Source organism: Gekko japonicus, unplaced genomic scaffold (assembly GCF_001447785.1).
Source record: "Gekko japonicus isolate JY-2015 unplaced genomic scaffold, Gekko_japonicus_V1.1 scaffold127, whole genome shotgun sequence".
NCBI lineage: Eukaryota > Metazoa > Chordata > Lepidosauria > Squamata > Gekkonidae > Gekko > Gekko japonicus.
Window position 1 is genome coordinate 1,350,727 of NW_015170891.1, and position 61,632 is coordinate 1,412,358.

General features: G+C 47.1%; 1 protein-coding gene across 1 annotated transcript; it reads right to left on the reverse strand.

Annotated features, from left to right (window-relative positions):
- Positions 1 to 3,144: 3,144 nt before the first annotated feature.
- On the reverse strand, positions 3,145 to 36,900 carry PTGS1 (prostaglandin-endoperoxide synthase 1 (prostaglandin G/H synthase and cyclooxygenase)). The gene is made up of 11 exons (XM_015418449.1): positions 36,748 to 36,900; positions 36,582 to 36,650; positions 15,165 to 15,281; positions 11,115 to 11,255; positions 9,784 to 9,927; positions 8,320 to 8,501; positions 7,135 to 7,218; positions 6,724 to 6,970; positions 5,352 to 5,638; positions 4,390 to 4,537; positions 3,145 to 4,016 (listed from the first exon to the last, which is right to left on the reverse strand). Exons 1-11 carry the CDS (start codon positions 36,752 to 36,754, stop codon positions 3,640 to 3,642), a joined length of 1,803 nt encoding a protein of 600 aa, XP_015273935.1. The 5' UTR covers positions 36,755 to 36,900; the 3' UTR covers positions 3,145 to 3,639.
- Positions 36,901 to 61,632: the final 24,732 nt, after the last annotated feature.

A 61,632-nucleotide genomic window follows, 5' to 3' on the forward strand; every position in this document is an offset into this window, starting at 1 on the left:
GTCAGTTTTCATCCTTATACCAATCAGCCCTAAATTATGTTTTACCCTAAACAAGCCAGACAACCCAATGGTCTAGGAATCAGGGTCTTGTATCATGAAGTCTTGTCAACTGGCTGGACTGGCTAATTTAGGGCAAAACACAGGAGTCAAAGAGTGGAACTACTTCTTCTCTGATTTTCCTATCACTGTTACGCTAGCTGGCTGAAAAATAGAAAGGGAGGAGAGTCTCAATCAGCTATATAAAAATAGCTATCTATTTATTTTAATTTTTAGTTGCATTCTAAAATATGCCTGAATTGGCTTATAAACATTCATTATAAAACTAATTACATTGATAAAAATCAGTACAAACAGTGATATGGCAGAACAAAAATAGCAGCATGAAAAAGCAGAGTGAAAAAAACCTTCAACAGGGTGCTTAAAACCATTCCAACAAGGGTAAGTCTAAACATGAATGAAACCCAGATAAACAGAATTGACAATGCTGTTAGCAGAAGGCTGGGGGAAACAGAGAGGTTCTTCATCTGGCACCTTAGGAACAAAAGGCCAGACATGAGGCAAATCGAGGGTACTCCATAGTCAAGGTGCCACCACAGAGAAGGTGCAGCCTCTGGTTACTTTCCAGCCTCATGCACAGTCCTCTGATGCTTAGTCTTAATTGACAGGCAGTTTTTATAAAAGTGGCATGATGCATTCTCTGTATTATAATGCATTGTGGCCACATATTGTAGCATTTGGAATTTCCAAACCGTCTTCAAAGGCAGCCTCACATAGAGTGTGTAACACAGCTTGGATGTGAACATGGATGAGAACAAATCTCACTTCTCAAGTAAAAGGCCTAGTTGTACCCCTCTGTATCAATTTGGGGATGCCCTTCTAATAGTTCTCCACGTCTGTTCTCATTTTGAAGGTGTGACTTTACTGTGCATCTCTCTCTGGAAGATCCTGGACCTTTTTGTGACCAGACTAAAACAGACGAAGGACAATATCACCTGTGGCGAATAATGTCACTTTTTGTTTGGAGATCCAGGGAGAGGATCTAACTACATTTCTGTGTCGAGGAACAGCATGTTAACCACAAATGAGGCAATGAAGATTCCATGGAACATAAAATATTCACCCAATCTTCCTCAAAGTGAGACTTGCTCCCCACCACTATACCATAGTCTGCCTTTCCTGTAGCTTCACCAACTACGTTGTGTCCTCTTCCGGGAGGGTCCATAACCCAGTTGTAGAGTACCTACTTTGCATGCAGAAGGTCCACGATTCAGTCCCTGATATCTTCAGCTAATAGGTCTCAGATGGGAAGGACCTTTCTCTGCCTGAGATCTTGCAGAGCTTCTGTCCATCCATGGAGACAATACTCAGCTGAGCTGAGCCAATGGACTGACAGAAGGGACTTCTTAGGAGCCATGGCTCACTGGTGGAGCACATGTTCTGCATGGCAGAGGTTCAAGTTTCAGTTCCTAGCATCTCCAGGGGTTGAATCTCAAGACAGGCCTTTTGCTGTCCAAGGAGTTACGATGGACGTTATGTTCTGATGATATAAAGCAGTTTCACATGTGCCTGCTTCTGTTCCTGGGGTTCTTCCTTTCCCAGGATTCCCTTCTCAATGCATTTTTTGGCATGAAGTACCTGCTCTTGAGACCAGGCTCAATGACAGAGCCCATAACTGGTGAAAGTTTAGGTTAATTCTCGAAACTTAATGCACTGGGGGGGGGGGGAGTAGGACCTGAGTGGTGGAGCCATGCAAAGTAGTAATTGTTTGGTTGCCTATTCCTTATTGAAACCTTAACAGAACACTCCCTCTTCTTCAGTATAACTAATTTGACTACAAATTCATTATAACTAACCTGAATTAAAATATTTATGACAGTGGGTGATAGTTAGAAACATTTGGATCTACCTGTCACTCTGACTCTTGGTTCTCTGGCTAAGAGTTCAAGAAGATCAGAGGGTGGATAATGAGGACAGTGACACAGACGTTCTCCAGTGAGCACAGTTATACAGATCTTGCCACCAAGTAGGACGGAACACTGAAAGGTGCTGAAGATTAGGCTGGGGGGGAAATGCTTCAAGCACCAGCATGTGTGTGTGTGTGTGTGTGCAGGATTTAGCTCTTCTCACTGGCACAATCCATCTTTGTTTAAAAATAGACACCCACCTCACCATGTTTCTGCTTTAGATGTGAGCAGCTACACCAGGTTGCTTCAAAGTCTTCATCTGTCTGCTCTGCAGGTGAGAATTTAATTGCTTATAAAACACGTCTCCTATTTTCCTGAAATCTGGCAGGAAGGATCCCACTGGTGAGGACAGAATCCCTGAGAATTTCATCCCAGTTGTACGGGGCAGCCGGGCAGGGGGAAGCAACAGCTGGAAATGTGTTTTGCATTGAAGCCAATGGAATAAAGAAAACAAATGTATACTTGATTATAATAAAGAGAACAATGAAAATTAGAAGAAAAATTGCCAAATGCAGAGCTTGGTGAACCAAGGAGCATTTGTGAGAGTGTTCACTGGGTGTCCAGCTTGCAGCTACTGGCAATTGCTACAGCTGCAGATAGAGGCCAACTCCAGCCCTTTCCAGTGGCTCCCTCTCATGCACACACCTTGGAAAACTTCCATGGCCTTTATGGATCAAGATTCTCCCAAAAAAGATACTGGCAGGCCACAGGAACAAGAAATACAGAAGAGACATCTGTACAAAATGGTGCGTGAGAAGGCAGTCCCAGGATGCCCACCCGATCCAAGTAGAGCAAAAGAGGTTCTGCTTCTAACACTGCCATCTAGTGGGCTGGGGGAGATCCATCAAGTGTAGAGCAATAGGGCTGCTAGACTGGGCAGGTGTAGTTGGTTGAAGGTCCCATGAAGCAACAGGAGAAGGCCTGACACTTGAGGAGCCCGTCCCATCTGCCTGGGTTTGCCAGGTGATGGAGCCAGTTATGCTCCCATAGTCTGAAGAAAGAAGCATATCTCTAATCCACACAACTGACCAAAGAAAGTACAGATCTTTCTTTTTTCTGAAAGTCACACTCTCCATCCCTTTGATTCCCACTATCAGAAGTCATCTCCTCCTTTTCCACCCTCCTTACAGCAAGAATACATGCTCTGGAGGCATTCCAAAAGGACTGACTCTTGCTCCTCCTTGGACCTCACAAGCTATGACTCTAGGGATCCTCTACATGACAAGTTTAAAACAGGCACAAGTTTCTCGGAATTCTAACTAGGCACCCAACTCCAGAGAACAGAATTCCAAGTATTTGGGGGACAATGTTGTATGGTCACATTCCTCCTGCAACTGAGGGGTTGAGAGCAACCTAGTGCATGAAGGAGAGGGGGGTTCAAGGAGGCGAGGGGGGAGCAGGGGCTTTTCTACTGGGGATGAACAGACCTTTGTGGGCTTTCATTTCTCAAAAACATCACAGCCTCCTCCTTGGATGCCTCCCCACCCGTAAGAGGTCTTTTTATTCTGCTTCAGGGGAGCATGATGATAGGGACAGGAGGGGCATTGTGCCCTTTTATTTCTTGGTCAGCCTGCCAACCATCATACATGGGTGCCCTTTGCTACCAAAAGTGATGGAAGCTTGCTGGCTGGGTTTTGATCATCTACCAAGCCCAGGAGGATCCTCCCTCCCAGTCCTAAAGCTCAGAAGATGGCGTCTTCTCTCCAGAGCTGCTGCCTGCTGCCTCTGCCATTTCCTCCATATCACCTTCTGGTACCCGGAAAGCCACATACGAGCAGTTCTTCACATTCCGCTGTACAAGTTTCTGGAGTGATGCTGTGTTCACCATCTCAAAGCCAGTGGCACCACCAAATGTACTGGGCTTCCAGTACTCAGGAGAGCAGATGGGATTCCCCAAGAGCCCTTTCAAGGAGAAGGGGGCCCCAATTTCCACCATGCTTTCTCCAAAAATGGCATTGGGCTGCCTCTTCTCCACCAGCAAGCCAGGGTAGAATTCCATGGCATCAATGTCTCCGTACACCTCTTCCAGCTCAGCTGCCATCTCCTCCTCCCCTGGAATGGAGACAAGGGAGTGAGAGAGGGGAAATGCGATCCAGCAGTTGACAGAATGGGACCAAGGCCAGCAGAACCTCTTTGGCTTTGCGCAGATCTTTCAGGCAAATTAAGTATTAAGGTTTAGTGCACCCCCTTCTTGGACAGCAACAGTTGAATTATGCTTATCCCATATGCCCAGAATCACCTGGAAATTACACAAGATGCAACAGTGTGCATGGCACTTGGACAGCGCACAAAGTTTAAGGAGCACTGAAATGTGATGGCTTCTGCCCATAACGTTATCTCGGGGAAGAACTTCCTGGGGGTAACTTCTAAATTGACCCTCCAAAGTGCCCCCTCTGAGCAAGACCCATTGATTGGCCTGTTGTACCTGTGAGTTCCTGGAAGGACGTGTAGGGTTTCATGCCAAACCTCTTCCGGTATTCATTGAAGGGCTGGAGGCGCAGCAGGCGTGATTCCTCAATGACCCCAATGGCCACATGCAGAAGCTGACTGTGGATATTCCTCCCCCCTCCAACCTGGGAAGTAGGAGCAGGGGGGAATGGTGAGGATCCATTACCAAGTGGCATGGAGTTTGGGGAAGATGGAAATTTTAACATTGGGTCAGACTGGAGGTCTACTGAACACAGTAGTCATTCTTTGACAGCAGCCAACCACATTTCTCTGTCTAACCTACCAGGAAGCCACCCATTTTTATGTAATCAAAAGAAAAGATGGAAACCAGAAGCAAGGTATCAGCAGCCACCATGCACAAAGGGCTATGACTCACTGGCAGAATACAGTCCCTGCCATCTCTGGTTAAAGGATCTCAGGTAAGAGGTGACAGGGAAGGCCTTCCTCTGCCTCAGACCTTTGAGAGCTGCTCCTCATCCGTGTAGAAAAGACTGAGTCACACAGACTAGTGGTTGGATTGTGTGCAGCAAAGAAGCAAGGAGGGGCTGTGGCTCAGTGCCAGAGCCTCTGCTCTGTGTGCAGAAGGTCCCCAGTTCAATCACTGGCATCTCCAGGTGAAAGGATCAAGTAGCAAGTGATGTGGAAGACGTCTGCTTGAGACCCTGGAGAGCCACTGCCAGTCTGAGTAGACAATGCCGACCTTGATGGACCAATGGTCAGATTCAGGTTTATCATTGGTGGGAGAAGAGGCCAAGGGTTGGGTTAGTTGGGGCCCTGGTCTAGGTTGATCTGGGAGCCTGGATTATAAGGCTCCTTTGCTCTCGAGGCATACAGCCAACCAAGTTAGCTCATCTATCAGTCTCAATGTACCTAGAACCAGCCCAACCTGCTCCTTGAGGTACCGCTGGCTCTTTGGGAAGGATATTGCAGCGTACCCACCTGCCCAGCTCGCTGTCTGGAGAAAGCATCTACAAGAGCATCCACCCCGTAATCTGTCAGCATGGTCGTGTTGTAGACAAACTGGCCATAGCTGTACTCCTTGTTCTTGATGGCAAAGCTGTCTGGCATCAGCGGGTGCCAATGGTAGAGCTGGTTGAATTCCACAGCAATGCGGTTCCGATACTGGAACTGCACCCCGAAAAGGAGCTCTGGGTCGAACTTCAGACGCAAGTAGTAGTTGCTGAGATGTTGGACATAGTCTTCAATTACTATTTTGATGGTCTCACCTGGGAAGAAGAAAGGAAAGCTGTGGGTGCATCTGCCTGCTCGCAATTATGCAAGCACTTTTTGTACTTGCCTAGTGAAACTTAATAGTGTGCTAAGATAACAAAAAGCCATTTTCCTAGGAATGGCCAGGTTTTTCTAATGCAAAAATGTTGGGGAGTATGAATTTCAAAATTTAGATTTCGAACCTGTAAGATGGTATACTTTCTAGGACCAGCCAGCAGTAGTGAGCTCTTGAGCTAGGCCAGACTTTTTTCTAAGGTTAAACAGCGTGGAAATTTGAAGTTTACACAATCTTTACGTTGCTTCTAGGTCCAGCAAAAGATAACATCTCATGCTCTTCCTTTTCTTTTTGTGGTACCGGCATGGTGACACAAGGGCTGGCTGTAACTCCTCCAGCATTTGAGACAAACAATTTCCCCCAACAAACAAACTTCTAGAAACAGCCTGCCAGATAAGACCTTGTTGCTCTAGGGCAGTGATGGTGAACCTTTTAGAGACCAAGTGCCCAAACTGCAACCCATAACCCACTTATTTATTGCAAAGTGCCAACACGGCAATTTAACCTGAATACTGAGGTTTTAGTTTAGAAAAAACAACTCATGCATTAACATAAGATGATCCAAACAAATTAAGGAAAGCAATCCCAAATGCATTCAAATTTACTTAAAATTATTTGGCAGAGAATTCCATACTTTAATGACGGTCTGGGCCTGGCTGGGGCGATGGCATGTGTGCCCACTGAGAGGGCTCTGAGTGCCGTCTCTGGCACGCGTGCCATAGGTTCGCCACCACTGCTCTAGGGTTATATTTCTGCTAGAAGAATCTGGGAAAAAGCAAGGCACCTGGCTCTGGAAGAGCAATGTTTAACTAAATTGCTCTTCCTGACCAGAAAGATGTGGCTATGGCATTCATTAAAGAGGCAGCATCCTTCCTGACTCAATGCAAAGGGATTCTCTAATTTCTCTTTCACGCTGCTGAGACAAAAACAGACTCATATACTCAGGGATGAACCACAGACAAGAAGAATGGCCCTTGCAAGAATCATACCACCATCTCCCCTCTGCACAGAGATGCATGCACCCACCAATGAGGATGAGCCTTGTGGTCTGGAACAGCTGCTCATCATCCCAGGTTGGGTGTTCCTTCTTCAGTATGTCACAGACGCGGTTGTGCTCCCGCAGCCAGATGGTGGCGTACATCATGAGGCCTGGTAGGAGGCCAAAGACCTCTTGGCCCACAGCAAGGCGCTGCTCCAGGGGGATGTGCTTTGGATAGATCATGTGCACTGGAGCTTCCAGCACCGTAGGTGGATACATCTCCCCGTTAATCATCTGGGAGGAGGAGAGCAAGGGCAATGAGTTTGCAACTGCAGCCCACCTCAAAGAGCAAGAAGCTCAGGGTGCCTCTGAACCACCGCCCGCACTGGATGTTAACAAGCTGGGAAGGCCCTTCCCCTCGTCTCCAAGGCAGGGGGGGCATTTAGCTGCCTTCCTACCTGGTACTTCAGCTTCCCATCCTGGAAGAGTCTGAGTTTGTGCTGGCGCTCCAAATTGTCCCCATATATGTGCCCAAGATCCACCTGTGGAAATGGCCCAGTGTTAACCCAGCAAAAAACAAACAAACTCCTCCTTGTCTCGTCCCAGGTGCTTGAGGTATATATTGTTTTGCTCAGGTACTTCTTATTTTACTGAAGTCAAAGCTACATATGTATATCCCGTATTTTCATATGGTGCAAGGAGGCTTATTATGAATCACAATGAAAACATTGCTATTTAAAGAGCAATAAAATGCAGTGCCTCCTGGACGTTTCTAAAGATGGTGTTCCCCTGACCTCCACAAGGAGCCTGTTCCACAAAGTGGAAGCTACAACAGAAAAGGAACAGGCTCTGGTTGATGCCAGGCGTGAACCACTGTAAGTGTGGGAACAGCCAGTAGGTGGCAGCCTGAGGGAAATCTGCTGGGAGGCAAGGGGAGGTGTCTAGAGTGCTTTCAGAGCAAAGCAAAGTGGGATTAACTGCTCCATTCACTTCTTTGCTCCTAACTGCCCCCCCCCACACCTAGAAGCAGCTTTCCCTGTTCTAAGAGGCTGTTGCTGATTTTCAGCCTCAGTGACGGGAGAAACTTTATTTTATATATTTCAAAATGCACACAGAGCCATTTTCCAGCATTCATAACTGGCTTCTAACACTGTTTGTCAAATCCTTAGAAACATGGCAACTGTTAAAACTAATTTTTTTCGGCATTTGTTGTTGCATTCTGTTCGAAGTCACTGGATTTCTCTCTGCTTTGCAGAAGCCAGACATTGACAAAACATTCTGGAGACAAATCTAGGCTCAAATTGTGCCCCAAGATTATTCATTCTTTTAAGCATCTAGCCTTCAGGGCTCCATTTGAGTTCCTTGAATAGGAGGTAGACTTGGAAGTGGGCATTCTGGTTGGCTCTAAAATCACCCTTGTTATCGTCTCTCCTCCTTCATATCTTTTCACACCCTTTACCAAGGCTGGGATAAGATACTCGTCCTTAGTGTGTTTCAGGGGCCTGGAGCCGCCACTGAGACAAACCCATGCATTTATTTCTGTAGCGAAAGAGTCTACACACAATGATTTCACTACGTCACTTTCATATCCCCCCCCCCCCAACCAAACAGTCCAAGGACTATCCTATGCAAGGTGCTCTCACCCCATGCCCCAGAGCCCGGGTGAAACCATGACCCATCTTGCCCGACGTCTTGAAGAACTGGTGTGTGAAGTGCTGGGCAAAGAAAGCAAACATCAAGTTTGTCCCCAGGGGATCAGGCTGGAATGTCCTGCGCAGGAAAAACCGCTCTGCCACCAGCTCTGCATCAGGGAGCCGCACTGGCCCTGCAATGGAAAGGTAAGAAGCTGAATCTGAAGCTGACCCTCCATTGCATTTCCTGGCTACCAGAGCTTATCTTAATTCCATAAACTGACGTATGGGATTCACTGCCACAAGATGTGGCAACACCTCTATGTTTAAAAGGGGACACAATGGATTCACTATTCCTAGCAATTGGCCCTGCTGGCTACATGGAGCTTTAATGCTCAAGAGGCAATATGGCACTAAATACCCATTGCTGGAAAGGAAGAGTAACAGTTGGGGCCTGCTGCCTTCTTTCCCCATCTGGTGGCATCCCTTTGGGGCAACTGTCTGCTTTGGAAAAGAGGATGCTGAACTAGATGGGTGTTTGGTTTGATCTTGCAGGGCTGTTCTGATGTTCTTTGCTTCTCTGGACTCTGAAAGAACATGCGTAGCCTACACAGACTTCTCAGGTCTGCAACAATTTAGTGCTGTTTTGAATTAGCACTGACCTTCAGACTTGCATCTTAAAATCTGGGTTGCAATTTGGTTATAAGTGAGCAGATGAATTGTGAAGTTGTGTTTCAATCAATGGGTTGGTTTGCCTGGTTTAGTTTATGCAGCCGTTTTCAAACTGGGTGTTTTACTATAATAGAGACAGAGCCTTTTCCTTCTACTAATGGGTAGCTGCTTTTGTTGATAATCCACAGCATATCTCACAAACTTCCTTCCATATCACCAAAAGTGCACCTAGAACAGTTTTGCACCTGATGATCTTTGACCAAGTTTGGCTTACATGCTGTCCAACCACGAGGTATTCCTATCAATTTGGCTCCTGTTCTTGACTGTTTACCTAGTACACATCTTGGTTAATATGAGGATTCCCGTGCTTTATTTCTGCTTTACAAGGACCCCATGTGTTCTGATTAGTGCTAGAGGCAGGTTTGAATTACTGCTGGACTTTAGCCTCAGGTGGGTAGCTATGTTGGTCCGTAGCAGTCAAACAAAATTTGAGCCCAGTAGCACCTTAAAGGCCCAATTTTTTCCTGGAGTATAAGCTTTTGTGAGTCAAAGGTCACTTTGTCAGATACAAATAGGCATGACTAAGGGTTGAGAGATCTCCATTCCTACCTGTATCCGATTAAGTGAACTTTGACTCATGGAACCTTATACCCCTGGAAAATTTTGATGGCCTTCAAGGTGATACTAAAATTTTGTTCTGCTAGACTTTTTTATTTTCAGAAGTAATTTCTTGATTCTACTGGCAGTACAGACTTTGAAGAAAGGTAAGCCAATGAGGCCTTCCAAGAAGCAGTTGGAACATACCTTTGGTTCCCATAGGAGTGGGGCAGTCGTTGGGCACTGGTGGGAGGACACGAGTGAAGTAACTGACGTTGGCATAGGCCTCCCAACTGATGTACCCATAGGCAGAATTGTAGGTGGGCGGGCTGGGAATGAGATTGGCACGGACTGCGAGGCAACAGAGAAAGAAAAGGAAATGGAGTAAATGGAAAGAGAACTTCTTTCTGGCTCCCAAAATATTAGAACCTGCAGATACCCAATGGAACTCACTACAACTAGACATAATTATGTCTTTAACGGGAATAGACAAATTCATGGAGGAATTCATCAGTGGCCATTAGAAATAATGGCTACACTGAACATTCATGCTCAGAGGCAGTGCATCCTCTGAGGAGCAAGAGCCAGGGAGACAGGATGAGGCTGTAGCTCAGTGGTAAAGCATCTGCACTGAATACAAAAGACCCCAGGTTCAGTCCTTGGCCTTTCCATTTAGAAGGATCAGATAGGAAGGGATGTGAAAATAGGTGATGTGAACTTCTGGAGAGCTGCTGCCAGTCACAGAAGACCACACTAGCCTTGATAGGCCAATTTGGTGTAGTGGTTAAGTGCATGGAGATCCAGTTTGGTGTAGTGGTTAAGTGCACGGGCTCTAATCTGGGAGAACCGGGTTTGATTCCCCATTCCTCCACTTGCAGCTGCTGGATGACCTTGGGCAAGCCATAGTTCTGTCAAAGCTGTTCTCTCAAGGACAGTTCTTGAAAGAGCTCTCTCAGCCCCACCCACCTCATAGGGTGTCTGTTGTGGGGAGGGGAAGGGAAAGCAGTTTGTAAGCCGCTCTAAGACTCCGAGTGAAGGGCAGGGTATAAATCCAATCTCTTCTTCTTCAACTGTCTCAGTAGAAAGCAGCTGCTAAGGATACTGAGCCAGATGGACCCAGCAGTCCTGCTCTTGTCACTTACCAGGAAGACTGATACCAGAATTCACCGGTGGTACTGCTATGAGGCTAGATGATGGTAGATGGTGAACTGTGGATGTTATTAACGGTAGCAAAGCATGAGATGGTCAGATCTGTCCCATGGGGCACAACAAGCTAGGAAGTTCTCTTGCACAGTACATTTTAACAAAGCTTGTGCAAGAAAACTTCCCAGTGGTTTGTGCCGCATTCATGGATGAGGAAGGGCATTTGGGTTTTCCATTTCAGGCACATAAACATCTGGAGCAACACCTGCAGAGGCCTCTGGATGCCTGGAAGTGCCACTGTTTTACCACAATCCCTTGTCAGTCCAAATTCTCTCCTTAGGGATGAACATTTTCAGCACCTGCTCCCCTACCCCAATTTGCCACTCTCCACTCACTTGTCAGCACCAACCGCATCAGTGTGTCCCGGATGAATGTGTTGTTGATGATGTCCCAGAACCACCGGAAGTGGGTCAGGATGAAGTGATAGAAACTGGGGCTTGGTTTCAGGGCACTGCGCAACCTCGTCCAGAACTCCGCTGTGGAGGAAGCCAATCCAGTCCGTGATATGTCCTGAACAGATGTCTACAGCATTCATGTTCAAAGACTGCTGTGCCAGATACACAACCCTCTAAATAGTACCAAACAAAAAAGGGACCACGGTGTGAAGTACACAAAATAGAGAAAAACTCAGTTCCTCTCCAGATTACAGAGATCAGCTACTGTGGAAGGAATGGCAGGTATCGTAGGGTTAACTCTGCATCACATCCTTACTGAGCTCCTGCCACCGCCACTTCCCAAATCCCACCCTCCCCACACACCACCAAATCTCCAGAAATTTCCCAATCTGGAGTTGGGACCAGTGTTCCCTCTAAACTGAGTTAGTGTGAGCTAGCTCACAGTTTTTTAGCCTCCAGCTCACAGATTTTTGTCTTAGCTCAGGAAGGACGGCTCCAGATCAAATTAATTTATGCAGTAGCCAAATCGCTGGCTCACAGCTTTAATGCCAGTTGCTCACAAAGTAGAATTTTTGCACACAAGACTCCACAGCTTAGAGGGAACATTGTTTGGCACTATGGTTGCCAGCTCTGGACTAGGAAACACCTGGAGATTTTGGGAGCTGCATCTGAGGAGGGTGGGATTTGGGAAGGGGAGGAACTTAAGCAGGGTATAATGCCACAGAATCCACCTTCCAAAGCTGCTGCTTTCTCCAGGTGAACTGATCTCTGTTGCCTAGAGATCAGTTGTAATCCCAGGGGATCTCCAGCTACCACCTGGAGTTTGGCAACTCTAGTTGGCTCCCCTATACCTTACTGAAACAAAAGCAGAACTGGGTCAGGTCAGTTCCAATAATGGGAGCTCTGCTGGAAACCTATGGTGAGGTGCCTTTTGTTCCATGAGAAAAGAAAGGCAAGCTAAGAGAATGCAGCCATTTTTCACACCATTGGTTTAAGCACCAGGGAAAGACACTTGCATGCTGCATATGTAAACCAATTTTAAATCTTATTTAACTGCCATGAACTCCTTCCAAGGAAAATAGATAGGTCTCTGAAGGGCCTAAAGGCTTGTCACATCTAGGGTTGCCAAGTCCTACCATCTTAAATACCGAGGAGAGTCCTGGACCTGGTCAGGAGTTCTTGGTACCATAACGTTTTCAGGCTGGTTGCTAGAGCGTCGCCTGGCATGATGACGTCACTTCCGGGCGACGTCATCATGCCGGGCACGTTGGCCAGATCTGGCCACTTTGGGGGTGGGGTTCCCCCCGCCAGCCGGATCCGGACCGGCGGGTTGGGGGCCCTTTCGGCAGAAAAATCCCCCCCACGGGGGACCTGGCAACCCAAGTCACATTCCAGGCTACTCCCAGCTGGAGTATAATGCATGGGAACCCAGGAACAGTGCCAATGGCGGCTGCTAGGGATGCCAGCTCCGGGATAGGAAATTCCTGGAGATTTTGGGGGTGGAGCCTGGGGAGGGCTGGGTCTGAGGAGGGACATCAGCAGTGGAGTACAATGCCATAGAGCCCACCTTCCAAAGCTGCCATTGTCTCCAGGGGAACTGATCTCTCTCACCTGGAGACCAGTTGTCATTCTGGGAGATCTTCATCCACCACTTGGAGCGGCAACCCTAGGCCAGCAAGGCAGGGGTGGGGGCCCTAAGGGTAGCTAAAGGGCAGAGAGGGGGGAATGAAAGCCAGTGCCAGTCTCCTGATGACTTCCTGTGGAGGTCTCAGAGTGAAACCCTGTTCAAGAGTAGGCCGAGAGAACCAGGAAGTGGGTGTGGCAGGGAGGATGTCGATAAAGGGACCAAACAGGAAAAAGTGAGGAGATAGAGGGCAGTGGGTTGACAAGGGCAGGAAGCCTGTGAGCAGGGAAGGGAGCAAGGCTGAAGAGACTAGACACTTTCCCGGGGATAAGGGAAGCCGCGTTCTTGGCTTGGAGGGTGGCAGCCTGCACTACCCAAATATGTTGGAGACATAGCTGCCTCAGGGCCTAACAGTGCAGTATGAGTGCAGCCATTAGAGGCACTGACTAAAGGACCTCGGGCAGGGCCCATGCCTGGGACCAACCCGGAGCCTTGACTGAGGCCAGGTGGGTGAGATGATTGGCATGTGGTGGGCCTCCTGACTGTAATGTGGCTATAAGCCTGGGTGCTGCTGTTAAAAGTAGGGTTGCCAACCTCCAGGGGGTGGCTGGAGATATCCCACTATTACAACTAATCTCCAGATGACAGAAATCAGTTGACCTGGAGAAAATGGCTGCTTTGGAAGTTGGATTCTATGGCATTATGCCTCCTCAGCTCCACCCCCAAAATCTCCAGGTATTTCATAACCTGGAGGTGGCAACCCTAGGTAAAAGTCATGTATACCCTTAAACCAGAAGCTCTGCTATCCACCTGGGGTCTGATTCAGGTTGCCAATCCCCAGTTGGGGGCAGGGCATTCCCCAGTTTGGAGCTCCTCCCCCCACCTCAGAGCTATCAGAAAGCCGGGGGGGGGGGGAATAACTGCTGGGCATTCCATTATACCTGTTCACATAAGGTATAATGGAGAATCGATTCATGGGTATCTGGGGCTCGGGGGGGTATTTTTGAGTTAGAGGCACCAAATTTTCAGCATAGCTGCTGGTGTCTCTCCTAAAAAAACCCCCAACTCACAGGTTTTAGAAAGACTGAACCAGGGGGTCCAATTCTATGAGCCCTAAAAGAAGGTGCCCCATCCTCCAATATTTCCTATGGAGGGAAAGCGTTTAAAAGGAATGTGGTCCCTTTAAATGTGATGGCAGGCAGCTCACCCAGAACTCGCTTTGGAGTTCCCTCTCCCCGAGCCTCCCTGTCCTCTCCTGGAGCCTCCTGGTAAGTCCCCCGCCCACCTGTTGGCCTCACCTAGCAACCCTGTGCCTGATCTTCATTTGTGAAGCTGGAGGAAGATGGAATACCCTGGTGGTGGAGTAGCCGTCTGAGGGCTTCATAGGATCTCTAGTAAAGTTTTCCCAATAAATAATTTCTGGCGTTCTTCTAAGGAAAGCTATGGTAACTAAAACAAATGGCTGAAATTCGTAATGTAAGTATGTCCTTTAAGAAGAAGAATGGTTTGCATTTCATCAAGCATTTGGGAGGTGTGGTACATACATTATTTCAGACATTCTTATAATAGCCCTCTAAGGTAAGCCAATATTAATACCCCATATTGTAGTTTTTTTGGGGGGGAGGCTAGGGTTGCCAAGTAGTACTCACCTCTGGAGTGGGGGGACTCCCGGGTGGATCCTGGAGCGCGCACGCACCGCATGCACATCACTAGGAAGTGACGTTATGACACCGGGCACGCTGGGGGCGGGGCCACGACCATCCAAGGGGAAACCATAGTTTCCCCTTGGATGGTCATGGCCCCACCTCCAGCGTGCCCGGCGTCATGACGTCACTTCCTGGTGACGCGCACGCCGGGAGTGGGGTTCCCCCCGGGGCCCGATTCCACAGCGGCAGAAATCGGGCCTCCAAAGCGGGGGTTTACCCGCCACCCGCCCCCACTTGGCAGCCCTAGGGGAGGCTAAGCATCAGAGAATAGTGGCTTACCTAAAGCTACCTCATGTGTTCACGGTGAAGGTGGTACTTGAACCAGGAGCTTCCCAGATCACCATATGAGCCATTACATTCTTCCGGCTCTCCAGAAAGAAGTAAGACTTCTGTGGCAAACTAGTCATGAAGATAGCACTCTGCTGCAGTTCACTACTGAATCTAGGCCAATCGCTAAATTTGATACTGACTGATAGACACTCAAGGATCACTGAGACATGAAGGTTTCTAGGTGGCACACTATCTACTGGGGCAGGTAAGGAGCTGTTGCCTGGGTAAGTCCTACGTATTTCAGCTTCAGCATATACCCCCTCCTTGCTCTCTCTGTCTCTCACTGCCTCCCACCCCCAGGATTGTGAAATGGGCAGGGGAGATACTCACGCAAAGTGCAGTTCTTGCCAAAATAGCCAGTCCTGGTGCAGTCGCATTCGTAGTCTTCCATGCCCACTTGGACACATATGCCTTTGTGCTGGCATGGGAAAGAGCAGCATAGATTCACTGTGGGGAAGGAGAGAAAAGGCATGACAATCCCCTTCAGAGAAATTATTTCCCTCTTTTTAGAGAAGGACTGAAAGGTGGATGAGAGCAGAGGAGGTGCCTACTTGCCTCAGAAGAGAAGTACAAAGGGGAAAAGACACAGGGATCATTCCAGTTTTATGTACCAAGCTGTGGGCTGCAAAAGTGTACCGCTTGTAAAGTTCTCTACAAATGAAAAGAATCTCCAGAAAGAATAAACATACATTATTTGCAATATATGAGCAGTCAAATTATGGTTTAAAAATGTTTTTACTCTTTCCTATAAAAAGCTGCATTTAGATTGATGGTCTTCTTGTAGCAAAATGGAGAAGAGAATATCCCTGAAGATAGAGATGTAGTTAAAAAAAAACAGAAAAGTAACAACTGTTCCCTCTGGAAAGTACCCACCATGAATTATTCCACATTGTGAGTGCAACCATAACACTCAAGCCGTGTTCAAAGCAAGGTGAAGAGAGAAACTGAATTTTGAAAACACTTCAGCATATACTTCTGTTAGGACACACTGATGTTTATGATGCAGTGTGCAAATTTTCGAGTAACACAGAAGTCATCCTTAAGCTTGTTGCCCACAAATTTTATTTTAAACTGAAAAACCCAGTCTAAGAAGAATTCTGAGTAACTTGAAGGATTGCTTGCTACAGTGGCTGTCCTAACAAAGCTACTATGTTATTGTGCTTGCAGACTTGTGTAGTGATGAACCCACACAGCTAGTCGAAATTGATTACTTTAGTAGCATTTCTTATTTTGGAAAGTATTGCTCAGTCATTATATTGCCCATTCTCACAGCTCTGTGAAACTGGTTGCTAGTATTCCCATTTTATAGATGGAGGACTGAGACTGTGAGAAAGAGACAGGCCCCCCCGAAGCCACTCAGTGCAGCAAGAACCCAGATCTCCCAGGCACCGATCTATATCCCCTGTGTCGGCACAAAAGAGAAGTTGTGACTCAGATGGTGCCAAGACTCGTGTTCTGTGCTGCATGTTCACAACTATGAACTTGGGTAAGTTGCTGGGGAAGTTGAATTAAGATTGCTGGGGAAAAGATCAACAACCTCAGATATGCAGACGATACCACTCTAATGGCAGAAAGTGAAGAGGACCTAAAGAGCCTCTTGCTCAGGATAAAAGAGGAGAGCGCAAAAGTGGGCTTGAAGCTCAACATAAAAAAAACTAAGATCATGGCATCCGGCCCCATCACTCCTTGGCAAACAGAGGGGAAGTCATGGAAATAGTGACAGACTTCACATTCCTGGGATTTATTTATTTGTCAAACTTATACCCCGCCCTCCCCGCAAGCGGGCTCAGGGCAGCTATCCCAGATCACTGCAGACTGTGACAGCAGCCATGAAATTAAAAGACGCCTGCTCCTTGGGTGGAAAGCGATGGTGAACCTAAACAGCATGATAAAAAGTAGAGACATCACCCTGCCAACAAAAGTCCGCATGGTCAAAGCAATGGTATTCCCAGTAGTCATGTATGGCTGCGAGAGTTGGACTATAAGGAAGGCCGAGTGCCGAAGAATAGATTCTTTTGAACTATGGTGCTGGAGAAGACTCTTGAGAGGCCCTTGGACTGCAAGAAGATCAAATCAGTCAATCCTAAAAGAAATCAACCCTGACTGTTCCCTAGAAGGCCAGATAATGAAACTGAAGCTCAAATACTTTGGCCACCAAATGAGACGGGAGCACTCACTGGAGAAGACCCTGATGCTGGGAAAGATTGAAGGTCAAAGAAGACGGGGGCGGCTAAGGATGAGATTGTTAGTCCGTGTCATAGATGCAACGAACATGAAATTCAGCAAACTTCAGAGGACAGCGGAAGACAGGAAGGCCTGGCATGATCTGGTCCATGGGGTCGCGAAGAGTCGGACTTGACTGTGCGACTGAACAACAACAACAAAAGTTGCTGGGGGAGGGGGTTAGCTGGGGGGCATCACAGACTTTTTGCTTCTCCATAGCTCCACTTTAAAAGCCCCCGTGCATCTGAGTCAATGAGTAGCCCAGTCCCCATTTCTGCAGCCAGGAAGGAATCCAACACCCACTTATCTATTACATTTTTATTTGTCCCTTCTCTCATGTCTCTATTCACAACAACCCTGTAAGTTAAGTTCCACTGAGACATTACCCAGTGAGTTTTTCTATGGTGAGTGGGGGGTCTGAACCAGGCTGTCCTTAGGCTTAGCCCAACATTCTAACCACACTGACCCACCTACCAGTATTAGGGTTGCCAGCTCCAGGCTAGGAAATTCCTGGAGATTTTGGGGTGGAGTCTGAGGGGGCAGGGCCTGGGGAGAGGAGAGGCCTCAGCCAGATACAATAGCATAGAAGTGCATCCTCCAAAGCAGAATTCAGTAGTAATTCTGGGAAATTGCCGGATCCCACTTGGAGGTTGGCAAACTTAGCCAGCATTCCTGGTTGGGCCTGGTAGGGTTTGGCTCTGCTTGTGGAACAAGTATCCAAGGCTGTTACAGTTCTGTTGCAAATCCACCATGCAGTTGGTACAGGATGGGGGAATCTCTCCAGCTCAATCACTTTTACAGCCCAGTAAAACTTGGAGCAGAGATAAGGCTTTGGAAAGCAGTCTGGGTTAAACAAACAAACAAGGTCCAGATAAGGCACGCAGAGAGCATGGGCGGAGGCAGCACTGGACTCCAGTGAGCTGCCTGGCTCCTGCCTCTCCCAAGTTTGCTCCAGGCTGCTGCTGGGGCTAGATTCCTTTTCCAGATTCTCTGAAAACCATGTCAGAATCACAGAATGAATGGAATCAGCAGGCCTTCCACTACAGGCATTCATTTGAGCAAAAGCATGAAATGCGATGCCCCAGTAAAGAACAGAGGGCATTTGATCACGTGCAGAGTGTCTGTACCTGGTGAATTCCAGCATCTCAGGGTCCAAGGGGTAGGATTTCTTGGGTGGAAGTTGCCTCTCCCATTCCCTACAGCCAACTGATCATTGACCTAGTCTTTACCTTTGCTCTGGTCCGGAGTCTCCCTCCGTGTCATAATGTATAGATAATGTTTACACATCTTAGCCAATAGGGCAAGAAGCGATTCCGTGTCATAATGTAGACTGTGGCTGTGGTCACACGGTCATTTTGATCAAGTTTCACCACTGTTCCGTATCGCATTTAAAAGGGCTAATCAGACAGTCGCATCTATCTCCCATATCGAAGCAGACTCACCCCCGCAATCATCCTAGTTTCCTAGTGATTTTCCCGACACCAGGAAAGTCAAGTACTTTTCGAATATTTGCACTGTGAATCCGCAATTTTGCCAAACTGATCAGCCATCTCTCACTATGAATGTGATTAGATCATCTAAATGTCCTTCTTGCAATAAATTTTTCCCTAGCTTTTGCCATTGTGCGCATGAACAATCCTGCACTGAACATATTCAACGCATGAACATTCAAGTGCACATATATAAACTCCAGCACTCAGTTGTATGTCGGTGGTTCATTTTGTTCTCTGTTCGGGGTGGGGGGGAGAAACACTGCAAAAACAAGGGAGTACAGTGCGTCGAAGTGGGAGCTGTGATTTGACCATGTGCATATGCGCATGTGCAAAGAAAAATTTAAAAACTCATGCCACGCCGCCACTTGAGCAGCACGGCTATCGGAACAGTGCCTGGAGCCTCGTCATGTGATGCAAGCAGTTCCCAGAGGGATGTGTGATTATCCCAACCCACAAATAAATATCCCTGATCAAATATACAGCAAGAACAAATTGCTGTAAACTTGTCATGTGACCACACCCTCCAAGTTCCTTAGAACATAGGCTCCCCATGGGAGCTAGCACAAAGTTCCCTTGAACTTAGAGATTGGTTGGCTGCTTTCAGACAAGACTGAAGGTTTGTTTTTCTAGTCCATTGTCAAGGGGCTTGATATATAGACTGAAGGAGGATAATTATAGAAATACTTGGTCAAATCAAATAGATGAGAAATTGAACCTCCTCAGCCTCCCAATATCAACAATCAAGACTATATCTCAGCAAGAAGCATGGAGACAGATCAGATCGAAGGCAGGAAATTGGGATAGGGCCAGTACCGCCGCACGTGCCAGGCGTGTATGTTCTCCACTAGCTTTGAGGATCCCTCCTTCACTGACCCTTCCAGTATATCTAAGCCATTTTACTACCCCTTCTCATAGATTTGCTTTTACTCTCGCAAGATTAAACGCTATACAGTCTGCAGAATTAACAGGACATTTTTCATGAATTCCATATTCAGATAGGCTTTGTACCTTTGCATCTGGTGAGATTGAGACGCTGACACATCTTTTTTTGTTTTGCTCTCATTGGTTAGCTGAGCTCTTAGGTCATATTGGATATATCCACTTTTATCCAAATACCACCTTCCACTAGAGCCATGGGTGACTTCTTCTCTGCTGTCAGATATCGATCCAATAATTACTGCTTCAGTAGCAAAATACTTAGCTATTATAATAGCACTGAAGCATAAATAATTGCTGCTAGGATTAGGTTTTAAATTCTTGCTTTGGTATTTTATACGTATGTTGTGGATGTGCTTGAGACCATTGGTCATATGAGCTGAAATAAACAAATGGCACCCCTTCTCTGCTTTCTCTCTGTGAAGTGCTATGTACATCAATGGTGCTTTATTGCTAATAATGATGGTCCTCCTCCTCTTCAAGTCTTGTCCCAGCGCCTCTTGTCTTAGTCCCTGCTGTTCTGCTGTGAAGTTGGAAAATCCAGCTGCCCTCCTTGTTTCCCAGAACAACCCCAAGTAATCCTGAGCAGAGTGTGGCAAAAGCAGTGAGCAGCTCCTTTTGGGGTCTCTGCATGAGTTGCTGTCCTGGGATGGTCTCCTTCCAATTTTATGACATGCTGAGACCAGGGATTCATGTAGAAGTATAATGCATCCATGTATCTTCTGAAAATGGGCAACTCTTACTCTCAGGGTCAGATTAACGGAGACAGTTGAAATTGGCAAATGGATCCCCCAAGTGTTTTTTTTATTGGTTAACAGCTACCACGGAGCTCCTGATTACCCCCTGAATTCCTGCCCCCAGCACTCAATAGCCAGCATTGTATAGTAGTTAGAGTGTTGGACTAGGACGTAGGAGAATCTATTCTACCACTGAAGCTTGCTGGGTGACTATGCTCTTAATGACCTACCTCACAGAGTTATTGTAAGGATAAAATGGAGGCGAGGAGCACAATGTAAGCCATTTGGGGTCCTCACTGAGTAGAAAGGCAGAGTACAAGTGAGGAGAATAAATAAAATGCCCCCAACTCCTATTTGACCCATTGGGGTAAACAAGCAGGAAATACAGAGGAAATCTACATGTTTTCTCTAATGAAACTAGCAGCTGTTCCAGAGCCCTTGGGCTGAGACAATGGCATGTGGGAGAGAAGGAAAAGGGTTCCCACAAATTCTCTCTGTGCTGTGGTCCCAGTCAAAGCGATTTACCATTAGATAGATAGATAGATAGATAGATAGATAGATAGATAGATAGATACCGCCCTGAGCCCTGCTTGGCAGGGAATGGACTGGCATATAAGTCTAATAAAATAAATAAATAAAAATTGTTCACAGACCTAGCATCTCACCAAGTTGCACACTCAACAAATAACCTTTTTTCTAGTATAGGATGATACAGGTCTCCAGTTTTAATTCAGAAAAAAATCACATGCTTCAGCAGTTGGGAAAACACTGGGATAGAATTTCCACAGCATCCCATGCCTTTAGAAGGTTTAAGCAAATGATAGCCTTGGGACAAAGCAGGGCTTGTTCTCCTCTGGGGCACCTAACAACGCTGAAAGCAGACAGAATCTCCTTACGGAAGGGTATCTGGCGTCAGATTTCCCTTGCAAATGGACCTGGCAGGATAGGCAGATCAAAAGCTCCTTGTAGAAAGCAGGTGAAGTAGAGGCTATTTGGGAGGAGTCATTTTCCACTTTTAAATGGGGCAGGAAAATTTTCAGGTCTGGTCAGGTGCCTGATTAAAACGTCAAGAGATCAGAAGGGCTGACTGGCAGTGGCCTGATAAGCGATTCTGTTGCAGCCAAGAACCACAATCCATGGCACGCCTGGCAGTCCTAATAAAACCCAGTTTATACAAAGAGCAGATTTGGATCTGCTTGCAACCAGATTTGGACCTATGTCCCCAAGCTAGGCTCCTGAACTCTTGTGCTGAGGGAGAGATCCTGGAATGGTCTGTGTGTGAACACCCTAAGGACTGGCTGATGCCCCCCTCCCCCTGAAACCCCCTCCCCCCCATGAATTTGTCAAATCCTTTTTAAAAGAATCGATCTAATTTAGTGGCCATCACTACTTCTTGTGAGCTCCACAAGCTAATAATGACTCACTCTGTAAAGAAATACTTCTCAGTTTGTCTGTCCCAAACATACTGCTGTTCACCTTTCCTGGTAGAGTCCATACTACTAAAATAATACAATGGGATGAAGATTCTTCTTCAGACCTGTTCATAATTTTATCAACTATCTTTCCCATTACCTTTCCACACTCATGTGTTTTGTAAACCATGAAGTCTCCCAATGCTTTACAGTGTAATCCTATGCAGAGGTACTACAGTCTAGGCTTCATTGGAATCAGCAGGCTTAGACTGGAGACACTGTGTATACGATTGCTGTTAGTGAGTTCCAAGCCCACGTCTTCTTTCTTTTCCTTTATAGCTGTTTTGCCTGCAGATGCTTGGACCTTCCGCTGAAGTTCCCAGCCACTATTCAACAGGCAGTCCTTGTATGGCAGGGCACATCCAATGTTTGCTCCATTGGCAAGTGGCCAGCATTCTCATTTACAGCAAAGTGATGTTGGTTAGGAGGGGCACTGATTTATGGGCAGCCCCCTTACCCTGTAGTACTGCAGCAGCTGGAAAAGACTTGAGGATAGCAAAGAGATCAGCTGGACAGATATGAAAGGAGAAAGGGTTTTGCTTCCGACAAAAAACACACAGCTGTAGGCAGAAGAAGCAGCATCTTCCAGGACAACTAGAAAGATTGATATGTGGATGAATTAAAAATTTGAGGATTCAGATGAGTCCAGAAGGAGTGGGGGGGGGGAACAGCATTTGCAGAACTGGAAATGTGGCTGTGAAGGACCACCAAGTCAACGGGTCAGAATCACATCTGTACATACCCGTGTTTTTTTTAATTTCACTTTTTATTACATTTAGTTTAACTTTTTTTATCTGTACATACCTGTTTGACAGCCTGAAGTTCTAGCTCCTTTAGCGTTATGCAGCACTAGGTGGTGAGCTGGACTTGGTTTTAAGGCAAGAGACATTTCAGGGCTGGTTTGCCATTGCCTGCCTCTGCATCACAGCCCTGGTATTCCTTGGAGGTAGTAGCAGCAGTACTAATCCGATGTTATTACAAAGGTCTGCTTGCAGAATCAGCTGTGGTTTAGCAAAGCTTATTTTAATTGGGATCCAGCACTTTAGATTTTGCAAGGCTTTTTAAACAGAGCTTGCAGATGAGAAGCTGTCTTTAAAGGGGATTTTGCTGTGATCCAGCAAGCTCAACCCTTGGCAATCCAACTGTAACTCTTACGGATACTACTGGCAAAACTAAGGCAAAACTCAAAGGGTCAGATTTTACATTGAAAAAGGAGCCCAATCTGGCAGTGCTGATGCTCTTGATCAGCATGCTTCTTCATACAATGCATAATTACCTTGTGGACTTCACCGCAAGAGGCAGGCACTAGTAGCTCAGATATTTCCCCCCATAGATGCTGTATGTAAATTAACTAGCTGTTGGTTACATCCATTTCAGCCCAACCTCTGGAAGTACACTCAGTATGTGCAAATCCTCAAGATGCATAAAACTGCATGATGCTAGGCAGCCTGTTTAATCAGCTGATAAGAGGCCATGCTGGGATTTATCCTGTCTCCCACAGTAACCAAGCAGAACCCTCAGGAAACCCCACAAGCTTGAAAATAACAGCCTTCCCCCATTGTTTTCTCTCTCTAGCCACGAGGTAGCCTCCCTCTGAACATGGAGGTTCCATTCCATCCGGGAGCACGCATAGTAGGAATGGGTATGTCATGAGTGTTGAGACCAGTTGACACAGACAGCCCAATTACCTTGCTCAGGAATCTGGAGGGAAGCTTCAGATCAAGGATGGATGATTGTTTGAGATGGTTTTGTCCATCCATCTCCTCTGCTCCCTGGACTGACTGCCGCTCCTCCTGCTGTCAGTCTGCCCACTGCTTCTCTACTTTCCCAACTCCAGGTTCCCAGTCTGCCTTAATGGATTGTGTCTCTTCCAACTATTGATCCTAATTTGTACTCTTGGGACCCAGTGGTTTAATCCTATATGCCTATTTGTACCAACTCTTTGGCTACAACGGGCTTTCCCTGGACTTAAGGATTTATTTGATTTATATCACACACACACCTCACCAAGGCAGGCTCAGGGCGGCTTACATAAAATTTGACAAGTAAAACAACAATTATAAATGTATCTCTAAAAACGAGACTTAAAGTGCTAATATCAGTTTATATGGTGATGGTGAGGTAGTAATAGCAGCAGACATACTAAAGAATACAGTCAGCAATTGTTATTGCAGTTTGGCAAAGCGTAGGCTATTGATGGTGGCATTGGGCACAGGGTCTTAGTTGTTGGATGCGGCTCCTTTACTAAAGGCCTGGTGGAAGAGCTCCGTTTTACTGTAAAAGGTCCCGCAGGGCCCTAGTATCTTCCAGGCCCTTGTTCCACCAGCACAGAGCCGCCACTGAAAAGGCCCTGACCCTGCTTGCTGCTAGCCTGGCATCTTTAGGACCCGGGAGGGCCAGATGGTTTTGAGACCCCAACCGTAGTGCTCTCTGGGGAACATGTGGGGAAAGGCAGTCCCTCAGGTAGGTAGGCCCCTGACCATAAAGGGCTTTGAAGTCTGAAAAAGAGTTTTGTGTAATTCAAACGTTTCCTGTCCAATGAAATCAACATCAGCAAGAAATTCCAAGATCTCACTGGCCTTGTAAGAACAAGCAGTAGCCACCTGGATGCCTCTAACAAACCCACAAGCAGGGCGTAAAGGCAACAGCACTCCCTTGTTTATCTGCCCTGCTCTCCCATCTTTGACATGCCACCCGTTGCTCTTCTGGACATCATTCCCCAATGTGGCACCCGTCTTTATGTTTCAGGAAAGTGGGCAAGGCCCTTGCCCAGTGAGAACTGTGGATGGTTGGTTCCTTCTCTGAAAACACTCCCACTGGAGGAACAGAAAAGCTGTGAGCCTCCCTGAGCTGCAGACTTCATGTTAAGGATGGAAGTAAATGCGGCTCTTTTTGGTTGATGGTAATTTCAAGCATGGCTGTCTGTGATCAGCAGAGTAAGTACCACTGGTCTAATCTTTTCATGCACTCGTCTAGTTCACTGTCCTTTCCCCATCACTGACAAGTAGCTCTTACAATCAAGGCTTCTTGGATTCCAAGGTATACTGCTTCTGAACATGGGGGTTGTACCGTATCCTGAAACTTCCTTTGCTCCTCTACCTTTCTTTCTTGGTAATATCCAGCCAGGTGATGTGACTGCTGTCACAACCCAAAGACACTCTGCATGTGCTCAGAGGTTTCCTTCAGTCCTGTCAGTTGTGTGTTTCTCATGGGAAAGGCAATAACAAAAAAAGAAAACTAGATATTGGAAAATTCCACCAATAGACCAAGCTGGCAGCTGTTATTTTTGATGGACAGCACAACAAAATCTCGCCATAAGCAGTTTTGAAAAGTGTGAAAAAAAAATTTCTTTGGAGGTTTGAAATGAACAAAACCTTCACTCTGGGTTTTTAAAGGATTTTATCCTCTCTGGACAGAGAACAGGCAGGAAGGGGGAAGTCAATTCAATTGCTTTCCAGACTTATCTCAGCCCACCTTCATACAAATGCTAATGGGTCTAGACAATGAGATGGTCAAGCATGCCCCCCCTGCTTCAAGCAGGGAACAGAGATTTGGAAGTGTTAAATACTAGAGAGACTTCAGGAAGGAAATTCTGGAGACTTCAGGAAAAACTTCTCTGACCTGGCCTGACCTGGTCAGTGCGTGGGGAAGAGAGGTGATAAAACTCAGGGGAGCAAGGAGGAAGCTCTCTTTTGTGTCTAGTCCATCAGAGCAGACAGAACTCTTAACTGAGGTCTGGAGGAGGCGACCATTAACCATGTGCTGGCCTGGAGAGCTGGAGGAAACTTCAAGGTAATGGTAACTCTGTAGAGTTCGGTAACTTCCTAAGCTAAGGAGCCTGTCCTATGTTTTAACACCTAATAGGGCATGTATAGAGAGAGGGACAGAGGAATTGTGTTTTACCCATTTCTTTTGAATCCCTTGAGCAATCTGGTGCTGTGCTAAAAGTATGCTTGTGAACATTTTCTATTTAATGAATACTTTATAACTTTGGATGCTGGTAGTGTTTCTGTGTACCACATAGATCTCCACCGTCTTGGGCACACTATTTTAAAAGGAGCGCCAGGGGGAAGGCAGTCAGTTGGCAAGAAGCTATTCCTCCAGGGGCACACAAGGCAGTAAACAGTTCCTGTGGTGACCAGGCACTGGAAGACATGGAGGCAAGGCCTCAGACCTTGGAGGGGAAGCTGGGTGTCCTGACCCTCCCAGTGGGCAATTCCTTACAAAGGTCGGGTGGTGGCAGTGGTTACCCAAGAGAGAAAGAAAAGCCTCTCCACGTGTTAGGAAAACCTTGAAGGACAGGGTAGAACAGGGCCTGCAGGCCGCAGCAGGCCCATTCCGCCACAACAGGTAGAGTTTTTGTTGCTCTGATGAACAGAAAATGCCACCAGCGGCTATAATTGACAATTGTTTCTGTTGCTACATGCCTCCCACTCTGACTGCATCCAGATTTAAGCTCTCCAGTCAATGGGATGCTGGCAATGTCCCCAGCTGTGCAGCTGCCGTTGAGACTTGTTTTTCTGGCCAGCCGTAAGGGCTACAGCTGTGATTTGCAAGCTGGAATGCAAGAATGTGGAAGACTGATGTGTTTATAACAGAATGGGAAAAACAAAACACACACAGGGAACTAACTGCAATAAAGGATGTGGATTCTATTGGCTTTGCAGAGAAGAAGCATTCGACAATTCAGCTGAAATCTCGTTTTTTAAGATAAAGTGGGTGTGGCAAAGCACAAAATATTTAGGGCCTGAATATGAGGAATCCAGAGTCACATTGCTGACTTATGGTCATCGGCTGCAGACTTAAACAGATCCCCAAAGCAGAAATTTCACCCATTTGGGCAGCTTGGCAGACCCAGGTTTGCCCATTATTCTCTGTTCATTATAGGACATGGCCAAGATTGGGCCATTATTGACTGAGAGCCATATATAAACCCAAACCAGGCAGGGTCCAACAGGGAGAGCTGGAAAGGAGGAAAATATTGGAAAACTGTCCACCTGGATTTTTATCTTCAAGCAAATCTGAGTTAGGGTCATTTTGCTTGAGAATCTTACTCTTTGTTTCATCCTTAGAAGGAACTTTATTGCCGTTACACTGGTAAGAAAGAATCGCCTCCAGGCAAGAAGGTTTTGTAAAGTCAAAGACAGGTTGTTTCGCGTGTCGTTATTTCCCTTGCAGGCTTTTCAAGCATAGGTGGGAAGGCTGGCTAGTAAAAATGTCCATGGGCTACCCAGTTTTGAGGGGCTGCTGTATGCCTTGTTGTGTATCATTGTGAGTGCTTGCTGAAAGGTCCGTTTAATAAATGCAAAATGGTAATGATAAAAGAAAAATCCTTTCTGTTCAGTTGCAGCTATGATGTCTCTCTCCAGACCTCCCTTCTCTGTGCCTGTGGTGATTAAGTCATTGAAGCATGCTGGGCTTACACTTTCTTTGCAGGGAGATAAACCTGGGAGCTGTTACCTTCCCCTGTGGCTCTATTTCTTCACTCCTGGCAGAGGTCCTTCCTAACCAGTGGCAGATTGGGATGATAAAACAGGCCTGGAGCTAACTAAGACAAGTGGTCCTTGGGGTTCTGCTAGTGGCCCTCCAGGGTAGCAGCCCGCCAGGAACTTTCCCAGTAAGTTAAAGGGCCAGTGTGACTCCTGATCCTTAGAGGCCCCATCTCTTTAGATGATGTTGCTCAGTGTTCCCTCTAAGCTGAGTTAGTGTGAGCTAGCTCACAGTTTTTTAGCCTCCAGCTCACACTTTTTTGTCTTAGCTCAGGAAGGGTGGCTCCAGAGCAAACTAATTTGTGCAGTAGCCAAATCGCTCGCTCACAACTTTAATGCCAGCAGCTCACAAAGTAGAATTTTTGCTCACAAGACTCCACAGCTTAGAGGGAACATTGAGCTACCTGGAAACTACAGGTTACTAAAAGTGGTGCACAAGGACACATTTATTCATTTACTTGAGAAATGTATATGCCTCCTTTCCAGAGTCCTGCTTGATACAGCTAACATTGAAAATACAACATCAAGTACAACAATAATACAATAACAATAATCTGGAGAAGTGTGTGTGCACACAAAAGCTTATACCCAGAAAAGCTTATACCCAGAAAAAAACTTTGTTGGTTTTAAAGGTGCCACTGGACTCAAACTTTCCCCCAACAATAATACCAGTGGTAGAACTAACAATAAAAATCATCATAAAATATCATGGAAACAGCAGAAGAGCCATTTCAACAGATGATAAAATAGCAAACAGACAACTAAAAAAAAACAACCCAGACGGCTTCAAGTAATAATTATTACCCTATGGCATTGTGTGTAGAACAGCAAGGAGATCCAAAGATTGTCTGGCAGCTGCAGGTTCTAGCTCTTGGTGTTACGCTAGTGGTGAGCTAGACTTGTTTTCTAGGGGTTGTGATCAATGCTCCCTCTAAGCTGTGGAGTCTTGTGAGCAAAAATTCTACTTTGTGAGCTACTGGTATTAAAGTTGTGAGCAAGCGATTTGGTTACTGCATAAATTAGTTTACTCTGGAGCCATCCTTCCTGAGCTAAGACAAAAATGTGTGAGCCAGAGGCTAAAAAACTATGAGCTAACTCACACTAACTCAGCTTAGAGGGAACACTGGTTGTGATTGCTCTCAAAGAACTGTGACTGGCCCAAGGTCACACAGCTGGCTTCATGTGGAGCTTCAAGTAAAAGCCTAGTTCCAGGCCCATAGCTACAGTGGGGCCTCCTGGGGCCTGGCCCCCCGACCTCTTCACAAGGCCCCCTGACTTTTGGGGTGAAGTGGGGGGAGGCCACAGCCATCTGCACTCCAAGCCGCGAATTCATGGCTTGGAGTGCAGGTGCGCTGCCCCCACGTCTTCCCCAAAGCATTTAAAGGGATCCTTTAAATGTGTTGAGGGAGAAGTGGGGCCACGGGTAAATTTCTGTGCCCCCTGATTTTTTAAAAGGCCCCCCCAAACAAAAAAATCATGGCTACGGGCCTGCCTAGTTCTCATATGACAGCAGGGAAACGACCAGGCAAGCCTTAAGGGGGAGTGCATGTGAAAGGTAAGGAGCTGCCACTGCCAAAGTCCTGTCACTCGTTGCAACCCACCTCACCTCTGCGGAGAGAACAGGACTTGGGATGAAGATCTTAGCTGGTGGGCTGCACTGTATAGGAGGAGGTGATCCACTAGGTACCCCAGATCCAAGCAGTCTAAGGATTTATAACCACCAGCCCTTTGAACTGCACCCAGAAATGAAAGGGCAATCATCACAGATCTTTCAAGCAACTGGAGATACAATTGTTGTATTTGTCCCTGGTCATAGCCTTGCTACTATATATATTGGACCAACTGATGTTTTCAGACAGCTTGCTGTAATACGTCATCATGACAGTAATACGAACGTAAGAAGAGTCCTACTGGATCAGACCAATAGTCCTTCTAGTCCAGCATCCTGTCTCACACAGTGGCCAGCCATTTCTTCTGGATGGCCAACAACAGGGCATAGAAGAAGAAGAGAAGAAGAGGAGATTGGATTTATACCCCGCCCTTCACTTGGAGTCTCAGAGCGGCTTACAGACTCCTTTCCCTTCCCCTCCCCACAACAGACACCCTGTGAGGTGGGTGGGGCTGAGACACAAACTGCTCTTTTTCAAGGACAGCTGTGCCAGAGCTTGTGACTGACCCAAGGTCACATCAGCAGGTGCAAGTGGAGGAGTGGGGAATCAAACCCGGTTCTCCCAAATTAGAGTCCGCACACTTAAGCACTGCACCAAACTGAGACCTTCTCCTGATGTTGCCTCCTGGCTCTGGGATTCAGAGGATTAGTTCCTCTGAAGGTGGAGGTTCCCCTCAGTCACCATGGCTAGTAGCCATTGACAGACTCATCCTCCATGAATCTATCTAATCCCCTTTTAAAGCTGTTTATTCCTGTGGCCATCACTATATCCTCTGGCAGCAAATTCCACATTGTAATCACTCTCTGTGTAAAGTAGTATTTCTTTTTGTCCAAAGTTCTCTTTGTCAGCTCTCTCCACCCATTCAATAATTTTATAAACCTCCATCATGTCCCCCTTTAATCATCTCTTTCCTAAACTGAAAAGTCCCAGACTCTTCAGCCTTTCCTCATAGGGAAGGTGCTCCAACTCCCTAAGCATCTTGGTTGCCCTCTTCCATACTTTTTCTAACGCTGCAATGTCCTTTTTGAGATACGGGGACCAGAACTTTACACAGTGTTCCAAATGAGGCCGCACCATAGATCTATACAGGGGTGTTACAATATCAGCCGTTTTATTCTCAATCCCTTTCCAAAGAATCCCTAACAAAGAGTTTGCCTTTTTCACCACTGCAGTACAGCTGACACTTTCATTGAGCTATCTACTACAACCCCAAGATCCTTTTCCCTCTCAGTCTCAGCAAGTTCAGACCCCATTAGCCTATATTTGAAGTTGGGATTTATTTATTTTTTGTCCCAATGCACAAGATATAACCTGAACATGATCCAAGCATGGATCACTATGGTCAATAGCATTAAAAGCTGCTGAGGGGTCCAGGAAAATGAACAGGGACGCACTCCATTTATCACTTTTAATCAATATGCCCATGGACACTTCCGTCCTAAACCCAGGCCTGAAATTGGATTGAAACAGGTCTAAAATAATCCATCTCATTCAAGACCATTAGAAGTTGCACAACCACCACTTATTCAAGCACTTGCCCCATGAATGTCAAATTAGCCAATGAAGAAGTGAGCAGTGACTCACGAAAGCTCATACCGTGCCACAAATGCTGTTAGTCTTTAAGGTGCTACCGGGCTCTTGCTCTTTTCTATTGCTACAGACAGACTAACTCAGCTACCCATCCTTAGGATTGGTCTCAAATGCTTCCTTCAAAGTGGCCAGGACTACACCATCCCTCAGGCGAGCATATATTACCTCCTAGTCCCACGTGACCAAGCTGTCATGGCTAGATATTTTGAGCTACCAAGGACAAGCACTGAGTCAAGATATGGTGGACCACACACTTATAAGCATCAGATCTTACCAGCTGAAAGTCACCCGTGCAACTAGGCTCAGTCTGTGCTCTGATTACATCCTGAAATTGAACAAAACTAACCATGGAGTCCAAGTTGCGGCGGATGTGAGTGATTTTATCCACAAAATACTTTGCAAATGAGTCACAGCCAGCTTGTACATTTTCGAGGTCTACAGCTTTGAGGGCATAAGAAACAAGTCCCCTCACAGCTGAGAAAAGCTCACTTGGACAGCATGATGTGAATGTAATGGTGGCAAAGAAGTGAGCCCACATGTCAACCAGGTCCACAGTTCAATAAGAGGTTTAACTGGTTTTTGACTGGTAACTTTCCAAGAGATATCAGGATACCTTTCAGATCCATCAGTCTCCTGGTGTGGACCATGCTAAGTGGTGCCCTGAACCCTGCAGAGGTTCCAAATGTCTGTATCTAAACCTCACCAAATAATGGTGGGTCCATGTTGAGCACAGTGGTAAGAGTCCCCCATTACCAAATGATACATTTTTTCTGCAAAGAAAACCAGATCAAGTGTATACCTTGCTACATGTGTAAGGGCTAGAACAATGGTGTCAAACATGTGGCCCGGGGGCCAGATCAGGCCCCCAGAGGGCTTCTATCAGGCCCGCAATGGAACTGGCTGTCTTCTGCTGCTTCTTCCAGTTCTGCTGCTGCTGCGTCATTGTAGGTTTGCAGCTTACAGATACACACCTGAACAACATACTCAAGACTGCAACAGCACAGACATTTTGATGCCATAATTCAGAGCAAGAGGTGTCAGTTATCAGATACTGTTAAATAAACAAATGATTGCAAGAGTGCTAATGTTTTAAGCATGTTTTTATTTTAAGTAAAAAAAAAACATTGTGTTTGTGTCCTTTATAACGTGTATATCTCTGCTACCTGGCATTACGTTTTATGACACACATGGCCCGGTCCAACAAGGTCTCATTTATGTCAGATCCGGCCCACATAACAAATGAGTTTGACACCCCTGGGCTAGAATGTTCCAGCACAACCGTTTGATTGCCACCATGGCAGCCATGAAGTCCTGTGCCATCAGAGCAGCCTCAGGAGGGAAACTGAAGTCCCCAAGTACCACAAATCTTGGGTTCCTCAGTACCAATTCTGAGGCTGTGGCTATTAGCTCAAGCATATACACCACTGGGTAGTACACCAACAGAAACACTATTCTGATCCAGACCCCCCAGCATAAGGTACATACGCCCCAAATTTGGACGCTGGGTAACAAAACACCCAGTAAAAACCAGAGAAGCTTAATAGATACACCACTCCACATCCCCAGCCACAGAGGCTGTGCTGATGCTGCACCAGGAAATCTCAGGGGCATGATTTGGAGATGCTTTCCCCCTCCTCCTTCATCCAGCCAAGTCTCTATAAGGCACACCAGGTTGGTTTCCTCTAGGATTGGATCCCGTCTCTAACTAGGTGCCTTCCTGTGAACCCTGGTGCTCAGCAGCAGCATTTCTAGGTCTGATGAGCAATCAGCAAGATCAAGGCAGACTTGACTGAGAGAAGGATGAAAGGAAGCAATAGGCATGTCTTTTTAACTGCTTCTGCCTCAGGCCTGTCCTTCTCCCTCCCTGCTGCCCACGCAATAGTGGTATCTCTTCATTGCTCCAGCACAGGCAATCAGCCACATAATACAATGTAACCCTGGTGGTGATACAAAAACTACTGTGCAAAACGACCACGTCAACCTGCCCACCCACAAGCAAGGTTTAAGAACCGAACGAGATTACCGATATTAACAGACTACTCTCCAAAGGACAAACATAAGGATGCAAAGGTAAAATGGGAAAACTGACAAATTACTATAGTAATGATGACTACGAGCCCCACTCACTACAAAACCCCTAAACAGCTGACAAAGAAACCAAAGATGGAATAAGGTCACTTGAGCCCTCCCAGAAAGAACAGAAAAGGAAATGGGAATGGGAAACAGAAAAGATGAAAAATAGGTAGCAATATAGTTACTGGCCCTCACACTCATGCTCCCCAAGGGGTCAATCCCCTTTGGCATCACCATATCACAGGTGATGGGTGTCAACAGGATACAGCATGCTGAGAAGGCCCCTGGGTGGAGCGTCTCCTTTCCCACTCTGTCCCCAGAGTTCCGTGGCCTTGGCCACTACAGATCGTCCACAGGAGCAGTAAATGAGAGGAGTTGGGGAGACTGTGGTGGCAGTCCAGACTCAACCCAGATATCATGCCTTCCCATTCCTGGACATGTGCCACTGAATCCCACGTATCCAGCCACTCATTTCCTCTGCATGCCAAATGCAGGCTCAGTGGTGCTGCCCCCTTTCCTGAAGCCCACAGTGCAGCCTCGTCATTGCAAGGATCAATCGCTGGACATTAAATGCCAGGGGGAAAAACACCTCTCTCTATTTGAGCCCTCTCACAGGGGCAAATGCATCCCAAGGAGGCATTACGAGTCACACCGGAGTAGGGATTCAGAAAGCATTCTTAGCATTGTGCAGAGTCTCCCAGGGGCATCAGATGACCTTGCCACGGGATTCAGGAACCATCATTTCCCAGCACCTGGTCGGTAAAGGGGGGGTGGAGTCTGAGCTCCAGCACTTCTTTTTGAAACCCAGCCAGGCAACAGTAAAGTGGGCAAGATCCTCCTGCTTCCTCCAGAGGATGTTTCAAAAGGAAGTGCTGGAGCTCAGACTCCGCCCCCCCCCTTTACCCATCAGGTGCTGGGAAATGATGGTTCCTGAATTCCATGGCAAGGTCATCTGATGCCCCTGGGAGACTCTGCACAATGCTAAGAATGCTTTCTGAATCCCTACTCCGGTGTGACTCGTAATGCCTCCTTGGGATGCATTTGCCCCTGTGAGAGGGCTCAAATAGAGAGAGGTGTTTTTTTTCCCCTGGCATTTAAGGTCAGCAGTAAAGTACTTTAACTTGTACATTGCCCCAGTTGCTGCATCATTTTGTTCCTCACAACAGACAGTCCAGACATAAGTGCTGTGCTGCTGATGCTCTCAGACTTCCTCTGTTTGAGAACCCATTGGCACGGCGGACAGCATCAAACACTAGTGCCATGAGTGCAGAATTAACTTACTGCTGGAGGAAGCTACTGCCGGTTGAAGGCTTTGGTGCACTCACATCCTAGGAAGCGGGAAAGATCTGCATTTTGAAAAACTTGATGCAGGCTCCATTGGATAGGGCCTTTTCACTCAGTTTGCAAATCCAAACTCTTGAGAAAACACCCTTGCTGCCACTTTCTTCTTAACTTGGGCATAGGAAAGCTGCCCAAAGTCCTACAGTAGGGCAAGGAGTCCCTTTCAAACCTCAGCATTCAACAGAGCTTAAGTCTCTGAGCCTGTACTTCTGTTTTGTGTACAGAGGACATGACACTATTTACTCTGTTGAGTGTATATATCAAAAACATCTGGACCCAGGAAAGCTTAATTCAAGCTTTCCAGAAGAGAAGAGCACTAACACTCTCCTTTCCTCCTTTCAAACCTTTTTTTTAAAAAATGGTGAAGTAGCCCAGGTCAGTGTAGTCTTAGGGAGAATTAGCACTGACTGGTGAATGGCTAAAGTGTTCTGAATTTCTGCATATTTGCTTCTGCCAAGGAATAAGAATGCGAGGGGAAATGAGGGATGGCTTTTCTCAGCAATGCTATCTGGGATCTTGTTTGGGGATGGGAGGCAGGGGCCTTAGGCTGGCCGCCTGGGGCAGCTTTGCTCTTTAATGTTTTACTCCCAGTCCTTGGAAGGCTGTGAGGCAATGAGCAAAACGTATTACTAAATGGTTAGCAAATAGCACAGTCGTCTTATCTGGATCCACCAAACCCAGCCCTGCTGGTGCCTGGCTTCCCCTGAGAAGCGAGTTCCGTCCTCTTGGAAGAAAAGAAAAGAAACTCTGCGGTGTGGCAGTTTTCAAACTATCAATCAAATCCCCCCCCCAACTGTCTCCCTCCCTTTCTTCCAACAAGTTCAGGGTAGGGTACATACTTCTTCCCACCTCTTTCCACAATAACCCTGTGAGGAAGGTGAGACTGAAGGACAGCAACTGGTCCACGGGCTAGGCATTGACGACAAACAATTGGTGCCAAAAATCCTCAGGCTAGGCAGCCTGCCCCAATACCCAAGAGATTTGCCCCCCTGCAATTGCTGCAGTAGTGTAGGGATCCCTGGTTTGTGTACAGCTTCCTTGGTCTAAAATTACAGTTGCTGCAGTTCATGACTGGTGAGGTACTTAGGCAGCTGTGCGCCCTGTCTCCTGGTATGAAATTTGATCTCCTGAATTTCTGGTGAATTTCACCTTTCACATGAAGTTTTCTTTACCCCAGAACTGAATTTCTTAGTTCAAAGCGAAACCTTTTGCAACACAGTTGGCCGCTGCAGTTCCTTTGCAACATCATTCTTACTTTGCAAAAAAGAAGCTCTCCACTTCTCTGCAAGCCAGTTAGACTTTACGGTTAGGCCACGGAAACCTCCATCTCTTTCCATGAGATTGCTGGCAGATTTGAAGTTTCCCTTCCCTCTAAGGTTCTATGAAAAGCACCTGTGCGTGGCCAGGACTCCAGCCAAGCCACAAAGCAATGGCAGAATGAGGATGAGGAGACTGCCAGTGCACCACAGGGGTTCAGCTCCCTCTGGCCTTCAGTGGCATCCACTGGAGCCGGTGAACACTGCCTCTTGGCTCAGACCTGGCTGGCTGGCTGGCAGCTGCATAGGAGGAGGCAATGAATGACAGAATATCTTGAACTGTCCCTGCTTCTACAGCAAGATTACCGTCCATCAAGGAGGGACACGGGCAGTCAAAGAACTGGCTGCCGTGCCTGGCAAAACAACGTAGGCAGCCTTGTGCTCCAGCACCTATCCTGCTTCTATCACTGGTCTTGATTTTTGCAGTGAACTGTAACGATCCACTGGGAGGTATGGCAAAGGAAACCTTATTTTGGAAAGCAATAGGTGCCAGGATCCAAATCTTCATGGTATCTCTCTCCCGCTAGCATCAGCTTGGGGGGGGGGGGGCTACCTGGCAGTGGAAAACCAGGAAACTGACTTGATTGTGCGTGCTCAGATGCGCCTCTGCTCTAGCCAGTGACCCTTGCCTGCAGGTAGAAGAAAGATACCTCTGCATGTACGATCATAGGAGCCCTGCTGGATCTGACCGGTAGTCCATCTAGTTTAGCTTCTTGCTGCTCACAGGGATGGAAACCTTTGCATACTTTTTCCGTTGTGCATTTACACACACGCCGAGTCCTTCAAGATAGAGATGTGCACCATCTGCTGCAAGCCCTATGGCATAGGGTGGGTCATAGCTTCACAGGCATTGGCGAGTGGCCACCTGACGATTGTCTCTTTGACGCAGGAGCCCCAAATGCCATGCTGGTGTGGAAGTGCCAACCTCCACACTCATATGGAGGGCGTCACCCTTGCATTCTGATCCAAGAGGTGTGGAAGCTAGCTATGGTGGTGGAGAGGCACTCTGCCCGTGCTCAAAAACCCAGTCTCACACATACTGCAGCTGAGCTCCAATTAACCTTGCAGCCCAAGGAGCTGCCTGGCTGGCTAGATCACCTGGCCCAATTTCTGTTTCCAGCGCACCTCCTGAACAGCCGACAAGCTGCCCTTCCCTTGGTTCTGCAGTGAAACACACCCAACGTCTCTGCCCTCCTCCCAAGGAATGATAAACCTTCGCCCAAAGTTTGTCAGACTTCTATGCCTCTTTGCCAGTCCACGAACATCACAGCTTTCTCCCCTGCCTTGGGGAACATTTTGCCCCCACCATAATGTCCGCATAGCGGTGGGGACATAAATATGGGGGGTGGGCTTCAGGCCTCCCTTATACAGAAGGGCAGTAGGGTGAAAGGGAAGGGTACCTCCTACCTGTGCTGGGGGCTCCGGGGCTCACACTTAGACTCAGGAGCATCACCAAAGGGAGGGTGCAGCACAGCCCTGCGAGGGAGAAAACAGAGGCGGTTAGAGTGTGCGGCCCCCCCCTGTTTTTAGGGGAGGGGCCAGAGGGCGAGTCAGGCGCCTGGCCTGTACTTACAGCACATAGCAAGAGAGGGAAAGCGGGAGAAGGAGAAGCTGTCCAGGCGCTGCCTCCGTCCTGCACCGCGAATTCCACAAGGCAGCTGTGCCCTTCCTGACGTCGCCTCAAAAGGCAGCCCCCGGCTCGGCCTCCTCCCTTCCCCAGATGCTGCTCCACCCCTTTCCTCTGCATGCACGGCGGTAACAACTTCTGGATTGGGAGGGGGCCCGCAGGCCCGGCAGATCAGAGGGGGCTCTCCCACTTAGCCTGCAACCGGCCGACCAAGTGCTGTCTCTGCCGCAGGCAAAGCGAGGATGGAGGCGCGGGGGGTTCCTCCCGCTCCTCACAAAGGCAGAAGATACAAAGAGGTTCGGTCAGGTCTTCCCATTGGGCCCAGGGGCGTGGGATTTTTGCATGAGTTTCACAGAACTCTTTAGTATCCTGCCCAATGAATAGCTCTGTGAAACTCCAGATGATGTCAGACTTCTTTGGAAGTGGGAAGGTCGGAGACGTCCATCAACCCCTTTGCCTTGCAGGCCAAAACCTGCAGGGAAGTCACCTGGCCAAAGATTCACAACAGCTGCGCTCCAGTCTCCCTTCCAGACGCTAGCTAGGAGCCAAAGAGGAGGCGGGGCAAGTTCCATCGTTCATTGTTCCCTGTGCAAGGTGATGGGGGGGGGAGGCTAAATTTAGGCTGCAAGGCAGCTGCGCAGGTTCAGAAGCATCCCTCCTCTGCCCGCCCCCACCCCCGGAATTTGGAAGCATCCTTTGCATTGTAGGTCTTGCAGCTCTCTCCTAACAATAACAAAATGCCTGCATTCTTTTGAACTATGGTGCTGGAGAAGACTCTTGAGAGTCCCTTGGACTGCAAGGAGATCAAATCAGTCAATCCTAAAAGAAATCAACCCTGACTGCTCCCTGGAAGGCCAGATACTGAAACTGAAGTTCAAATGCTTTGGCCACCAAATGAGAAAGGAGCACTCACTGGAGAAGACCCTGATGCTGGGAAAGAGTGAAGGTCAAAGAAGAAGGGGATGGCAAAGGATGAGATTGTTAGACAGTGTTATCAATGCAATGAACATGAAATTAAGCAAACTCCAGAGCACAATGGAAGACCGAAGGACCTGGCGTGATGTGGTCCATGGGGTCGCGAAGAGTCGGACTCGACTATGCAACTGAACAACAACAACAAAATACCAGGCCTGATGCTTGTGCTTGGTTTTCAGCTCTTCATTTAACCCAGAGCTTCAGGTGGGGGGGAGGACACATCCTGCCATGAGACGCCAAGATCTGGGCTGGCCCAAAGCTGATTTTAGGGTACAAAAACACCAGTTCACTTTTCAAAGGTATGGCTTACTCTAGAACACAAAAACTAAGCTTAGGACCAGACACAGAAGTACGGCATCTTCTGGGGGACAAATTTTCCTGTAACTGCAAAAGAAATGCTAGAAAAAGCTGAAGGCAGCAGGAAGACCCAACATATGATAGATTAACTCAATCAAGGAAGCCACGGCTCTTAGTTTGTAAGACCTGAGCAAAGCTGGTAACAATAGGATATTTTGGAGCTAATTAATTTATAGTGTCTCCATATTTTGGAAGTGACTTGACTGCACTTAACACACACACGGGGTGTGGTCAGATGTGCCATTTGATCTGGTGTCTTGCCAGTTCAGAAACGGGTTTTATCTGCGCTATCACACAGTCAACATCTGCCTCCCATCCCCAGCCATCGCTTTCCAGCTCAAAACCACTTTAACCCGGAGTATTTTGATACCAGGTCCCCAACTGGTGTTTTCCTGATTCTCCAGTTCCAGCCGCATTTTCCCCCTGTGTGATCGCTCCTCTGGTGTCGAGCCACTTCCAGTTTAAACCCCCTCCCCACTCGAAAGCTGCCCGAGGCTTCCGCTTTTTGCCTGCCATTTTTTTAAAGCGTTGGTGGTGTGCGCATAGGCAGAAGCCCACCACCGCATTATTAAAAGCAATGTTTAAACGGTGCCTAGTTTTAGCATTTAGATGAGTTTGGGATCTCACAGAGGCCATTTTCGGGGTAAATGTTTCAAGGGAAGTGTTCCTTTAAAGTTTCAAGGGAAGTATTACAGCAGTCGGGTTGAAGTGGAGATTGTTGTTCTGCACATGCGCAAAATTTTTAGTTCTGCAGATGGCTGCCTGTGCACATGCCCAAACTGAGAGAGAGAGAGAGAAAACCAACATCAACGCACACTCCCACTTGTGGACGGCGGGGAGCGATGTGGCTGCACAGCGATCCGGCGCAAAGAGGTGAGTGTGATCATGATTCTCCAGGTTAAAAAAAACCGCACCAGGGCTGGAGCAATTTAAACCGCTCCCAGCACGCCGTCTGACCACACCCACAGAGTGTATAATTTGGGCTGACTCAAAGCAAATTTGAGGGCTGCACCCTTCTCCTCATATCTCATTCTAGAGTGCGTTGGGGGGGGCATAGTGTATTGTGGCATGTCACACAAAACAAACATTTGTGCTGGCAATACTTTTGGAGCATCTGCCCATCACAGAGATGTATAATTCGGCACAGGTACTGGGGCAATGCTAATTTTGGGGTGCAGATGTTTACAAATGTCTGTTCCTTATTCGGGCAGCACTGTATTGAATAAGAAACTAGGAGCCAGCTCTGGCCTCTCAGATCTGCATCCAACAGGCTTGGCATCAATCAGCAGCTTAACAGAAGTGTTCCGGTATGCAGGATCCGCTGGGTTCCCCTCCCACCGCTGCCCAGTCCGTCTGCGACTGCAGTGTAGATTGTTTACTTTTTTTTGTAAGCCTCCATTTCTTCAGGCCTCCCTTTGCAGAGCAAGGGTGCAGAGACCTGGTGGGCCCTGCATGGAACACAGACTCAGAGCCTGGTTGCTTACCCTTGCTTTTAAGTGGCAACCAGCAGCACTGATTCTACTGTCGATTGGTATTGCCAGAATAAGGAAAGCAGCGGATGCACCACTCCCAGCCGTCAGGAGGGAGGGAAGGGAGGGGACTGGCATCCCTTTTTGGGCTCATGCCACCATGGTCAGGTCCAAAGGAGATGGGCGTACCTAGCAAAACAAAAACAAAAACAAAACTTACAGACTCTGGACTAGGAGCTTTGAGACCCTGGAGAAGCTGCTGCCAGTCTGAGTAGGCAATACTGATCTTGATAAACCGATAGTCTGATTCAGTATAAAGCAACTTCATGCGTGTATGTAATTCCTCCCTCTGCCATGAAGCTCACTGGATGAAGCATGGATTGAACTGGATTGAAGCATGGACGGCTTCAAAAGGGAATTAGATAAGCATATGGAGCAGAGGTCCATCAGTGGCTATTAGCCACAAGGTATAGCTAGGGGCTCTGGGGCAAGTGATGCTCTGTCTTCTTGGTGCTTGGGGGGGTCAACAGTGGGAGGGCTTCTAATGTCCTGGCCCCACTGCTGGACCTCCTGATGGCACTGGTATTTCTGGCCACTGTGTGACACAGAGTGTTGGACTGGATGGGCCTTTGGCCTGATCCAACATTGGCGTCTCTTATGTTCTTATGTTCTTATGATGACCTGGAGCCAGTGAGTCGCTTTTGCTCAACCCAACCTACCTCACAGGGTTGTTGTGAGGATAGAATGGGAATGGAACCATGTCTACTGTCCCAGGCTCCTTTGAGGAAAGGCGAAGTAAAAATGTACAACAGAGTTTAATTGAAAAGTCTCCTCCTTGGTCTTTTCTGTTGTGGCCTCTGTTGCTTTGTCTTATTTCCACAAAACCCTCCTCTTAAAAAGCCCTGCATTTTGCATTTTAACACGGAAGAGACACACAAGGAAAACTTATCTATGCCTTTGCCAAATATTAGTCTCATTCACAAACAAACAGTCTGAAAGTAGGCAGCAGCAGGGCGGGTGCCGTCTCTTGTGCAATCTCCCTAGCCTCTTTCCCCCACTCCAGGGATATGGAAATGCGGCCTTTTCCTTATTTACTCAGCAGCACTGAATTCCAAGGTTCCAAGCCTGGGGTGTTCTTTTAACCACAACAATGAATGATTGTAAAAAAACCCTCAGGGATGCTTCTAATAAGGCTGGAAAAATAAGTGCCTGACTTTATTTCCCAGTCTTGTTCTTTAAAATTTTGGAATTAAATTAAAACAATCTTTAAAAAGCATGCATGGATAATTCCATATGAAAGTAATACACGTTTTCCATAGAAACACAGAATGCCACAACATGTTGTTGTTGTTCAGTCGCACAGTCAAGTCCGACTCTTTGCGACCCCATGGACCACTTTTATTTATTTTTATTTATTTATTGCATTTTTACCCCGCCCTCCCCGCGAACGGGCTCATCACGTGCCCTCCTGTCTTCCATCGTGGTCTGGAGTTTGCTTAATTTCATGTTTGTTGCCTCGATAACACTGTCTAACCATCTCATCCTTTGCCGTCCCCTTCTTCTTTGACCTTCAGTTTTTCCCAGCATCAGGGTCTTCTCCAGTGAGTGCTCCCTTCTCATTTGGTGGCCAAAGTATTTGAGCTTCAGCTTCAGTATCTGGCCTTCCAGGGAACACAACACAGGCATACATATAAATATGCGGGTTGTCTCATTTGCTTAATCCTTTCTTACTTTTGCTATGGAGACAGGCCTAATTAACTGATGGAACTGGCTGCCCCAGGGTGTAATGATGGCCATTAGAACAGGTTCCTTCAAAAGGGGCTTAAGACAAATTCATGGGGGAGGAGTGGTCCACCCACAGCCATTAGCCATGGTGGTTAAGTGGGATCTCCATCTTCAGAGGCAGTATATCTCTGAATTCCAGGTTCTAGACAGGGAGCCACAAAAGAGGGAGGCCCTGGCTTCTGTGCCTGTGCTTGTGGATCTTCCGTGGCTTCTGGCTGGCCACTGTGGGGAACACAGAGCTGGATGAGATGGACCTTTCGTCTGATCCAGCAGGGTCAGAGAGGATCTGCAAGAGAGTGCAATCCCTTGTTCTAGGTCCTGACCCATGGAAAAATCCCACTTGAGCCCGTCCTACCCAGCTTCTGAGAAGAGCAGCCGATTGAAGCAAAAACATCCAAGAGTCTTGGAGTGTCTTGGAGACTTCTTGTTGGGGTTCGAGCTTACCTAGGCTCTTGCCTGTCTATTCTTGTTTCATCCTCTAAGTGTTATAAGAGTCTTGGTTGAACGTTTCAAGCTTTTCTAATAGCCGTGAAGACTAGAAAGCTGGTGATTTGTTTAAAAAAATAACAACAACAAAGCTCCTGGATTCAGTATCAGATGCTAGATTCTGAGCCCAATATGACTTTTACTGTGCAGTTTTGGACCTGAAGAATACACATGGGCCCTAACTTGGATAGCCCAGGCTTGCTATTGCTTGTCTCTGTATCCTGGCCCTGGTATTCCTTGGAGGTCTCCCATCCAAGTACTTGCCAGGGTCAGCCCTGCTTAGCTTCCGAGATCTGACAAGATCGAGCTTCCCAGGGTTATCCAGGTCAGGGCAACTCTGGCAAGTATTTGGATGGGAGACCTCCAAGGAATACCAGGGCCAAGATACAGAGACAAGCAATATCAAGCCACTTCTCTGAACATCCAAGCACCACTAGGGGCTGCCAGAAGTCAATCATGACTTCCAGGCATGCATGTACACATGCACACACACATACAAAAAAGAGAAAAGAATACACATGGGTCTTGTCAAGGCTGTTGCCCCCACAGTTTCTTTTGTGCTTACAGTAGTGGCTAGTGTGTAAAACTCAGTAGCTGTGTTTCCTTATCGGACTGACCACTGATGGTATAAGAGACAGGACAGCCAGATAGATTTGGGGAAAGATGGCTGGGGAGGAGATGGCCTCTTGATACACAGGGCCAAAACCATATCTCCAGATGCCTGAATGCCAAAAAATGGGAATTTACTGGGGACTTGGGAATGTAAAATATTTTTCCAGACCAGTTGTTTTAGCTTGTGCCAATAAAGCAGAACAAAATCTGTTTTTGGCAGAAAATATTGTCTCAAAACACACAAGGCTGGAATTCCAACGTCTTTTTAGTGTGGGTTCCTTCAAACACTAAGAGAAAAAAAAATCCTAGTACTTTTTTTAGATCAACTAATGATTAAAATCTTGGAAATGAGCTTTTGATTTGCCGCAGCATTCTTCCTCAGGTAGGAAGTTCACAGAACAAGAATGCACTAACTCCCCAATGAAAACAAAAGGAAAAAGGAACGCTTCTGCACGTGGGTGTGGCCAACTGTATCTGTACAATATCCTGAACATCCAGGATGAACAGAAGATTCTGCTACGTCTGGGATGGGGGTGTCCACTGAGGATCATCTTCTCTGTACCATTTTCTAAAGCTATTGGAAGCAATCTGGACTGCTGCTCTCTTAGTTTAGGCTCCATTGACACTGTATGAATCGACATAAGAAGTGCTCTGCTGGAACCAGTCATCTAGACTAGCATTCTGGTGGCCCACGGCAGCAAGCCTGATGCTTCGGAGAAGCTCATGAGCACAGTGTGAATGTGATGGCCTTCCTTCACTAGTCCTGAAGATCCAGGGGAGGTTGTATGTGGAGGTTCAATTAAACTCTATCCTGGTCAATATTCCTCCACAAATATGTTTGCACATTTTAGTTTTCCAAAAATGCCTTTTTATTTCTGGTGTAACATGACTCCGATCTCACCCTGTAAACCATGATAATTGCAGGGCCCGAGGGAAGGAAAGAAGGAAAATGAGGCAGAAATGAATTTTATTCCAGTAACAACCCACGCACCCCTTTCCCACTCCTTGTCTTGGCTCTTGGCCCTTTGCGTTTATTTCATACCTGGAGCTGACTCATCCAGAGACAAGCCAAACAAGGGTGAGAAGGCAGCATCATGGGAGCGTGCCTTGGGTCACTATCAGTGCAACACAGCCAGTGTGGGCTACGGGAGGGGAATTTAGGGTTGCCAGGTTCCCCCTGGTGGGGATGGGTGGGGATGGTGGGGATGGGTGGGGGGGCTAGGTTTGCCAAATCCAGTTTGGGAAGCTCCTGGAAATTTGGGGGTGGAGCCTGGAGAGGACAGGGACCTCCATGGGGTACACCCTCCAAAGCATCCATTTTCTCCAGGGGAACTGATCTCTGTAGTCTGGAGATGAGCTGTAATTCTAGGGGATCCCCAGGTCCTACCTGGAAGCTGGCATCCCTAGCTGCCATCCCTTTCTCCCACCATGCTTCAGGATTGGCTGTGGTTCCTATACATCTCTCTCCTCCTCTCCCATTCTTAGAGACACCCCTAAATTTACCATTCTGCCTTCATGGGAAGGCAAGGCACTAAAGTAAAATGAAGGAAGGGAGATATCAAGCCCCCTGCGCAAAAGTGGGGTTCCTCAGAGGCCAATCAAATAAACCCTAGGTGGGCCAGCAATCAAAGTGTTATATGTAGCAGGGGCAATAAAATGCCGAAGCCAAACAGAGGGTCTTTCTGCACAACACAAACCAGCAGGGTTCTTCCAAGGCATCTGTTTCTTCGCCTGATGGTATCTGTTTCTTCACCTGATGTTTCTACATCAGAATAGGATTCAATAGGTCTTACCAAGTGACTCTCTTAGTTCCTGGATTAACCTGTAACCAATTGTATACATTGCCCATGCTGTAATCCTTATTGTCCCTTGCTAATTTTTGTTCAAAACAATCATGCTTGTGATGATTTTCATTATTCAGTTTTATTTGTTGCTAATACTACTGTTAACATAAGGAAGGTGTTGCTGCAAGAAGAGACTAGATGGATATACCGGTTGAATTCACTACTACCTCATGGGCTAAACTCAGAACTTGATCTTAGTTGTTTTCTATTATCATACCTGTATTATGTTAGTTGTAAGTTCAGAACTTTGGCATAGAATGTAAATCTCCTCACGTCTGGTATTGTTCCCACAGAGTGTCTTTTGAAAATCATTCTTTAAATCACACCTGTCACTTTAAACATGGTTATAATGTCCAGCCACGACTGTTAAGGTTTGACACTGAATAAAAAAGGTTTTGATGTTTATATAGACTGTTAATATGTGAAAGTAATACTATAGATGGCATTTTACAGTTGGGTTTTTATATAAAAAAAAAAATACATGGATACACTAGCACTTTAAATGCTGTTTGCATAGGCAGACCGTGGCTGGTAGCAATTAGCAGTGGCTTCTAGAATTCAGCTAATACAGTGTGAAGACCTTGGGTTCTGTTATTAGAGAGTCAACATGGAATGTTTCCTTCAAGAGTTGATAAGTAGTAATGCAAATGACAGTTTTGAGTGTAATCGTTTATTATGATTTTTTAAGCTACATTTATAATTGAATGTGTATCTTCTTACTTCTAGTGATAAGAATTGTGATTGCTACACGCTCAGATAAAGCAAATATTGTGAAATGAATTGTTTACATTGTGTAGCATTCATTAGTGTGTGAGTGATAAAAGAAGAGAATTTTCTACAGAATTACTACAGTAAATGATTTTGCAGCGTATCTTTATTGACTCTTCATTATTTTTTCATGGATGTTGTTGTTGGATTTCCACTTCCTCCCATGATCTCTCATGTTTGGCTTCAGCCTCCAGGTGGAGCCTGGAGATCTCCTGCTTTTACAATTGATTTCCAGCTGACAGAGATCAGCTCCCCTAGAGAAAATGGCTGCTTTGAAGGGTGGACTCTATAGCATTGTACCATGCTGAGGCCCCTCCCCTCCTCAAACCCCACCCTCTCCTGGATCCACCCCCAAAGTCTCCAGGTATTTTGCAACCCAGAGCTGGCAACCCTAGTGCTGGGGGTGGGCAGTTGGGGGAAAGGATGCTGGGTTGGTTTGAGCTCTGTTGTCTCTGTCCACCTACCAATTAAATACTCTTTTTCTGCCTTATAAAATCTTTTGTAGAAGTTGCAGCATGCAGATAAATGTGGGCTTTAGCTCAGGAAGGCTTCTGTCACAATGAATTCTTTAGTCTTAAAGGTATCACAACAAGACTCTGTTAGTTTGGCTGTGAAAGACATCCATGCCCCCTCCCCCCAGCTGTAGAAGTAGGAAACTATCTGTAAGAACAAAAAACTGAAGTTGGAGATGGCCTGCAAGCTTTTGGGTTCATCAGATCTCTGCACTGGAACAGAGCGTGGAACAAAACAGCCTGCAGCTCAGTACCTTGGACTTGAGCCAGGCCCGGCCTTGGCTGGAAGGGTGGGGTAGAAATCTAATAAATCAAATCAAACCCAACTACTTTAAGCCTCGGGTAGCCATCCTCTAAGAGGGGCCTGAAGATCTCTCAGAATTCCAATTCATCTCAGGACTACAAAGATCAGTTCTCCTGGAGAAAATGACTGCTTCAGAGGGTGGACTCTATGACATTATATGCAGCTGAGCCCCCCCCCACCAGCTGCCAAAGTGGAAAGAGATAAAACTATTTTTTCCCCAGAAGCTGAAGCTGGCCTAAGACATTTGGTGCTAAGCAAAGAGAGTTTCATTTTCCAAAGCTTCTTGCTAAATTATACTCTCTCCTTTGTTTTCCGTTGATTTCCTTTTTCTCCTTTACTACTGGTTTGAACTAAAAAAGTTTGTTTCCCCCTCAGCTGGCTCTTTGAATGACCTTGTTACTGTTTTATTGCTTTTCTCTGTGGTGCTGTTTTTTTAAATTCTGTTATTACTGGTTTTATTGTTTTAATGGCTGCCATAAGCCACCTTATAACTATTTTATATTGAGAGTGTGAGACAACACTACGTATTTGAAATTAAATTAAATCCAAAGGGTTTAATCTCACTAACTTATATGGGGCATGATCGATGTGAAAATGCTTGCACATGTGGCCTCTTGAGGAAGGGAGAAAGTATAGAGGAAATACTCTGCTCAGTAGTTAAGAACAGAATATCTGGGTGGCAAGCAAGGAGAGGAAGACAAGCCTGTGTGCTTGAAGCTGCCTTCCTTCATCCCTGAGTCAGTCAGCATGGGGAAGCTTTGGGAAGAAGATGCAAAGAGAATGGACATCATTAGTAGAAAAGAGCTTTTGCCACGAGATGAGGTTATTTAGACATAAGCTCATTGGCTTTTAGAGGGTTTTTTTTTTAAAGCTCATCATGGCCGTGTGCATGAAGCCTCTCTCACTTTTTCAACCTTTGTGATGTATGTAACAACCACAAAGCATCCTAAAGTCTCAGAATATTTAGGGTGTGCTGTGTGTAACACAAATCCTGCTTTCAGTGAGGTTTTAAATGGGTAACTGACAGCATACTTTACGGGTTTTTTTTTTTTTTTTTTGAAAATAATTTCCCCAGAAGTTGAATCCCTATTTGAAAGGCATTGGGTAACTTCTGCTTACTTAAATCTAAAATGACTAAACTGAATGATTGTACTTTAATCACATCATGAGTAGACGAGAGAGAGACTCACTGGAAAAGGCAATAATGCTTGGAAATATGAGATGGATTGACTCAGTCAAGGAAGACTCAGCCTTCGGTTTGCAAGACCCGAGCAAAGCTGTTAAGGACAGGACATTCTGGAGGCCATGAATTCATAGGGCTGCCATAATGCAGAAGAAACCTGATGGCACCTAACACACACAGGGCATCCACAATTGGGGAGAAGCACATAACACACACAGGGTTAGCACTCTGCAGTAAAGCACTTTCTTTTCGAGCAGAAAGCTCCCAGTTCAAACTACTTAGAAAAACCCTGTCATTAGGAAAATCCCCCTCGTGTCTGAAAGCTATTGCCAATCAGCTTTGGCAGTACTAAACTGGGTAGGGCAATGGCATCGGTGGGCTAGGAAAATGGGCTGGAAGCAATCCGATCTGAGCCGTCCCCGGGCCCCTGGGTAATAGGGTCACTCAGCTTTTTCTTTTTAATATATCTTTATTTGTTTTTAAACAATCATTTACAACAATAAACATCACAAGCATCGAACAAGCAATAACAGGCCTGACCAGTGGTGCCAACAATGGAGTTGGCTCTCCTGTCCAGCTGCCAACCGGGAAGCTGATATCAACTGAAATGAGTAGTAGTATCTGCTTTGCATCACGTATTGTATCTTATCAGCTGGCTAATCTCTAATGAACAAGGCTCCTATGGGCCCCAAATGGCTGTTTCGAGGGCTGTGGGTGAGTGTAACCCGACTCTTCTACCAAAGCCACGCTCCCGCCCCTGTTCAAACCACCCTGATGGAAAGATTAGAGGACCACACCGTTTCTGGTTTTATCTGGGATCTTTGGTTCAGAGTGCCTAGAGCACAACATGTTTTGCATGCACCCAGCTGGAGCTCAAGGTTGTGTGTTGGGTTCCGTCAAGCACTAGCTTAGATGGAGGTGGCATGGGGGAATGTGATGGTGGTGGTGGTACCTGAACCTTTGCTGGCAAAGTGTAGGCTGGTGTGTATGGGTGGGTGTTGTGTAAAACTCCCATCATCTCATTTGAAGCATTACTGAACAACTCTGAAGCTTTGTATAGAATACTGACAGGAAGTGGTTGTCATGTAAGCAGATGTGCATCAGTCTCTCTGCCCTCTTTCCTCCCCTGGCTGATATGTGAAGGCGGTGACACAGGGTGGATGTCCACTTTGCCACACCCTGCAGTATATGGGTCAAAGTGGAATCCATTTTTTTTTATCAGCAAATTCGAATTTATTTTCTTCACGAGACCCTGAATTTAAAAGAACACAATTTTCTGTCTTTTGCTTAGGAGGGGGAGGGAATGCTGCTGACCAGCCCCAGCAATCCAACATTTCCCAATGAGCAACCTTCATTGTTACAGACAAGAAAACGTAGGCAAGGCTTCAGAAATAGACCAGGAAATGAGGTCTGCAGTCGCTCATCTAGTACTTTCTTGTGGCTTAAATGTTTCTGTTTTCAGGAGCCTTGAACGATTAACAGCCCTTTTCGTGTCTGGAGAAGACACCTCTGGCTACCTTTGCCTGGAGAAAAGCTGGATCCCACCTGTCTGAATAGAGCAAGCTCTATGTTAAAACCACATGTGGTTTTAAAGAGCACCCGAGCTGCTTCCCAGAAGCGGGTAAGTGCTGCATGCCAAACAACTACTGTTCCCCCACCCCCCTCCATTTCCAATGGGAGCCAGCCAGTCCCAGCCATGTATTTGGATGAGACTTTGCCTCCCCCCCCCGCCTCCCCTCCCCCTTTGGCGGTTTCTCCTATGGATGTGTTGCATTTACTCTGGGATTAAGAGTTGATCCAAAGCTGCCAGAAGTGTGGTTTATGTATTGCCAAGAGCTGCTTCTCTGTGAGTTGCGCTGGCCATTGAATATCTGCTGAATTCCACAGGGGCTGCCAGATCTGACTGTTGCAGCCAATATAACACAGTCCTGCGGCAACGTGAAGATGAACAAAATAGTTGTCTCTTGACAGGTTGCTTTGCTGGCACTAGTCCGAAACCTTTGGAAAGGCGTAGCCCTTCCTCCAAGGGTCTGTCTGGGAATGTTTTGTTCCTTGTGAAATGTCCAAGAGGTGGGGAAAAGAAGGACGAGCAAAATCTGACAATAGAAACAGTCACCAAAATGATCTCTTCCGCTTGAGTCCACATATGTCTTATGAGTCTATTCCTGCAAGTATGACTACCTAAGCCTGGTTTGTCTTGGCATGTACAGAGGAGTTCTCTCTCTCTCTCTCTCTCTCTCTCTCTCTCTCTCTCTTCTCTCTCTCTCTCTCTGCTGAGTAATCACAGTCTTACTTTGCACATGGTTAGACCAGTGTGGCTTCCATGCAGGACTGAGCCCTAGAATCTCGCTTTTATTTAGAAACCGTTACAGTCGATGATGAGTCCCACTGGGATGGGGTTGTTTCAGCCTGTGGAAACACTGCCCTTGTTGTGCAGGCTTAACTTGGACTGCTTCCCCTTCTGTCTCTCATCTGGCAGGAGGATGAGGCTTCCTGGTGATGACCCTTATTTGCTCCCTCCACAAGCCACCTGGCCTCCTAAAGATTCCCCCCAGCAGCTGTAATTTCTGCCCTAGAGCCTAAAGGATGGAAGCCATTCAGGAGATTAAGTTTATTGGATTCTTTGTAGGTGTTTGCAACATAATGCGGTTCCTTCTTTATTTGTGCCTGAAGAAGCATGCTGTGGGATTTCAAAGGTTTCAAAGGTTTCATGCACCAGTCTTAGTTGGACCAAGCTATCCATATGATATTCCAGGCCTGTGCAAATTGCACTTTCCTTGAATGCAGCCCCTACCAGTCACGTATTGTGACCTGCCAGGGCCTGAAAAACGTTTGGGTGTTGGCTGCCTGCCTGGGCTTGTCAAAACTGAGAGGGAAGGGTGTTGGTTTTCTAGAATCCAGCAGATTATACAGAGCCAGTATGGTGCAGTGGCTAGAGCATTGGACTTGGACTGACTAGGTCTGGGTTTGGTTCTTCATTTGGACCACAATGCACACTGGCTGATCTTGGGCCCATTGTACTCCGTACGTCCCAGTGTTGTTGTGAGAGAGACTAGCGATAACACCGCCCATGGATGAACTCCAGAGATGGGATGGGATGTGAATGTGAAGAATGTATTTGGTTTGGGATGGGATGGGACAGGTTGCAATGTGCAGGCCTGATATGTTGCCTGAGAGATGCCAGTGCTGGCCTGTGCTTCTTGAGAGACCGTCTCCTCCTACTCCTGGTCATTAGCTCACAAGACCAAAGCATGGGCAACTTTGTTTCCTACAAGGGCCGGTGATTCAGCTAGGGTTATCAAGTTCCATGGAATTTTCTGTAGTCTAGAGATCAGTTCCACTGGAGAAAATGGCAGGTTTGGAGGGTGGACTGTATGACATCACATCCCTACTGAGCTCTCTCCTCTCCTCACCAGTGTTCCCTCTAAGCTGAGTTAGTGTGAGCTAGCTCACAGTTCTTTAGCCTCCAGCTCACGCATTTTTGTCTTCGCTCAGGAAGGATGGCTCCAGAGCAACTGATTTATGCAGTATCCAAATGCCTCGCTCACAACTTTAATGCCAGCGGCTTGCAAAGTAGAATTTTTGCTCACAAGACTCCACAACTTAGAGGGAACATTGCCTCAGACTCTGCCCTCCCCAGGCACACACCCCAGATGTCCAGGAATTTCCCAAGCCAGAGTTGCAAGCCCTATATTCAGCCCCTGAAATCCACAGGATGCCTGTTTGCGTGTCCCGACTTCTTGCATGTTCTTGGCGGCTCTGCAGTGTGTCAGATAGTTCTCTTCTTGGCATTTGCTTTGAGTGTCTTGGCTTTGGTTCATGTGCTTTGTTTTCTTAGCCTGCTCCTGTGTGGATTAAAATGCCATGCCCCCCCCTCCAGGAAGTCAGTGCTGAAACCTCGTGGCCCATCTCTTCCAAAGCCAACTTTTTAAAAACTAAGCATCTAGAGCTAAGGCAATGGGACTGCCCATTTCAAAATCATGGTGGGCTTGAGGTGTCATCTGGAATCATGACCCTTCTTGATGTCAGTGTGACCACATTTCTGCTGTGACATTATGAAATGTTCACTAACATTAAAAAATTAGGAGGGAGGGAGAAGGCTGAGGGCGACAGAAAGTTTACACACACAGTACAGTGGAAAGCAAAAAGACAGTTTGGCTTGATGTGAGGTGCAATGTGAATGCGGCACATCCAAGGAAGCTTTAAGCCCTGGAGGAGCAATATGCTGTTGAGAGGTAGGACGAGAGTAAAATTGAGGGCTAGGAAGCTCTGTGGGAAGAAGAAGCTCAGAAAAGGAAGCACCTGTCAGGTACTTCAAGGACTCAGTATCAATAGCAGGTTCTTAAGCAGATTCAACTTTATTGATTAGAGTAAGGTGAAGTCGACTTGGACACTTTGAGTCAGGAATGACGCATGCAAAATGCCAACAGCAGATATAGTGGGTTCATACATGACACCTAGAGGCCAATAAGCAATAAGCAATAAGTAATGGTTCAGGGGTGAGCGGGAGAGTTGTAGACATTCGCAGCCCAAGCGATGAGGGCTCAAGGCCAGCAGGCCAATAAGGAGCAAAACCAAAACACAGCTGCAGAGCAGAGCACATTCCAGCAGAAAGGAAAAAACGTCATGGCGGGACTACCTGACAGCACCAAGGGGGGAAAGGTGTTTAGGGGATGACCTTACCCAGGGCCCAGAGGAAAGAAGGGAGCATATGGGCTAAGAACACTGGAGTCCAGGTGACTGTGACCTTAACAGCCAAATGAATAGAGATAGGGGGCTGAAAGTATTGGGTTGCCAACTTCTTTTTCTTGGTGAGGCTCCTGCACCTCTTGGTAGTATCTCGAGAGAGAGAGAAGCATAACTGAGGAAGCCCTAGTTGTCTCATTTCCATTGGAGGAAAAGATACCCCTTGCCTAGCAGCTCTTCAGAACACAGGAGATATTCTAGACAAAGGAAATTGGCAGCAGCCTTGTGACTTTGGTGCATTGATAGAATGTGGTCTATTCTTTTGCTGAGGGTTTCTGTTTAATTGCCAGTTATGTGTTTTGGAATCCTGGACTCCCTAGCTGGGGAGTCTCCTCAGTGTACTGAGGAAGGCTGCAGTGAGTGGATAAAGGCCTGGTCCTTCTGGAGGATTTGGGAATCACTTAGATCAGTGGTGGCGAACCTATGGCATGGGTGCCAGAGGTGGCACTCAGAGCCCTCTCTGTGGGCACACGTGCCATCGCCCCAGCCAGGCCCAGACCATAATTAAAGTGTCGAATTCTCTGCCAAATAATTTTAAGTAAATAAAAGCATTTGGGATTACTTTCCTTACTTTGTTTGGATCATCTTAAGTTAATGTATGGGTTGTTTTTTCTAAAGTAAAACCTCAGTATTCAGGTTAAATTGCCGTGTTGGCACTTTGCGATAAATAAGTGGGTGTTGGGTTGCAGTTTGGGCACTCGGTCTCTAAAAGGTTCGCCATCACTGACCTAGATTAACCCCTAATCTCTCCAAGGTGAGCCAACAGCCTGTGTGTGTGATGCCGCCCTTACGCAGTATTTAATGCTTATGTGAAGCATGTGAACTCGGCTTCTTGGAAGCATCTTCATAGAGAGTGAAACATTAAAAAGCATTACAGCAAACTTAAAAATTGGTAGCCGGTGACTGCAATAGCCCACTTAGGAGGGCCCATTTAGTAGCAGCAGGTGCTGCAGACTGTACAAAAAATCAAAACAAAACTGCAAGCCCCAAGCCATTTCCAAACTGAATGGGGAGGTTGTTCCACAGCCGTGGAGCCTTTGCAGTAGAAGTCCTAACCAATGTCCTCTCCTTGTGTGGAGGAGGAGGGACCAGTGGACAAAGGCTGTGGTTGGTTTGTATGGGGAGAAGGGAGGTGCCTTTGGATCCTGGAGAGAGGTACTCACATCTGCTTGTTGAGCTAGGGTTGCCAACCCCTCCTTAAATTACAATTGATCTCCAGATGGCAGAGATCGTTTCCCCTACAGAAAATGTGCAGAGTGGACTTCATGGCGTTAATACTTCACTGAGGTCCCCACATCCCTCAACCCTGCCTTCCCCAGAGATTTCCAAACTTGGAATTGACAACTCTAGTCCATGTTTGGCCCGGAAGCCCCCTTGCAATTCTACCCAGTTTTGCAATTCCAGGCTCTGCTGAATGACCAGGGATGAAGGGATTAAAAGGGCATATGCTGGGGTCCTGTGACTGGAGCTCCAGGGGTACCATCTGGCCCTAAAGGTTGTAGGGGATAGAGGGATTGAGGTCACAGTGCTGGGGAAGGGGTCAGTTAACTCTTCCCCCATGAACCAGTTCCTTCGTTGATACTGCACCCCCTCCACTGCAAATCTGGTATGCGCTGGGGAAAAGGCAGCTACCCCATGTTGAAGCACTCTTTGACTTTTCCAGATCAGGTAAGCACAGCTGTGTTTAGTGTGTTTAGTGTTGATATCCCCCTGGAGTCCTACCTTCTTCCTTTCGGCCTTTTCAAAATGTAATGGTGCTGAGAAATTCAACGGGGCAGCTCTCTTTGGAGGTACAGAGAACAAGAAAGCAGCTCCCCCTACTGAATGCCTTATGTGTTGTGAAAGGCAGTCTTACAGGTGAGGGCTTCCTTGGACCCAGGTCTGTTACCCTTTGCAAGCTCAGCCCCCCCCCCCCCCCCCCCCCCCCCCCCCCCCCCCCCCAGAAATTCAAGTGGCGTGGTTCTTCCCAACATGGAGCTAAACATGAGGGAAATACAGTTTTGCCTGTTTGCTTTCTATGTAGCTGGTTCCTCTTAAAGGCTCAGAAGCCAGATATAAACAGGGACAACCTTGGGTTTTGATGGAGGATAAAGCACCAAGTCAGTCTCAAGACCTGCTCAGGCTGTCATTTGGAGAAACTCTGCTCTGTGTCCCATCACATCCTGACAGATGATGTCATGTGTCAGGGTCTATGGAATTCTTTCCCACACAAGACCGTCCTAATGCTGTCTTTGCCTTCATTTTTGCAAAATGACAGACCTCTTTGTTTAAAAGGGCTTTTAATTTGGTTTAGCCCATTATAATTCTTCTGCCTCTGTGTTCTTCTTGCTTGTTTTTTTAGCATTTGGCATTACTGAAATTTTAATATTTTGATAAATGGATGTTGTGCATTGTACAATTATATTTTATTAAGAAGAGCCTTCCTGAGTGAGATCAGTGGTCCATACAGTCCAATGTCCTGTTCCTCACAGTGACCAAACCACTGTCCAGGAAGTCCTACAGTCAGGGTATGGAGGCCAAAGTTTCTTCTTGTTTCTACCCCACCAGCAATTGGTATTCATAGGTACACTGAATGGAGTTTCTGTTTAGCCATTTCACTTAATTGACAGACTTCTCATCTCTGTGGACCCTATCCAGACTAGTGGCCATTATTACATCTTGGGGCAGTAAATTTTTCTTCACATAGTATACATTCTTCACATAGTGCATAAGTCTCTTCTGAAGCTACTGTCCATTAATGTTATTGTAAACTGCCCTGGGGATTGTTTTGGGCCTGAAGGCAGGATACCACTGCTTTAACACAAATGAGCAGAGCTCCTGTATTGGCGTTCATCCTATACCTCTGAGAATTTCCAAGTGGGATGGACTCTGGGGCTGGAAGGAGCTCAGCCCTGTGTGGACTTTGAGTCCTCTTTCCAACCCGTCTCCCATCCCAGATCTCTGTTTACATTGCAGTTCTGAGCTGTTGCGTGTGCTGCCAGCAATGTTTATAGACAGGGAAAACTCCCTGCTGCTTCCCTTCAGAAGGCCCACAAGGTTCCAGCGCCAAAGGGGTTTTGGAAGCATCAGTGCAGGGAACTCAGGTGTAATGCCTGCCCCAAATTTGGTCCTGGTCTGGCACTTCAGACATAACACTTCTTTATTTTCTGGGGGAAATAAAAAATCTTCCTGGGTTAAATTTACCTTTTCAACTTAAGTTCTGTCTTGTGTTTAGCACATTCTTCAGTTAACAAAAGGTGCCAACTTTTTTTTCTCCTGGCAAGGTTGTTGTATGTGTAACAGCTGAATGATTGGAAAGATTTCAGTGGGTGAGGTTTTGTCTCCATGATCAACAAAAGTGAGGGAAGGAAAGGGCAGGCACAAAGGGATTGTGGCTCTCTGAACTGAATCCTTTCCTCTCTCTCTCTCCAAAAAGTGCCATGACATGAGTAAGAAGGCTGTGGTCCGAGTAGTCCCCGTTCAAATATCCTCTTCGTCATGAACTCACAAGGTGTCCATGAACAAGCTTGTCGCTCAAGTGTCTGTCTGCAGTCCAAAGGACTGACCCACTTTACAGGGCTGTTAAGAACATTGCAAACAAGCTGGTGTATGTGCCATGGTTAGAACACTTGGAAATGCAATATAAATGTGGAGGATTCTGTTTTCATCACGGTGATGATGCTTTCCCCCCCTTCAGACCTTGAAGCCTGCAAAATGTCACAGATGGTTTATACCACAACCCTTAGTGTAAACCGTTCGTTGTTTGTTCCATGCAATACAAATGACTTTGGAAAGCTGTTTTGTATATTTGCCAAGAATTTGCATGGGGCTAATATGTCAGTCTGTCCCACACCGAAGGTATAGACTGGGGGGTGGGAGACAGCTGGTTGGTTGGGAGAAGGAGGAGGAGTAACTGTGGGGAGAGGAAGAGGCCCAGTGTGTAGGGAGCTGTTGTGGTGCAAGGCCTATGATGGTTTGATAAGTCAGTTACTTTTGTTGCTTTTAATAATGGCCAATTTGTGCCAGTTTTATGAGTCTCTCTCTCCAAGTTGCGACCTGAGAGGCTGACCCCTTTCCCCCAGCACTCCTGCTAAGGATGTTTTGAAAGCTCTTGTCATCGGCTCTCCCTTGCAATTAGGAGCAGTGTTTCCTCTAAGCTGAGTTAGTGTGAGCTAGCTCACAGTTTTTAGCCTCTGGCTCACACATTTTTGTCCTAGCTCAGGAAGGGTGGCTCCAGGGCAAACTAATTTATGCAGTAGCCAAATCGCTTGCTCACAACTTTAATGCCAGTAGCTCACAAAGTAGAATTTTTGCTTGGAGGGAGCATTGGTTAGGAGGTGCTTGCACCCTCTGACCAGGGGTCATTTCGTAGAAAAAGAGCTGCAGGAGCTCATTAGCATAACTTATTTGCATATGCCACAACCCCTGACATCACCAGAAGTGTGTCAGAAGGCAGCCCCCACCACTCAGGCTCCACTGGACTGTTTTGGATTGCTAGCTATTGGGGGAGGGGGGACCTGCAGATCTGTCCTCGCAGAGGAGGGAGAGCTTGTACCTGAATAAAACTTGGTCTTAAAGGTGCCACTGGACTGTTTTGGGCTGGGGGCCGGCGGGGGGGCTCTGCAACTTACCTGGCTGCTTCTTGCTCTGACTGAAGGCTGCTGGGAGCAGGGGGCGGGGCTTGTTGCATGTGCCCGCCCCCTGGGCTCTTTACTGCTGGAGCTCCACTCCTTTGCACTCCCGCAGGAAATGACCCCTGCCTCTGACCATGCAGTAATAGCAGAAGAGCAAGTCTGGAAGCAAATAATGGAGGAGGGGGGTCTTTCTTGTGCTGCAGGGCAGGACAGGAGCAGACTGGTGTTGAGAGCAGCCTCAGACTGAGATCCAGGGGTACCCTCTGAGGGGAGGGGGCCACCTGGAGGAGCCCGCCAGGGATGTCAGCCTCCAGGTGGGACCTGGGGATTGCAGTTCACCTCCAGACTACAGAGATCAGTTCCCCTGGAGAAAATGGATGCTGTGGAGGGTAGACTCCAGGGTTGCTAGCCCTGGGTTGGAAAATACCTGGAGACTTTGGGGGTGGATCCAGGAGGGGGCAGAGTTTGGGGAGGGGCCTCAGCAGGGTACGATGCCACAGAGTCTGCCCTTCAAAGCAGCCATTTTCTCCAGGGGTGCTGATCTCTGTCAGCTGGAGATGAGTTGTAAAAGTGGGAGATCGCCAGGCTCCACCTGGAGACTGGCAGCCCTAGTAGATTCTATGGCACTGTACCCCTCTGAGGTCCCTGTCCTTCCCAGACTCCATCCCCAAATCCCCAAGAGTTTCCCAACCTGGATCTGGTAACCCTACCCCACCATCCCCCACCAGTAGTCAGGGGGGACCTGGCAACCATATGCATACATTAGAATGTGGCCCCGCCCCTGCAGGGCAGTCTTCCGTCCATGTGGTAGGCCCATCAAAGCTGGCCTGCCCAAGAATCCAGCGATATGCCCAGCCCAGCAGGGCCAGGTGAGGGAGACACAGCTGCTGCGCGGGATGGCCCTGAGCCTCAATGTGCCGGCATCAGCTAGCCTGGGGGAGGCAGGGCAGCCATTTAAGTCGGGTGGAGGGTGAGGGTGGAGGCAAGGCTAGTTCCAGATTTTGGGGGGGCCTCGTCAGAGAATGCCCATGGCCCTCTTCTTCTCCTCTGCCTACCACCAGGCCCCCCTATCAAGCCTCCTTTCCCACCCACTGACTCACATGCCTGAGCATCCTTCCCCCACCCTCTCATGAGCCCTCTTACTACCTGTACTGACTGATGCCTGCTTCACCCACACACCTGTTCCCTGATGATGCTGGGTATGTGGCTGGGAACATGGATGGCAGAGGGATGCAAGCAAGGAGGTGGGCAGTGGGGGAGGCACATGGTCCGTGACAATGGGCCCACCAGAAGCCCTGGGCCCCAGCAGCTGCCCTGTTACGCCTGATTGGTAATAGCTCCCGCCCATCAACCTGGGAGGGTGGGGCAACCCTCAGGACAGCTTGGAGAGGAAAGGGCAGGCATACCCGAGGTGTCTCCCTCATAAAGACTAGGCATTCAGGTCTTGGGAGGATTTGCTAGCCCTCCTGCCAGCTAACCAGCTACAGGAAAGAGAGAGAGACCGACAGGAGAGAGAGAGACCGGAGACAGAGAGACAGACAGGAGAGAGAGAGAGACCGAGACCAACCAACCAACCTCAGCTGCAGTTATCCCCTTCCTCTCTCCAGACTGAGGCCAGTTGAGGCCCTCATGAGGAGGTTCTGTGTCATAAAGTCCAACCTCCAAAGCAGCCATTTTCTCCAGGGGAACTGAGGGTGCAGAAGAGAGCGACGAGGCTGATCAGGGGTCTGGAGACTGAGCCCTATGAGGAAAGGCTAAGGGCCTTGGGAATGTTTGGTTTGGAGAAGAGGAGATTGAGGGGGGACCTGATTGCTCTCTTTAAATATCTGAAAGGCTGTCATTTGGAGGAGGGCAAGGAGCTGTTCCAGTTGGCAGCAGAGGATAGGACCCAAAGCAACTAGTTTAAATTACACGCAGAAAGGTATCAGCTGGATATTAGGAAAACCTTTTTCACAGTCAGAGTGGTTCAAAGGTGGAAACAGCTGCCTAGGGCGGTGGCTAGCTCCCCTTCACTGGCAGCTTTCAAGAAGAAGCTGGACGAATATTTGTCAGAGATGCTTTAGGCTGGTCCTGCATTGGGCAGTGGGTTGGACTAGTTGGTCTGTATGGCCCCTTCGAACTTTATGATGCTATGATTGTTTCTATTGTCTGGAGATAAGTTGTAATAGCAAGAAATATCCAGGCCTCACGTGGAGATTGGCAACCCTAATTTATTGGCCCAATTTACAGGTGTGTTGGTGACCCAGTAGGGGTCAGTCACCAGAGGTCGCCATGACTTCCAGGTGCAGAGGCGTGCAGACACATGCACAAAATACAAATACAAAAAACCCAGCCTACTTATAACACATTGCATAATGGAGGAGTGGCTAACTACATTGGCATCACTTTCTGTAGAAATGAGTGACCATCTTAGCCCCCACCCCCAGTTGAGCTGGGGGTCATTTTGATTCTTGCAGACTCTGGAACTTTACTCTCATCCCCTGAGGTAAGGAGGAGTGGGTTTCCCTACCTCCAGCCTCAAGGAGTGGGATTACACACTCTGCACATGGTCACAGAAACCATTCTCTTCCAGTTTTTTGCTTTGTGCTGTGCCCCCTTCCTGAATTCTGGTGAAGTAGGAGGATTTCTAGGTTCCTTATGACCCTTGCACCTTGATGGAATCCTGCAAAGTGAAGCCAAATCTAGCACTGATGTAATTGCAGTTGTATTGAGATTCTTTTTTGTTGTGCTTTTTTGAAGTGCTCCCACACCTTGGTAAAGTGCCACACTAAAAAGCATCTTGTTATCATATGTGTAATCTCAGTGAGATTGCTCTTTTATGTTTTTGGCACTGCTTTACCATTGCACAGTGGTAAGGGAGAAGAAAAGGGGAAATCACAGAAGAACGGAAGGAGATGCGGATTGTAGTTAACGGTGCATGCAGAGTTCTGTACATACTTCAAAAACATAAAAAGACATGGAGGAGAATCCCTCAGGCATCTATTCCACTTTGCAAACAAAACCAAGTAATCTGGGTGTCCAAAATCTGGGGGGGGGGGGATTTTGTTTACATCCCTCACTGAAGATATGCCATGAAGTGAGTTTAATCGTTCCCCCAGGGCAATTAAGTGTGAAGTCCCATAGAAAGGAGGGATGAATTAAGATATACTGCAAATCCAGTCTGTTCCACAAAGGGGCAGTCAAGCACCATCTCTGAAATGGATTTATTTAAAAAAATAATAATCATGCTGCTATAAATCTAAAAGTAACTGTAAGGAATTGCCTTTATCAGAACCAGCTAAAACACCCCAAAGTAGTTTTCAAGTTCAGGCCGAATGCGTTGATCTGAAAAGCACCTAGCCTGAAAAAGAATTATGTTGAACTGGAAAGCTTGCTAACTCCTTTGTACTGTTTGGGTTGGTCCTAATTACCCTCTGTTTCTTTTGTATGTTTTTCTCACTTGGGAAATGTGGCTATCTGCAATTTCTGCACACAGTAATATAATATTCTCATTTGGGGCTGCTTTTATATCTTTCTCCCTCTCTGGCTGAATGTACCCCTAAAAGCACTTATCAGCTCTTCTGCTTTTGACATGTGTGTGCGCTAAAAACAAAAAGTAAAGGCAGTTTTATATGTGCAAGTATGCAGTTCATTTTTTATTGGTAAAAGTTATTTTTCTAGATTGTAAAAAATATGAAAACCATCAAATGCCAAAACAATAACGGGGGTAGAAAGTCTCATCAAGTTGCAGCTGACTGGTGGTGACCCTGTAGGGTTTTCAAGGCAAGAGACATCCAGAAGTGGTTTGCCATTGCCCACCTCTTCAGTACAACCTGGTATTCCTTGGTGGTCTCCCATCCAGGGGTCATTTCATAGAAAAAGAGCTGCAGCTCATTAGCATAACTTAGCATATGCCACCCCCCCTGACATCACCGGAAGTGTGCACCAGCCCCTCTGACAGGCAGAAGCACCTGGGATCCATTCTTTCCTCCCTCTCCCTTCCCTTCGCCTCCAAGTCAGGCGAAGGAAAAGGGGAGGAGGAGGATCTCAGGCGCTTCTGCCTGACAGAGGTCCTGGCGTGCCCACAGCCAGCCTGGGTGAATTATAGAATCATAGACTCATAGAGTGGGAAAGAACCTCAAGGATCATCTCGTCCAACCCCCTGCACAATGCAGGAAATTCACCAATACCCCCCCCCACAACCCCGTGAGTGACCCCTGTTCCACGCCCAGAACATGATTTTAAAAACCCTCCAGGATCACTGGGGGCCAAACTGGCCTGGAGAAAAATTGTTTCCTGGCCCCAAAGTGGCGATCAGCATTTCCCTGGGTGTGTAAGAAAGGGCCACAAGAACTAAGCACTGATGCAACCCTTCCTGCTCTACCTCTTGTGATTTGCCTAAGTTCACACAATCAGCATTATGATCCTTTTAAAGTTGAAAGCATGATATAAATGCAAAGGACTATTTGTAAGATTATCTGTAAGACACAAGACCAGGATGCATCTCACTTCTGGCAATCACTTGGAGAGACCCTATCACTCAGCTTCCATTGCCCCCCACACACCCCACATTGGAATAAGAACATAATATCAGGCCATACCACATTGCAATAAAGCCTCTACAATTGTATACAGAAATACTGAGCTTCCCTACCATTTGCCACAACTAGCCCACCACACAACCAGGATCAAGACTCCTAAGTGGACCAACAGACAGGCATACACTCGTTTGAGAAACTGAGTATTACATTAGAACACCTCTGGAGCATTACAGATCAGTAGAGGCAGCACTGCACAGTGGTCAGAGTTGCAGATTGATGTGAGGAGACCCAGGTTTGTATTCTCACTCTGCTGACTGAGTGACCCCGGGCCAAATCTCCCGTCCTCTACCTAACCTCCCCCACAGGGTTGTTGTGAGGATGAAATGGGGACTCATTGGCAGGGTCCCCAGCTTCCCTGGCAGGAACACTATATTAAGAAATCTCTCACAATTATGCAGCCATAGCAGGCAGGAGGGAAGGAGGCAAATACCTCCAGCGCCAGAGACTTGTAGAGGAAGAGTCAAACTTTGGGGACTCACACGTGCACCAGAGGGCCAAGGCAGCAGGAGGCAAGAAGCCTGGGCGAGCTGGGCTCCTCCATGCCTGGCAGAAGATGAGGTGCAGAGGTGAGAGGTGGGCAAGCAGAAGAGGCACTCA

Bases quoted from the DNA above. Each gene is read 5' to 3' on its own strand.
- PTGS1 (XM_015418449.1), bottom strand. The intron at 6,971-7,134 runs GTAGGAAGGCAG...TCCTCCTCCCAG, and splicing joins ATGGGAAGCTGAAGTACCAG to ATGATTAACGGGGAGATGTA. The intron at 4,017-4,389 runs GTACAACAGGCC...TCTCCATTCCAG, and splicing joins GTCCTTCCAGGAACTCACAG to GGGAGGAGGAGATGGCAGCT.